Source organism: Haematobia irritans, chromosome 5, assembly GCF_050003625.1.
Source record: "Haematobia irritans isolate KBUSLIRL chromosome 5, ASM5000362v1, whole genome shotgun sequence".
Lineage (NCBI taxonomy): Eukaryota > Metazoa > Arthropoda > Insecta > Diptera > Muscidae > Haematobia > Haematobia irritans.
This window is the reverse complement of record NC_134401.1, coordinates 75448633-75520241: the sequence shown is the minus strand read 5'-3', so window position 1 is coordinate 75520241 and position 71609 is coordinate 75448633. Positions and strand designations below refer to the sequence as shown.

Here is a 71609-nt window from a genome sequence, read left to right as displayed (position 1 = left end):
GTAGTCGCTAAATCATTATAACTTTTTTGGTTAATTGTACTTTAACTGGAATGGGAATGATCCAAAACAAGAATACAGAATTAAAAGAACATTTGAAAAAATAACTATTTTCGCAAAATAATGTGAACTTCGTACCGAGAAATTTACTAGCTATAACAATGCTACTGGTATATCTGTCGCAACACCTGGGTCGTTTATTATCCCAAAAGATATTGTTTTTGCTTGTTGTTATTCGAATGAAAGAAAATCCCATTAACTGGAAACATGATCAAGTACCGAGCAATACAAAAAAAAAATATTTAGTTGTACCGTGCTGAACGAAACAAACTAAATGCTTCACACAAAGGTCTCTATGTCCCACTTCTTACGGAATCAAGAACTCTCATAACGAACCGCACCTTCAATTAAATTTTTTTGTTTCAAGAAAGCGTGTAAATTATTAAAATTTAATACAAAAAATGGTCCCAAAAAATCCCACGGCGGCGGGTTCTACGCACCGGATTGACCCGATGGATACCAGCTATCGGCCAGCGGCTGCCACCTCAGTGTACATGTTGTCTCGTCCGTTTTTTCGTGTTGGAGAAGGTGCATCCCGGGGAGCCTTCTCCGCCTGCTTTTGGTCCGAGCCGGGATAGAGGAAAACCCCGGACCATGGTACTGTGCCGTCTGCCGAAATCGAATTCACCATCGCTCGGTTTCGGTGTAACCGGTGCATGGAATGGGTGCACTTCCGGAACTGCTCCGGCCTAACATCGCTGCGGGAGTATAGTCAAACTGACTTCGTGGCAGGATGCTGTGCCAATGACAGCAGCAGTGGGTCATCTGATTATGTGACCCCACCGACTTCTCCCGCACAACAATATTCTCCGCCGCAGCATCTTACACCGAATATTGTTGTACCAGTTCCGGAGAGTTCATCATTTTTGCAATTTAATTGCAACGGGCTCCGTGGTAAGATTAGTGAGATCGTAGACTTTATGAATCGGAAAAGGATAAGGGTCGCGGCGATCCAGGAAACAAAGCTGAATCCCACCTGCAGCCTACGACATTGTGATGGGTACAATGTCCTACGGAAGGATCGCACAAGAAATGGAGGTGGTGGCCTGGCTTTCATATTACACCGTTCCGTGCAGTATAGACCTATCACGCTTGTGCTAGACACTAATGACCCGTACATGGAATGTATGGGGGTAGCAGTTAAGTGTGGGGCTGCCGAGATAGAGCTATGCAATGTGTACATACCGCCGGTTGGTAGCTGTGCTCCTGGTTATAGCCCAAACATTGAGTGGTTGTTGAGCGGGCATAACCGATTGGTTCTAGGAGATTTTAATGCCCACCATGAACTTTGGCATTCTCTCCTGGGTAATGACCAGAGGGGCATAGCTTTGGCAGAGCAGATAGACGACTCCACATTTTGCACGGTGAACGAAGAGGCCCCCACGAGAATTATGGGTGACTGCAGCAGTTCGCCAGATTTATCGTTAGCATCGCCTGGTCTGATAAATGACGTCTCCTGGCAACCCGTCATTTCATTGGGTTCGGACCACCTCCCCATAATTCTCACCATCAACCGACCCTCCGATTTCATAACCTCTGAACGCCGGACGTTTATTAATCAAAAGAAAGCCAACTGGGAAGGCTTCAGAGAATACACCGATCGCCGCTTCAGTGAGCTCCCGTCCCCCTCACATGTTCATGTTGCCCAGAGGGAGTTCCGGGACATCATCAACGCAGCAGCCGCTCGCTTCATACCCGCTGGTCGAATTGCCCAGGTGAGGCCCAACTTCCCAGCCGAAGCGGCGGGACTCGCAGACGAGCGTGATGAACGCCGTCGTGCTAACCCTGCTGATCCTAGAATCAGAGAACTAAATCTAGAGATTAGTAAGATAGTCGACGAGCACAAGCGGAACACTTGGTTAGAGCACCTGAAGCAATGTAACTTAGGAACAGGAACTGGTAAATTGTGGTCAACAGTTAGAGCCCTCTCGAACCCCTCCACAAGGGATGATGGGATTTCAGTCACATTTGGCGACGTGACTGTGACTGATCCGAAGAGGTGCGCCAAATACTTCAACCGACAGTTTGTCGAGCATCCCGAGAGTGATAGAGCGAAAAGGAGAGCCACCCGTCGCGTACGCGGTCTCCGAGCCGATGACACACCACAATTTACTGCAGCCGAAGTTACCAATGCCATCAACAGCGCGAAACCATCTAAGGCGCTGGGCCCTGACGGAATTTCAATGCTAATGCTGAAGCATCTGGGAATACTGGGAGTTGAGTACCTGACCAGACTCCTCAATTTGTCTTTAGAATCACACATTATACCCGATGTCTGGAAAATGGGAAGGGTGATTCCACTACTGAAACCGGGCAAAGATTCGAGCAAAGGTGAATCGTACAGACCGATATCCCTTCTTTCGCCAGTAGCCAAGACACTTGAGGCATTACTCCTCCCCAGCCTTGTGGAGAATTTTCCAGCTGGCCACCATCAACATGGATTCCGTAAGGTACATAGTACGACAACAGCCTTACATGCCATTTCGACACATATTAATAAGGGACTTAACCAGCCCAGGCCGTGTCACAGGACGGTCCTCGTGGCGCTTGACCTATCGAAAGCATTCGATACGGTCAACCATGCCACATTATTTGAGGACATCGAGAATACGTCCCTACCGGCAGGAGCGAAGCGTTGGGTGCTGAATTATATGTGTGGACGCCAGTCGTACGTGGAATTCAGGGACAGAAAGTCAAGACCGCGTAGAGTTAAACAGGGAGTTCCCCAAGGTGGGGTGATATCTCCGGCACTGTTTAACCTCTACATGTCCTCGATTCCACCCCCTCCTGACGGCGTCGAGATTGTATCATATGCGGATGACTGTACAATCTTGGCATCTGGGCCCAATGTTGATGACATTTGCGATCGGTTGAACGTCTACATAGCTAATCTTACCAGTTATTTCACTGCGAGAAACTTGAGGATATCCCCCACCAAATCCTCAGCCACACTATTTACTACATGGACGGCAGAAGTGCGCAGGCAGTTGAATATCAGAGTCGATGGAGTAATAATTCCGACCACAAATTACCCCAAGATTCTTGGGGTCACATTCGACAGCCTTTTTAGGTCATCTGCCCATGCCACTGCAATTTGTAATAAGCTCCGTGGTAGAAACAAGGTCCTCAAGTCACTAGCCGGCAGTACTTGGGGTGCGGACAAAGAAACCTTGCTAACTACTTATAAGGCAATTGGCCGGTCAGTGGTAAACTATGCAGCGCCAGTGTGGACACCGCAGACCAGTGATACGCAGTGGAATAACATACAAACCTGCCAGAACGCTGCTCTTAGAACTGCGACTGGGTGTCTCCGCAGCACACCCCTGGATCACCTTTATGTGGAGACAAAGATCATCCCTGTGCGAAGACACAACTACATGTTGTCAAAGCAGTATCTCCTGGGTTGTTATCGCAGTAATCATCCAAACCACCATCTTATGGATACACAACCACCACCCAGGAACGTAAGGGTTGATATACATAATCTAGAGCGCGAGATCCAGCGCTATAAAAGAGAGCCTCTAGATCAAGCAGCGTACCAGGCAGGTTTGAACAGGATTCATGAGGATACTGTAGCTGAAGCGGTGAGAAGCTACAAGGTTAATCCTGTTCTTGGAGTCCGACCACCGCCCATAGCACCGGAGGAAAGAGACCTCCCACGGCAGACTAGGGTAGTTTTGGCCCAATTAAGATCAGGCAAGTGCAGCCGCCTCAATTCCTACTTATCGGTGATTGATAGCAGCGTAGCTGACGTTTGTCCAATTTGCAACCAAGGGCCACACGACACGCGTCATCTTTTCTCTTGCCCAGCCAAACCAACCCGACTTACCACCAGATCACTCTGGACACACCCCATCTTAGTCGCAGAGTTCCTTGATCTGCCAACAAGCTGATGTACCAAGCGTATAACATGAAATGGATGAGATCACAATAAACTGTTACAACAACAACAACAACAACAAAAAATGGTGATCAAAAAGGTTGCCATGAAGAGACCTTTTCGACTGCAATGGAATGTGCATATGTGGGATGTGGTACCGCGAATCTTCCAAAGATGTCCTTTGTTTTAACTACACTGGAAGTTATTTTAATAAATATTTTTTAACTTGTTTTTTTTCATATTTTTAATGAGTAATTTTAACTTTTTTGTCTCAAATAGGATACGATTTAATAAAATGGTACAAATTATTAAAATTTTTTCGAAAAATATGCTAAATCCACTCTAGAAAATTTTTGAAAATATTTAAGGTCAAACGTTTCAGACAAGCATTAGAATGCATTAAAAATCGTAAAACATTATAAAAATTATTTATTTGGCAAAATATTGAATTTTTTTATTTACATCCAAAACACTGACTTCGAATCACACCTTGAGAAGTGATGCAAATTCAGTGCAACGGCTATAGAAATGGTGGATATCCGTCTTATGACAAGCCCATGTTAAATTCATCGCTTCTGCGCCAATTTTGCACCAATTCCGGATCCCAAAAGAACATTTTCACTACTTATTTTGGTGGGATGATATAGATATATGTGCAGCAAGAAAATCAGTTTCTTATCAACCCAAATATGCTCACCATAATATTTCCGCTTGAAAACCACATGCAAACAGCCTCACTTTGTTTCATTGGCCATTCCACTTGTTATTTTTAAGCTCAACATATAAGCGACTAAGGTCGTTGTGCTTGAACCATGAGTTACGAAGATTTTATGTCTCGTATACCACAAGTAGTACTAACCTTCATAGCTTCGATGTACTTTATTTTTCCGTTTAAAGCGTTGCATTGTTGTAATTGCTTCAGAAGTCCGTAATTGTCTATAATTTCTTTTAATGGAGGAATTTTGTTATTTAGTTGACTCTTCGAAAAGCCTTCACCACAAATAAAAATTGCTTGCTAAAAGAAAAGATAACAAACAAAATTGTTATTTATGTTACATTTAAAATGTTTGCCACACCTTTGGTGTCATGACGACAATATTGTGGTATACTTATATTTTCAAGAAATAATAAACAGGACTGGATTGTTTTTTTTTTTTTCTTTTGAGAAAATTCATGTTTAATGCTACAGAAATACGTAAGGTAGATCCTAGTACTGCAAAATCTTCTGTTTTGCATTTTGTTGGTGTATTATTGTAGTCTTCAATAAATAGCTTTCCAAATTTGAAAAAAGTCTACTTTTGGAATCCGATTACAATTTCTATCCGGGAGCATGTGTAGATGATATCATTTATTGGAAAAAATTTTATTTATTTATTTATTTATTTATACTACTTATTATTTTAAAATGATCGGCATATGTAATTATCCTGTTTGAATGTCGTCACCATCTAGTATTCGCTTCTTGGGAAGATTTTCTTTGAAAAGTTTTATTTGATGTTCTATTAGAAACTTCGAGATGTCCAAGTAATTTGATTATTAACCCCTTATTACATATAGACATCCCGAGATCTTTCTAAGAGCCTCCTTTCTAAAGCCTATAGAAAGAGAGAAATAGATTTTAAATTCGGGAACAATCTAAAATTTGTTTCATTTCGTTTCGCCGTTGCATGTAAAGCAGTCATGCTAACCACCGATTGTTAAAAAAATGTATTATTAGAATTTACACCTAATTAAGGTTTTATGATTATTACTCATTAACTAAAAAATGTATATTTATATTTTTAATAAACTGTTATAAATGTATTTGTTACCACTAACTTACAGGATCTATCTGTGCAAGCAATGGCAGGATTTGAAGATCTTTAATGACCATACTGCTCTAGCAACTGGTGTACGTTTTGGTAAACATGCTCAATATATAGCATCGACGAGTATGGATCGCACTTTGAAATTATATGCCATTGAATGAAGAGGAATGATTACAATTATTTTATAAGTTTCTATTTAGTAATGGACATGTCCACATTTCTACATTATGACAACTACAACTATAAAATAAATTCAAAAATAGACGTTATAAATGTGTTTTATTTAAAGGTCATAGAAAAGTGAATTAAAATATTTTAAATTTGAAAAAAATTTTTAGGTAATGGCTATTATGTATTTTATGAAGCCGCCGCTATCTGTTTCAAAGGACCCTCAAGATAGGCAGCTAAGGCCATAGCCTTCTGTTTCAGCAGACCCAGAAGTCCGACGTTTTCTTTTGCATATAGGCATAGCAATATACTGGCGACCTAGGAAAAATTTCAAGAATAAAGAGTTTTTGGCATTTTTGCAATCGTACCTTCGTTATTGCCACATGCCCGTTTTCACAATCTAGCAAAACAAATTGTAAGCGATCTTCTCGAAAAGCATTTCTCCCATGCTTTTCATATGCTGCCCAAACATTACTCGCAATAGCTGCCGCAACCCTGGCGTCCTTGTCCTTATCTCCATATCCTGAATATGCCAACAGAGCACCCTCTTGGCTTAAGAGCCTATAACGAGGAAGCAATGAAACTGATTATTTGATATTCTTAAGAAAAACACAAACGTATCAGGCTTCTGTAATTGGAAAATGAGAAGATGAAAACGAACAAAAGTACTGTTGCAAAGTCTCACTATGTTTTTTATAAAAAAAAAAGATTTCCATACGTCGCAACGAAATCTGATCAAGTTTCTACAATTTGTCTCCATTTACTGAATGGAAGGAAGGAAAGTCAAAATTAACTCGACTTGTTTTTTATTTTTGCTTGTAGGTACAATAAAATTATTTCCTTACAATGTGTTTTGAACGCCTCCCGAACAGGCTTGGCTTAAAACCTGAGTTAATGCCTTTGGCTTAAGCATATTTTAATTTTTAGAGATAAAATTGTTTGTGTTGTAATTTTTATTATATCCTTTGTTGTTATTCCAAAAAACAGCTGGAATAATTGCCAGTGTTTCCAATGTTAAAAATAAAGGTGCTTCTAAATATTTGCGTATTTTACGTGATGGCCAGTTTATATCGAAAGACCATTTTGCGTGTTTAAATTACGTTCACACTACACACGAAACATGTGTTCACACTAAAGGTCTGCACAAATATGCTTGAAAGCGATTTCAAATGGTTTGGATTTTTACAGAACATGTAGAACATCAGGGCTTCGCCGAACAAACCTAACAAAACCTTCATTGGACGGCGGTATGGCTTGAAAATTCAAACACAACAAAAGCCAATCGAACCCAATCAAAGATAATAAACTTTAGAAGATAAGAAATTGGCTTGCGTCATACCAAATGTTGCATTAACGGCGCTAGGTCCATACATGTTTGTAATTTCTTTTGTTTGCATTTTTTAATGAAAAACTTATTTTTTTAATTGAACAATGGTAGGTTAGGTTATGTGGCAGTCCGATGTACCAGGCTCACTTAGACTATTCAGTCCATTGTGATACCACATTGGTGAACTTCTCTCTTATCACTGAGTGCTGCCCGATTCAATGTTAAGCTCAATGACAAGGGACCTCCTTTTTATAGCCGAGTCCGAACGGCGTTCCACATTGTAGTGAAACCACTTAGAGAAGTTTTGAAACCCTCAGAAATGTCACCAGCATTACTGAGGTGGAATCCCACCGTGGGATAATCCACCACTGAAAAACTTTTTGGTGTTCGGTCGAAGCAGGAATCGAACCCACGACTTTGTGTATGCAAGGCGGGCATGCTAACCATTGCACCACGGTGGTAAATTTTGAGCAATAAATAAAAAATTAAATTTTCAGTGTGTCGGATCGATACGACGACAATCTGACGACAGTGCTCGTGTCGAACATATCCCATATATTGTGCACATTATAAGTTAAGTCCGAAGGCATAATCGATACTGCTGCATGTTTATGGGATCGATAACACATTAACCGATTATTCAGTCATCGCCGACAAGTCGTATCGATGCGACACACTGTAAGATTCTTTACACACACCGACATTCCGTCCGGAATAACTGATAGTCTGTAAAGCGCATAAAGCGCATATAAGACAAGTAGTGACGTAGCTCCTTCAATGGTTTGATGTTCTGAGCAACCAATTTCCCATCTTCATCTCTTCTGTTGTCTTTGGCTTGGGCAATTTCCAATCTTGTAAAGTCCCGGGTTCCCAAAAAAAATCCCGGAAAACCTCGTCTATCCCTAGTTTAAACGTGGTTACACCCAGAGAAGCATAGTGAGACCTACTTCATGGGAATCAACAAATGGTTGGTACAACCAAAAGTTGAGTATACTACAAGGCATATTAAAGAGGTAAAGTCATGCAATCAGGTGACTAATATCGACATTCATCTTGTCAAAGGCTTTGTTTACGTTTAGTATTCAACAATGTTGATGTTTTATATATGCATTCAACAATACAACAACACTACACATACGCAAACACAACAACACTACACATACAAACAAAACTTGAGTGATCTGCCATTTTAGTTTGACCTTATTAATATCATGGGGGGTACACACGCTTGCTCGTGACTTTACCTTTAATTAATATGCCTTGAGTATACTAATAGAATCTTAGTTCAATTATAGGACGGGTGTAAGGTAGTTGTAGCAACAAATAAATATTTATATCAACATCGACATGGTAAATGGTATGACGCTACAAAATTTGCAAAACGGGGAACAGCATTTACTTGGTAATAGTCCGCAATACATTGAATAAAGTTTATCCCATAGAAAAGAAGTTGCCTTCAGGTAAGTATCGCACCGATATATAAAAAAGGAATATTACAAATTTTCCATAAAAATTGCAGACTTCATACACCAACAAACACAAATACTTTTTACGGCAAGCGAGCTTTTTTTATTGTATTAAGAAGGAGTCTAAGTGGATCTGTATTTATATTTAGAGGCTTAAGGAAGAAATTTCTGGCAAGTATATATTGAATTAGGTGCTGTAGTTTGACCACATAATTGCAACCTAATAACCATCTGTCATTTCCCTGCCAACATTTTTTGAATTTGGGGACTCTTTTGAGAATCCCCACTACGTCGAAAACAATCATATACGACATCAAAAACTCGTCGGAAAAGCGCCGTCACTATTGAGAAGTTGTACCACGCCAAGTTACCACAAAAATGTTTCGCATGAGTGCAATTATTAGGTGCCTTTATAGATCAATTTAGAACGACGCCAATAAGGGACCCTCCAAACAATCAGAAAAAGTGCATTTTAAGATAGTTGTAAAAGAATCATTGTGGTCGAGTAAAACACGTTCGTTTAGATATTTATTAATTTGATTAAACATTTACAAATTCTTAAAAATATAACATTTATACCACTATCACATTACATTTAACATAATTTTTGGCATTAATGATGATGTTGAGTTACAAGTAGCGAGTTACATGTTGCTGCGTCTATCAACCAGTGTTTTTATTCCATGGAGGCAGCGTGTCTGTAAAATATCTGAAAAACAATCACTTTATTCCATTTGGAAAATCACCAAATTGTTCACCAATATACCTTTCACAATTTTAAGCGTATAATCTATGTTTTCAGAACTTTATTTTCGTTTTTATTTAATTAAAATATAACAAGCTGGTTGCGCTTGGCGTTTCACAAAAAAATGGCTTTTTTTAACAGTAGGGATGGCAAATTACTTGCATGTACTTTTTGATGTACCTTTTCATGATGGTTGAAGTGACATTTACGAGTCTGTGGTAACGATGAGGTTGAAATGGAACTTTGAAATGCTGGCAGGGTTGTATACAAACATTACCTATAAAAAATTGTAAATTTTAATGTAAATTGATATCACATATATGTAGATCAAAAGCCTTTGTTGTTAGCACCTTTTCTATTTATTTTCGTAGTTTATTATGATTGTAAATCTTGTAATAAATTAATAAAATCTCAATATAATCTGCCCTTTCATTTGATATTGGAATTTGGTTAGGATAATAGTAAAGAAAATCGAGGGCGGTTGCACCAACAAACAAAACAATTAATATGAAATTGCGACAACCAATGCAAAGTTGATCCAACATACTACCATGTAGTTACAATTGCCAAATGTTAGTTGTGCTGACAGATATCATTGATAGTTGATGGAACCACCTGCTTTCGGTTGGCAAATAATTCGGTTGAGGCAACGAATTTGTTTTCTGGGTGTAGGAAAAATCCCTGCCAGCATTTCAAGGTTTGTTTTCATCGCTATCCTTTTCACGGATGCCCAACAGAAACGTTTGTCAAGATAATTCGCGATAATTCGAAAATTACAAAAACAAAATGTTTACAATCGTAATGGCGACTCATGTATGTATGTTTTCAGCACTGTCATTCCAGTAACTGTTATGTTCACTTGCGTGAAGATACCGACGTAGGTAACTTTTTAAATTACAACAAACACCGAAATGACAGGGTGACACAGAGTTGCAAAAACCATATAAAATGCAAATAGTACGGAATTTATCAACTGTGGTGGCAACAAAAATTATGGAAAAACAAAATATGACCACAAATTTTGTGAATATAATGAATAAAGATATGTTTAACAAAATTATTAATGTTTAGCTGTGAAGGTATTACTACCACAAATTTTTTAAACTGTGATTTAAAACAGTATGTGCACCCTTTCCGCGTAAAACAAGAGGACAACCTCAAGCACAAACTTCGCTCCTGGTTCCAAAATAATAGCTTCGTTCAAAATTCCGCTAATGTGACATCAAAGTGGAGGTCATTACCTACATTTTGATGTATGGCATGTGTTCCAACAGTGTTTTTGGACGAAGATATCCCTGATTCCAAGTTTTCCAATGGGGGGGGGGCAGAACATAGATTCTACCATGGAAGCCAGGAACGGACTTCGTTCAAAATTCCGCTAATGGGACATCAAAGTGGAGGTCATTACCTACATTTTGATGTATGGCATGTGTTCCAACAGTGTTTTTTACGAAGATATCCCTGATTCCAAGTTTTCCACTGGGTGGCAGAACATAGATTCTACCATGGAAGCCAGGAACGGACTTCGTTCAAAATTCCGCTAATGGGACATCAAAGTGGAGGTCATTACCTACATTTTGGTGTATGGCATGTGTTCCAACAGTGTTTTTTTACGAAGATATCCCTGATTCCAAGTTTTCCACTGGGTGGCAGAACATAGATTCTACCATGGAAGCCAGGAACGGACTTCGTTTAAAATTTCGCTAATGGGACATCAAAGTGGAGGTCATTACCTACATTTTGATGTATGGCATGTGTTCCAACAGTGTTTTTTTACGAAGATATCCCTGATTCCAAGTTTTCCACTGGGTGGCAGAACATAGATTCTACCATGGAAGCCAGGAACGGACTTCGTTTAAAATTTCGCTAATGGGACATCAAAGTGGAGGTCATTACCTACATTTTGATGTATGGCATGTGTTCCAACAGTGTTTTTCTACGAAGATATCCCTGATTCCAAGTTTTCAACTGGGGGGCAGAACATAGATTCTACCATGGAAGCCAGGAACGGACTTCGTTCAAAATTCCGCTAATGGGACATCAAAGTGGAGGTCATTACCTACATTTTGATGTACGGCATGTGTTCCAACAGTGTTTTTTACCGAAGATATCCCTGATTCCAAATTTTCCACTGGGAGGGCAGAACATAGATTCTACCATGGAAGCCAGGAACGGAATTCGTTCAAAATTCCGCTAATGGGACATCAAAGTGGAGGTCATTACCTACATTTTGATGTATGGCATGTGTTCCAACAGTGTTTTTTTACGAAGATATCCCTGATTCCATGTTTTCCACTGCGGGGCAGAACATAGATTCTACCATGGAAGCCAGGAACGGACTTCGTTCAAAATTCCGCTAATGGGACATCAAAGTGGAGGTCATTACCTACATTTTGATGTATGGCACGTGTTCCAACAGTGTTTTTTTACGAAGATATCCCTGATTCCAAGTTTTCCACTGGGGGGCAGAACATCGATTCTACCATGGAAGCCAGGAACGGACTTCGTTCAAAATTCCGCTAATGGGACATCAAAGTGGAGGTCATTACCTACATTTTGATTTATGGCATGTGTTCCAACAGTGTTTTTTACCGAAGATATCCCTGATTCCAAGTTTTCCACTGGGGGGCAGAACATAGATTCTACCATGGAAGCCAGGAACGGACTTCGTTCAAAATTCCGCTAATGGGACATCAAAGTGGAGGTCATTACCTACTAATTCATCTTCAACGCTAATTCAAATGACATTGTAAATTGCTTGCTTTTAACAAATTTTCCATAGAAGCTTTAAAATGATTTTTTTTTGAAAAGTTCTACTGTTGAGGGTAATGTCTGCTTTTTGTTGAGAACGCGATTTTCTCAACTATTTCTCAAATTGAATACAAGCATTTCCCCAATGCCTGTGTTTATTGGGTATAAACTTTATGAGAAACTGCTTGGTGATATTACCCCATCAAGTTATAATAAAATTTGAATCAAAGAGATATAATTTTATATATTTTTTTTTTTTAATGTTTATGCGTTTTTTTAAATGTTTTTCAAAAGATTTCGTCCACATTTTAGTACCTCTTGGTTGTGTGGAAATCTACTCATTCATCATCTTGTATTGTACTGAGATTTTAGGAGGACCTTTCCATCTTCTAATTGAAGTTTGCTAAAACAGCAGTTTTTTGGCCAATGTAAAAAATGGGTTTTGAAACAGCAATTTCTGCAGAAATTGGGTACCAAAAACTTCTGTAGAAAACATGTGGAAATTTTTATTTGATAAACCTTTTCAATAGCTTATTTTTATACTTTATCAAATCCACCTAGCACCCCCCGATCCAGAGAAAATTAACTGACTTAAGGCATGGACTATGTTCGTTAAAAACTTATAAACATATATTTTATTAAAGTAATAAAAAGCATAAACACATTATTTTAGGTGTATTTATTCATATAAAAATCAGTATTCTACGCACTACACTCAGTTATTACAGTAATTTGTTCACTGAAATATATTGAGTATTTACCACAAATGTGCACCTCGTGAACTTCGTATAGGGCTAAAGATACTTTTACTATTTTGAACTCCAATATATATCCTTTAAACTTCGAAATTTTCTTTAACAGGCGAAAAAAGATAATAACGTGCAAAAATTTTTCTTCAATTTGTCGAAAAATATTTATATATTTTATGAACTTCGTCCAAACACACTGTTGGAATACATGACATACATCAAAATGTAGGTAATGACCTCCACTTTGTTGTCACATTAGCGGAATTTTGAACGAAGCTATCATTTTGGAACCAGGAGCGAAGTTTGTGCTTGAGGTTGTCCTCTTGTTTTATGCGGAAAGGGTGCACATACTGTTTTAAATCACAGTTTAAACAATTTGTGGTAGTAATACCTTCACATCTAAACATTAATAATTTTGTTAAACATATCTTTATTCATTATATTCGCTAAATTTGTGGTCATATTTTGTTTTTCCATAATTTTTGTGGGCACCACAGTTGATAAATTCCGTACTATTTGCATTTTATATGGTTTTTGCAACTCTGTGTCACCCTGTTATTTCGGTGGTTGTTGTAATTAAAAAAGTTACCTACGTCGGTATCTTCACGCAAGTTCGAAAACAATCGTATACGAAATATATTGTGCACATTATCAGTTAAGTCCGAAGGCATAATCGATACTGCTGCATGGTTATGGGATCGATAACACATTTACCATCGCCGACAAGTCGTATCGATCCGACACACTAAAGGGCACCTTATACGGTCGGATAAACCCTGCGACACAACACGTTGCGGCGACAAATCCGATTGTATAAGGTCGTGTTCGGCTGTCGTGGGGACGTGTTGGCATAAAATCAAAACAACTTTCCCAATAAACACAGGATGAGCGTTTTTCAAATGCAACAACTTTTCAGTTTGAGGGTAAATATAATTTTCAACATAAATTCAACTTGACTTGAAATAGCTCATCTTCAATATATCTTCAAATTGTTTGCGAATTACTTCCAATTTGCCAAAATGTTTACGAAATCTTTGAAAAGGTGTTGAAGATAATATGAGAAAACTTTGACAAAACACTACCCTAAAATGCAACGAAAAAACCATGTGGTTTTCAATACTTATTTGTGCAACGAAGTTCGTGGTCAATTGCAAGAAATAAAAAAAAAAAAGGAAAATTTTAGACAAATAACCAAATAGTTTTTAATAATAGGTAAGTGAAAATAAAAAATGAAATAAAACTTTAAGGAAGTCACTAAATGTATATCTCTTTGTAGAAAACTAAAATTATGGATTTTACGTTCTTGAAAACATTAAAAAGCTGACAAATGAAAAAAAGGTGGACAATTAACTGGAACTGCTTCAAATAGTTTATAATAATTGGTACGTCAATATGAAAAATTAAATCAACACTTTAAAGAAGTCACTAAATTTAAATCTCTTTGCAGAAAACTAAAATCTTTGGATGTTACATTCTTGCAAACAATAAGAAGCCGACCAATGAAAAATGAGTGGCTTGTCGACAAGAAAAAGTTTCCAGAAACATTACAAGTGCAACCAATTAAAATTGTTAAAAACAACAAATTGTTGAAATCAACAACTTCTGGATGAAAATGTGCATCACATCGTCAGTTTAATTCATATGCTATTATCAGTTTAAAATGGATATTTTGTGAATTCCTTCTTCTGGAAATCAATTCTAACACGCGGTCCAGTACGTTCCTAATTTCAAATTGCCCGCATGTTAATACATTTTAATGCTGTTTTATGACACCAAAAGGAAGGAAATTATCAATGCAAAAGTGTTTACTAATAAGGTGGGTATTAAGTTCGAGTTTAGCCGCTAAAATCGTCATTTTTTCACGATTACTTTTCTTTTATAATCCACTTTAAGGAATACAAACTTTGTGAAAATTTGCGTTGGGCTTTTCCCCATCAAGTTATAATAAAATTTGCGACAAATATTTATAATTTTATGCCTTTTTCTTAAAAATTTAGTTTTCACTTTATCGATTTTAGCGGCTAAACTCGAACTTAATACCCACCTACAATGTTTAAGATATTTAAAGTTTTGTTGTTTGTTTTTGGTTCTTATTTGTTGATATGTTTAATAAGATTATTATTTATCAATTGGTATTGTAGTGTATTATGTAGTGTAGTGTATTATTATATATTTTGTTTTGATGAAAATGAATAAATTATACAAAATGCATAGAATTTTGGCTTTGACTTTCAATTTGAAGTGGGGATATCATTCATACAAATTTAGGTTGAAAAGTATATGCAACGATGTTAATTTTGAATTTGACTCGGATCGAAAATTGTTTGACAAATTATTGAGTATATAAACGCGATCGATCGTCTTCACCGAAAGAGAAACCTTCAAATTCTCTGAGCCGTTTACGATTACTACGGTCTCCTTCACTCTCAAATACTAGTTTATGAAGCATAGAAACAGTCGTCCGCTTCGCCGTCGATAGATTATTTCGAACCAATGCAAAATCTCCGAGCACGGGCATTTTTGACAGTTAACGATTTTCTTCTTTACACGTTCAACACCAATGCAGTTACTCGACAAAACTCTCTTCCAATTCCCTCACACACACTTATCCCTTTTTATTCGTGGTACAAATAGAAATTAATTTCACAACACCAGAGTTAATTTTGTCACTTAAGATCTCGGTTGAGCGCCCAATTTTTGTAGGATTTTTAATTATTATAAATCACTGGCTCAATAAAAACACGGTTTATAGGTCATACACTTTAGGCTCAAAATCTACTAAAAGTAGATTTGAAATCCCTTTTTTATAGGGCAATTGGCATTTGAAATCTGGGTAAAGTGGATTTTGGAAGTGTAATGTGAATGAGGTATTATGTCAATTTAGGAATAGTATTTAATGAATTATAGAAATTTAGGGTTATTTAAAATGAAATAATTTAAAATAGAAAAATTGTGTAATGTGAGAGAGAACGTCTGCTTAGCTTCGCGTCGTATTTTGCACTGACTCTTGTTGGTCTTTGTGATGTTAGGCAAACCCTTTTTTTTCTCGTCCTACATATGTATATATAATAATAAATAAAATTGTATTTAAAAACGAAGGTAAGCAGTCCTAATTATGAAGTAAAAGTTTTACCACAAATGTGTAAGATTTGTCGAAATGAATGAAAAAATTTCAATAAAATCATTCCATATATGAATTCAAAGTAGTTAAATTTTTTCATTCTGTAGTATAGTGGTATATAAATATAGGAAAATGTTAACTTATATATGGAATGCATTATTCCTAATTTCTACGAAAATCACATCGTTCAAACAAATAAAAATGTCTTTGGCGCTATACGAAGTTCAACTTTCTTCACAATGAGTTCATTTTAACTTAAAGAAGGGGTCACTTTTTTCTGGGTGTACAGAAGCGATTTTTTGTGAGCGTGCGGAGCCTCTTGGAAGACCAAAATTCATCTGATTCAGTTGATATTAGGTACGTGGTGTTAATATATGGCCCCAAACACCCATGCAAAAATTGGTCGAAATCGGTCCATAATTATATATAGCCCCCATATAAACCGATCCCCAGATTTGACCTCCGGTGCCTTTTGGAGAAGCAAAATTCATCCGATCTGGTTGAAATTTGGTACGTGGTGGTAGTATATGATATTTAACAACCATGACAAAAGTGGTCCATATCAGTCCATAGTCATATATAGCCCCCATATAAACCGATCCAGAGATTTGGTTTTGGAGCCTCTTGGAGGAGCAAATTTCATCCGAGTCAGTTGAAATTTGGTACATTGTGCTAGTATATGGCCGTTAACAACCATGCCTAACTAGGTCCATATCGGTCTATAGTTATATAAAGCCCTCAGATAAATCGATCCCCAATCACAAAAAATTGGTCCATACCAAGTTCATAATTGTATATAGCCCCCATATAAGCTACCCCCATGTTTCAATTCTGGCTCCCTACGTACCGTGCAAAAGTCCATATCGATTCGTAATTATTTGTAGATTTACCTACACATTCCTTTTTTGTCTAATATATACCACATATGGACTAACTCACAATTTAGAAACCTATTTAAGATACCACAACCCATGTAATTCCATTGTGGATGACAGTCTTTCGTCGAAGTTTCTACGCAATCCATGGTGGAGGGGCCGAACTTACGGCCTTATATACTTGGTTTGAACATAGCAATTAATTCTGATTCCATTTGATCCTATCAAAGATAATAAATATAATTTAGAAGATGGGAAATTGGCTTGCGTCATATCAAATGTTGCATTGACGGCGCTAGGTCCATACATGTTTGTATTTTTTTGCGTTTTTTAAGTGAAAAGCGTAATTTTTCCATTTCCATTATTTCGCACATAGAAAGCGGCGTTTTTTAGGTATATATATATATATATATATATATATATATATATATATATATATATATATATATATATATATATATATATATATATATATATATATATATATATATATATATATATATATATATATATATATATATATATATATATATATATATATATATATATATATATATATATATATATATATATATATATATATATATATATATATACTGAAAGAATTTCTTTTCTTTTGAAGTAAATAAAAATCAGTAGATAACATCATTATACCACTTTTCACAAATTTGGGTTTATTTGTCTAAAATTTCGTTCCTGAGGAACGTAATTTTTCTATGGGTATAATAATACAAAATGTATATCAATATAAAAAGCTGACAAAACAATATAATTCAATGTATAAATCGTTCAAATCATATTAATTAAAACAACGGCTTATAAAGTATAAATAATAGAAATCAAATATAAACAAAAATTAAAGTTCAGTAAATATATACATTATTCGGCAAAATTGTTGTGAAATTATGAGACCAATAATTTAATTTTACAATACCATTTCTTAATTTGTTTTTAATTGTATCAAATATTAAAAATGCCCCTTCAACAGATGCGTTTAAAACAGAATGTCATTGTATACTTGCTTGTATTTAAGAACATGGGTTGACTTCCCTCATTTTTTTTCTCAAAATTCATGCCAGAATTGTTCCAAATTTTGTTTAGAAGGTCTAAAATAATTTTTTACCCCCAAAAATCTCCCGAAAAAATGTTACCCCTAAAAATCCCCCTAAACGTGTAAAAAACCCTAAATTTGGGGGAAAAAACCCCAACCTGGCAACACTGATAGGAAGGTATTCGTTTTTCGCAGAAACGAAATTAGTACTAAGCATTACGCGAAAAACAAAAACCAAACCGTTCGCTACGAGTTACTTCCACAGACTGATCTCTCCATCATACGTTGTTGAATAAATACCCATTCTCTTGTTCTCTTTTCGCTCTTTCCATAACTCAAAATTATTTAATTTCAATCACGAAGGTGATTGGATCAATCACATGTGTAATTGGAAACGGAAAAATTTTCAATCACGTTTGTAATTGAAAATTATTTCCGAATTGATTGAATCAAATAATACTTTAATTGGAAACGTAACAAATATCAATCATTTTTTTAACTGGATTTTATTCGGATTTGATTAAATAATTAATTGAATCAATTAATATGTTAATTGAATCCGTTTCCAAATTCAATTAGGTGTTTAATTGAAAAAATTTTGGTGATAATTTTTTGTGTGTAGAGACCATATACTAACACCACGTACCAAATTTCAACAGGATCGGATGAAATTTGCTCTAAGAGGTTCCGCAAGCCAAATCTGGAGGTCGGTTTATATGGGGGCTATACGTAAAAGTGGCCTATTTGCAATACCATCCGACCTACATCAATAACAACCACATGTGCCAAGTTTTAAGTCGATACCTTGTTTCGTTCGGAAGTTAGCGTGATTTAAATAGACGGACGGTCGGACGGATATGCTTAGATATATTCAGAATTTCACCACGACCCAGAATATATATATACTTTATGGGGTCTTAGAGCAATATTTGGATGTGTTGCAAACGGAATGACAAAGTTAATACACCCTCCATCCTATGGTGGAGGATATAAAAAGAGGATCCAAGATTCGCTGTCTTATGGGGGCCTCTATAACATACATTCATGCCAATATTTGTGTGCTCTAACTTCTTAGACGAATTGTCTAATTGGATTCCAGTTCCCGGTTTCAAGATGGGCCAGGCATAGGTAGCGTTCATAGTAACATCTTCTTAAGACGTCCTACGTACATCATTACCCTGCTGCTCCTGTCGGCATAGATATACTCTCAACGCTAGATTACCGACCGAGCACCAAAAAAGTTTTTCAGCGGTAGTTTATCCCTCTCACTAAAGATGTTGACATTCCTGTGTATTTCATAGTTTCTCTTCAGCTATAAGAAGGAGGATTGAGCTAAATATAGAATCGGGTAGGTCTCATTAATAAGATAAAAAATCATATTGCCACTAACGAACCTATCACAGGACTAGTACCAGTGCTCCAGTTTCTCGCAGTTTTTAAGATTTCATATAATTTATTGATATGAATTTGAAATTTTATTGGATCTAGATATTTACCTGTGGGTCAACATATTCCAAAAGTTTTTCTTTCTGGTGCAAATGGGATCATCAAAATAATACCGGTTTGCCCAGATTGGTTCATGAGGACCTGTCTAGTGCTACACACAAAAATTTTTTTTTTGATTTAAATCACGAAAATCGCGGATTCAATCATTTTTTTAATTGAAATGTCTTTGTTGGATATGGTAACTCCACAAACCAATTGCATTCCTTTTGGATTTGCATTTTTGACATTTCGTTTACATATGATATTGCTGATCCTATGTTTCATATTTAGTTAGTTCAATAAATGAATTCAAACTGCGCGAACGTGTTTTATTCTATTCGTGGAAAATAGGACTTACAAAGGTGTTAAAAGTGTATTGGAATAAAAATTTAAATTGAATAAATTAAACACGAAAAAAAAAATAAAATGAATTCGGTGGCGAGTATTGATAAATTAAATTGTGATAATTACTCGACCTGGTCGAGTAAACCTCCAAAGGAAGAGGACAAATTCAATGTGTGGACAGTTAAAGATCAAAAAGCTCTGGCTACCATAAGCTTGGCTGTGAAGCCTAGTGAGCTTATACATATAAAAGATTGTGAGACAGCAAAACGTGCCTGGGACACACTAAGCGGACTTTATAAAGCAAATACCGCGTGCCGTAAAGTTAATTTATTTAAAAATCTTGTCCGATTCAAGATTAAATCGGGAGAAAAGATTACAAGTCAGATTGGCGATTTTCGTTCTCTCATCGACGATTTAAAAAACCATTGGAATTGAACTAAATGAAGATTTTATAACTGTACTTTTATTATGTTCCTTGCCAGAAGAAATGGAAAGTTTTGTGGTTGCGGTTGAGAGTCGCGATAGTCTTCCAAAAATCGAACAGTTAATATCCAAGATCTTGGAAGAAGAAAGAAGACAAGAAAATAAAGTGAATATTTCTGAAGAGAAGGTCTTCTCAAGTAATACAAAATACAACAACTACGACTCAAAAGCAAATAAAAAGAATAACCGTTATATTGGAACGAGTCGACGAAACAAGAACATCAAATGTTTAATTGTGGCCAAAGAGGGCATATTTGTTCACAATGTCAAATAAAGGAGAAAGAGTCAGTAGCTGCAGTGTTCAGCGCAATGAGTAGTACCAGCAACAAAAACAACAACTGGATTCTTGACAGTGGAGCCACCTCTCATATGTCTCCCAATGAAGATTTGTTCATCACATTAGAGAAACAGAGACAGCAAATTATGTTGGCTTCTGGTGATATTGTCTTTGCTGAAGGAAAAGGAACTGTCAAAATAAAGTCAAACATGACAGTTATCACTCTCTTAAATGTTTTGTTCGTTCCATGTTTACATTCGAATTTTTTATCAGTCGCTAAATTTATTGAAGCCGAGCATACTGTGATTTTTAACAAAGAGAAATCAAAGATAATGAATAAACACGGCGAACTAGTTTTAACAGCAAATAAAGAAAACGGTGTTTTTACAGCAAAAATAAATAGAATTAATTCGACTGAGTTGTTAAACGGATTGAAAAAAATAGATGAACATAAAGTGTGGCACTCTCGCTATGGACATATAAATACAAAAGATTTTAATAAACTTTCCAAAATGAATATGGTGCGTGGTTTAAACGTGACAATCCCGGAAAATTTTAAATGTGTTACATGTGCTCTTAGCAAAATTACCACAAAACCATTTGCAAGTTATAGCGATGTTGCCCCGAAAGATATTTTGCAAATCGTGCATACCGATCTGTTCGGTCCCATTAATATAAAATCCCAAGGTGGATGTTTATATTTCATCACCTTCGTGGATGATTATTCGCGTTATATCACAACATATTTCTTGAAGAAGAAACCATCTGTAGCACATTTCCATATTTTTGGATGCGATGCGGTTGTTCTCCAGAAAAATAAACAAATTGGTAAATTTGCACCAAAAGGGATTAAGTTGAAGCTGGTTGGATACGAAAATTTAACTAAAGGTTACCGTTTGTACGACACCAAGGAAAGAGAAATAATAAAAGCAAGAGACGTGATTTTCTTTGAAGATTCATTCATACATTCAGCTGATGATAGTGATGTATCAAACGAAGAACATTGTTTTGATTTCGGAACATTACAAGAAAATAATAAATATCAAGATGAAACGAAATCAGAAGCACAAGATGAAATATACCAAACAGCAAGCAGTGAAGAGGAAGAGAGTAACGAAAGTGTGGAAAACAGCGAGGCAAGTGATAGTGAAAACATAAACAGTGCAAGCAAACAAGAGTCCAATCCAACTAAAGGTAGGCCTAGACTTCTACGGACAGGCAAGAGGGGAAGAACAAAAAAGGTATATGCTACGGTTCCAGAGATGTTAAATTCAGTGGTGGAAAATCCTCAAACGATTACAGAGGCAATGAATTCAGAAAATGCAGATCAATGGAAGAAAGCTATGGACATTGAATATAAATCCCTGATAAAGAACAGGACGTGGAAATTAGTGGACAGACCGAAAAATGCTAACGTAATTGGATGTCGTTGGGTTTTTGCCGTTAAACAAAACCCAGATGGTTCGTTGGACAAGTTTAAAGCAAGGTTGGTTGCCCAGGGCTGTTCGCAAAAATATCATGTCGACTATGAAGAAACATATGCGCCTGTTGTGCGACATTCAACAATTCGCATGTTGCTAGCTTTGGCGGTAAAATACGAATTGCTTGTTAACCACGTAGATATCGTTGCAGCTTATTTGAACGGCGACCTCACGGAAGACATATATATGGAGCAACCCCCCTATTTCGAAGACGTAAAAAATTCCGAAAAAGTGTGTAAGTTGTCCAAAGCGTTGTATGGTCTAAAACAAGCTGGCCGTAAGTGGAATCGGAAGATTACCGAAATCTTGATGGACATGAATTTCCAAAGAAGTCAAACGGATAGCTGTGTATATTACAAATATTCTAACAACAAATTGAGTTTCATAGCATTATACGTGGATGACATGATGTTGGCAACTTCAACCAAGGAAGAAATGGACGAAATAATTATGAATTTAAATAAATGCATTGAAGCAGTAGATAAAGGCCCTATATCGTTCTATTTGGGATTAGAAATAGAAAGGGAAGGTGCCAGAGGTGCAATTCACATTCATCAAGAAAATTATGTCAACAATTTGTTACATCGATGGAATATGACTGATGCGAAAGAAACATGTACACCCTGGGCCAATGGAACAATACTAGAAAAGTGTGAGAAGAACTGTGCTGGGTTAGAAACAAAACAGTACCAACGTTTAATTGGATGTTTAACTTATCTTGCTGTTATATCCAGACCTGACATATCACACATCGTTTCTAGATTATCTCAATTCAACTCACATCCACATCGAGAACATTTTCAATGCGCCAAATATCTGCTGAGATATTTGAAGAAGCACCCCAAGGGTATGATATCTTTTTATAAAGAAAAAGAAAATCTTTTGTCTTTTACAGATGCTGACTGGGGCTGTAATTCGTACGATCGCCGATCGTATACCGGCTATGTAATTTTTATGTCGGGTGGCCCTGTTGCATGGGAATCTAAAAAACAATCCCATGTTTCACTAAGCACAATGGAAGCCGAATATGTAGCCATCAGTCAAGGTGCCCGAGAAGTCGTTTTCGTGCGAAGCTTACTGCATGAGATGGGTTTATTGGAATACACCAAAGCACCTACTACTATCTTTTGTGACAACCAAGGCGCTCAGTTTTTAGTAAAAAATCCAATGGTACACAAGAGAAGCAAGCACATAGACATCAAGTTTCATTACATACGTGAGCAGCACTCTAACGGATCGATTGATGTTAAATACGTTTCATCAGAAGACAACGCAGCAGACGTTTTAACGAAGGCTCCACAAAAACAAAAACATGCATGGGCATGTTCTTTACTACAAATGAAATTTTAAACCAATATTGTTATATGAAAAAGAGAAAAAAATTAACGTAACATTAAAAAGTAATATATTCTTTATAAACAGCATTTGGTTTGAGGGGAAGAATGTTGGATATGGTAACTCCACAAACCAATTGCATTCCTTTTGGATTTGCATTTTTGACATTTCGTTTACATATGATATTGCTGATCCTATGTTTCATATTTAGTTAGTTCAATAAATGAATTCAAACTGCGCGAACGTGTTTTATTCTATTCGTGGAAAATAGGACTTACAGTCTTCAATCACGAAAATGATAGTATCAATCACCCATTGTGATTGAAAACCAACACGATTTTCAATTAAAAATTTAATTGACTTTTGTAACGGAATCAATTAATTGTGTGATTGAATCAATTAAAAACGTGATTGATTTTTAACATAAAATTCAATCACAGTTTTAATTGAATCAATTAAAATTTTAATTAATTTCGCGACAAAAATCAATCAACTATTTGATTCATTCAATTAAATAATTAATTGAAATTGGCTATAAATTTCAATCAAAAAATTTATATATTGCGCCCCCAAAATCGTATTTAGTTTTATTTGAAATAAAAGAAAATATGTGTTCCTTATAAAACATATTTAATATTTTATTATTTTTTGAATTATGCAATAGACAAATAAATTTGGTTCTTGTCATTTGTGTTTTGTTCTAACATAACTTACACATACAATTACTATCAATAACAACTATAGGGTGAAAAAAATAGACTATATAAATCATTATCTTCCTTATCATAATAACCATGTCAGCATGTTCCTTCTAATGTGTAAATGCGCCTAGATTTCCAATAAATCAGCAGCCTGTAAGCTAAATTAGTTTATCTGAAAGTAAACAGTATAATTCGTATTTAATTTTGTTCAATTAAAAGTTAATTTTGCTAAAACTTACCTGCATAGAATATCAAGTTAAATTCTTAGTTCCAGGTTGCAGATTTATAATCTTCTTTTGCAGTTGTAGTCTTCCAGCATAAAAAGGTGTATTAAGGAGCTCGGTAATAATTAAATAATTTTAGTACAATTCCTTTCCAAAATTTCCACACATTGAAATCGTCTATTAAAACTTGAACCAATCAAAGACAAAAATAATGGCAAAACAATGAAATATTTGGTATTATGTTTATGATACTTTGCAAATTCTGGAAATAGAAAAAAATATAAATGGAAAATACATATTTTTTGTAATTGAAAATTATTTCCGAATTGATTAACAAATTGATTGAATCAATTAATCTTTTAATTGGAAACGTAACAAATATCAATCATTTTTTTAATTGGTTTTTATTCGGATTTGATTAAATAATTAATTGAATCAATTAACATATTAAGGCCGGTACTCAGTTCGGTTTTCGCGTTGAAACTCCATACAAAATTAAAAAATGCGAAAAACTAGCGAAATTTTTCCATTTGTGGTACTTTGTTTTTTCGAGTTGAAAAACTGACGTTTATAGCATGGCGCCATTTGCAATGTGAATTAAGAAATAATTTATTTATTAAAACGGATTATATTTTTGTTCCGAAACTATACAAAGGATCAAAGGAGCAGCAGATCAATTGCCCAAGGAAAATAAAATGTTAATTTTGTAATAACAAACAGCAACCACCAATTTAATTCAATATCGCTCCCTGTAAAATAGCGCTCCAAGTTACCTAAATAAACACCGCTTTCTATGTGCGAAATAATGGTTTCTATAAAAATTGTTCGCAAGAATGAACATAGTACCGGCCTTTAATTGAATCCGTTTCCAAATTCAGTTAAATGTTTAATTGAAAAAAAATTGGTGATAATTTTTTGTGTGTACTATATACTCCCAGGTTTGTTCAACCGTTATTTAGAATACTCAATGTTAAGAATTTGGAGTTCGTTAAATTAGATTTTCGCTAAATGGGATATTCGTTAAACAGAGCTTCGACTGTACTTGCTTTTATGAAAATATAAAATTAATTTCTTTTATTGAGCATTTTTATTTTGTCCAATTGGTCAATGAATTACCTTTATCATTATAATCAAAAATCATCTAGTATACAGAATATTCGTGCAATCAAAAGGTGGGTACCGTATTGATGTTTTAACATTTTTTCACGCCTAGTTTTCTAAAAACCAAGAGCGGTATGGAAGCGTTGGAATACTAAGTAGCATTTGCAAACGAAGTTCTATTTTTGCTTTACCTGTTTTTTTTCAGTTTGAACCCAAAATATGAAAAATATCCGAAAATCGCTATAAATGTGTATAATAAAAATATGCATTTTCCATTTAAATTTTTTATTTCCAGAATGTGCAATGTCTCAATATAATTCCAAATACTATATTGCTTTGCCATTATTTTTATCTCTGATTGGTTCAAATTTTAATCATTGTGTGGAAATTTAGAAAAGAAAGTGCTACTAAAATCAAACTTGCCGAACCCCTCAATACGCCTTTTTATGCTAAAAGACTACAACGGCAAAAGAAGCTTATAACTCTGGAACTAAAAATTCAACTTGATATTCTATGCAGGTAATGTTTAACAAAATTGACTTTTAATTGAAAAAATAAGTTCTAACTATTCTGTTTGCTTTCTGAGAAACTAATTTAGCTTACAGACTGCTGATTTATTGGAAATCGAGGCGCATCTATACATTTGAGAAGGAACATGCTGACATGGTTATTATGATAAGGAGGATAATGATCTATATAGTTTATTTTTTCACCCTTTAGTTGTCATTGATCGTAATTGCATATATTATGTTAGAACAAAACATACAAATAACAAGAACTAAATTCTTTCGTTTACATTTTCAAATTTTTTTATAAGAAACTCATATTTTCTTTTATTTCAAACAAAATTAAATAAAATGTTTGGTGCGCAATTTATTAAAGTTTGATCAAATTTATTGGCAATATCAATTAATTGTTTAACTGAATCAATCAAATAGTTGATTGATATTTGTCGCGAAGTTAATTACAATTTTAATTGATTCAATTAAAATATTGATTGAATTTTATGTCAAAAACCAATCATTTTTCTAATTGATTCAATCACACAATTGATTGATTCCGTGGCAAAAGTCAATTAATTTTTTAATTGAAAATCGTGTTGGTTTTCAATCAAAATGTGTGATTGATACTATCATTTTCGTGATTGAAGACATTTCAATTAAAAAAAGATTGAATCCGCGATTTTCGTGATTGAAATAAAAAAAAAATTTGTGTGTATGCTATGAGATCTTCATTTCCTCTTTTGGAAAACTTTAAAAGGCACCTTTCGTGCCTTCTACATATCTGAATAATCTTTTTATCGCAGACCAATGCTCTTTTCCTGCACACAAAAAATTATCACCAACATTTTTTCAATTAATCACTTAATTGAATTTGGAAACGGATTCAATTAATATGTTAATTGATTCAATTCCGAATAAAAACCAATTAAAAATATGATTTATATTTGTTACGTTTCCAATTAAAATATTAATTGATTCAGTCAATTTGTTAATCAATTCGGAAATAATTTTCAATTACAAACGTGATTGAAAATTTCTCCGTTTCCAATTACACGTGTGATGCATCCAATCACTTTTGTGGTTGAAATTGAATAATTTTGAGCAATGGAAAGAGCGAAAAGAGAACAAGAGAATGTGTATTTATTCAACAATGTATGATGGAGAGATCAGTCTGTGGAAGTAACTCGTAACGAACGGTTGGGGTTAGTCTTGGGCAATGTCGTTCACTTGAGTGATCGATCTTTTTCGTTCCGGACCGGCTGAGGAACTAGTTCCTTAATATCGTTCCATAGTACCATTTAGTTCCTCGGCCAAAAAATGTCAATTTTTGTTTACAATGTGTTGAGAAGACAAATCAGCTGTTAATTAATCGTCATATAGTGGCATTGAATATGAAAAACGGAGTAAATAATGGCGAATAAGGCTGCAAAAAACCATTTAAAGGTACGTAGATGTGGAAAATCTAATTATAAAAAATTTATTCACATTTCTTTTTCACAGAAATCGAAATACAAGGCAACAGCTAGCAAAAAGGATAATGGCAATTGTTTCAGCGTGACATGAGGAACGATTTTAACAAATTGTGAGAACTTAAATTGTAATTGAAATATATATGCCCATGTTCATTCGGTCTGTTTCTCACCCAACTATTTATATATTTCCAGTAAATGCTGGCTTCGAAGTCATTCATTAAAATGGAAATCTAGAGAGCATATTGATGACATTTAATTTTCCAATCGCATTTTAACATAATTTTACCAAATCTGGTAGTCAAAGATTCACATAGAACAGGACGAAGTTCTTTTATGAACATCAAATTCTCCATACATTTGTTTGTTGCTCCGGAATTATTTTATTGGATTTGGATAAGATATATAGACTCAAATATAAAAAAAATCTTCAAAAGTGCATTAAAAAGCCAATTTATTCCATTTTAAATTGTTTTTTTTTTTAAATGTAATCATATAAAAAGATTTTATGAATTCATTTTTTACTTTAGATATACTTTTATATTACAGTATAATAGTACTTGTAAATTATAATTTTATTAAAATTAAATAAAAAATTCATTTTTGTCCTTAAAATTTAATTAATAGTAAAGATAATCTCAGATTATATTGCTACCTTTTAAAAAGGTATTTAAGTCTTTAAATCTATGGACTAGATAATTTAAATACATTTAATCACATATTGTTATGGAGAAATACAACTTTTTCAACTTTGGATGGTTTTAGAAGCGTTCTTCTATCGCTTATTATCCTACCAGTTGCTGAAAAGATTCTTTCGCATGGCACAGACGTCGCCGTAATACATAGTCTTTTTAGGGCGTGTATATATAATCTTGGGAAGACATTTCTCATTTGACCCCACCACTTTAATGGGTCCATCTTCCGTCCGACGCAGTCTTCTTTTAAGTATTTATCCAATTCTTTTATGGCCGCTACTGTATTGTTTTCAGTTTTTGCACAATTTTTGTATTTTTCGTCAAAGAGCTTCCAGTACTCCGGCTCATTTGAATCGCTCTGCTGGGGCGACTCATCTGAATTGACGCTGTTGTTATTTATATCACATTCTGGTAATTTTATCCGGCATATTTTTTCTCTTAATTGTTTTACAGCCCAGTCGTAGTTGACGTCACTTTTAAATGCTCTCCGTTTAAAACGGGGATCAAGTAAGGCGCTTTCTGCATAGAGGTAGTTCCTCTCATAATCACCAAATCTTGTGTCTAAATCTTTTTGAATACTTGTTATCATTGTAGATATTTCGGGCGTTTTAGAAGAACTTTTGGCAATCGTCTGATTCAAAATATTACATAATACTAAAACCTTCGACAGGGTGACGCTCTTCTCTGCCGAAATGTCCATTGTCATTTGGTAGAAAGGTTTTAATATTGGTAAAATTTCTTCTATAACATCCCATTCCTCCAGTGGAAACAAAAGATCTGGTCTTATCAATGATAACGTAGTTATTACTGCATCTTTCAAGTTAAATATTCTTTGGAGCATTTCATATGTCGAATTCCATCTGGTTTTTACGTCTTGTTTCAATTTAAGAGGTACTTGAATAAATTGTCTTTGATTTTCGCACAATTTATTTAGTGCACTGGAATTTTTATGAAAGAATGTGACAATTTTTCTTACTTTTTTTAAGGTGTTTTCTATTGGAGCCAACGAATTCTGAACCACTAAATTAAGAGTGTGGGCGAAGCATCCGATCCATCGCCAATTTCCAACTCGAATTGCGGCTACCACGTTTGATGCATTGTCAGTTACGACTGCAGATACCTTATTGGCAATACCAAACTCAATGCAAACATTCTTCATAAATGCAGCGAGATTCTCAGCAGTGTGTTATTCGTTGTATTTTACGCAAGCTAACAAATGTGATTGCATCTCCGTATTTCCATCGATATAATGGGCAGTGACAGCTATGTAGCTACAATGACACCTGGATGTCCATCCATCGGTAGTGAGGCTTACGGCAGAAGCTGTTTGAATTTTGGTTTTTACTTCCTCCAAAACATCATTAGGGCTGTTTTCTTTTTGCACTGATAACCAGTGCTAAAATAAAACGCAAAAAAAATTTCAGTTCAAATTTCGATTTTGATTGGCAACACTTGGTCGTCAAATGTCAAAATCAAAGTTATTGTTTACAAATAAAAATAGGGGGTATACATTTAATAATCAATTTATAGAAATAAGTGTACCAAAAACGAAAGATTGATTATTAATTCTAAAGGATTTGCTGCTTGCCTTTCAAAAACAAATGGCTGCTGGCAACAGCTACGTGCGTGGAAACAGATTCAGTGCGTCATGTTTATCAACCAAACGCGTGGAAATATGGGAATTTGCTCAAGTGATGGATTTACAAGTGGCTAATACCACAAGCATGTGTGGTATAGAAATGGATATGCCAATTGCATCAAAATCACAAAAGCCTAGTTAACGTAGAATTACAGACATCGGCCAGCCATCACAAGAGGGAGAGAATATACAGGAAATATAATTCAACTTAATACCACAAATTATTTAATTAAACACCATGTCATCGCAAAATGTAAAATAATTTACCCACGCCGAAGTTGCCAAAAATATTACAAAAGAAAAGAATTGGTTCATAATCCACAACAACGTGTATGACGTGACCCCTTTTCTCAATGAGCATCCTGGTGGTGAAGAAGTCTTGATCGAACAAGCTGGTAAAGATGCTACAGAAAATTTCGAAGAAGTTGGTCACAGTTCATATGCCCGTGAAATGATGCAACAATACAAAATCGGTTAACTAGTTGCTGAAGAGCGTACAAATGTTCCAGAAAAATCCGAACCCACATGGAATACTGAGCAAAAGAACGAGGAATCGTAATGAAGTCATGGCTGATGCCTTTTGTCTTGGGTTTAATAGCCACCTTGGTTTATGAGTTTTTCTTTGGAACGAAATACCAATAATTGTAGGCAGAGAAAAACATCACCACCACCAGCCACAAACAAATATCGCAAGTTTATTTGTATATTTAGTTGAGAAAGGGATTTCTTGCTGTTTTAGACCATAAAGCAAGTCATACAAAAAACAAAAACAAAACATATACAGTGACTCACAAAAATATTCATTTTAATATCTTGAAATCGCAAACCGCTTAACATTTATATGAAAAAGTTTTATTAAAATGTTTCCATGGATATACATAACAGCAAAACGTAAACAAAAATCGTGAAATTAATTTTATTGTATTATTTTTAATCATTAAATCAAAAAACTACAAAAAAAAAGCTCACAAAAGTATTCGTCGTATCAGTAATCACATTGTATGAGACATTATTTTGGTCCACTTAGTATTTGGAATAGTACCCTTTGTTAGCGCAAATGGCTTCCAGTCGTCTTGGCATCGACACGTTTCTTGAGAGATTTTGCCCCATTCTTCTTGTAACACTTCTTTTAAGGGCTGTCCAAGATGAAATTTGGTTTTGTCCGATCCACGGTTCCAAATGAGATCCTAGTTTTCAATGGGGTTGCTACCTGGGCTTTGTGGTTGCGTTTTGAGATATTTAGTGTTGTGAAGGAGCCATATTTTCACATCCCAGGCCGTGTGTTTGAGGTGTTTGCTTGTTGGAACAAGGAGTCTTTATCACGAAATCCCATTTTAGAGGCGCTGGAGTGAAGATTTTCTTTCAAAATTTTTAAATATGTTAAAAAACATTTAGGCGTTCATGGTTCCATCAATAAAAACTAAGTTTCATTACACTTGTTTTTACATTTTTTATTTTCAAGGTTTCCCTAAGCTTTCGCCGTGAAAATAAAAAATGTCGAAAAGTGTAAGACAAAAGTTTTTATTATTTTAAAATTTATTAAGAAAATGTAACCATTAAAAAAATTAGGTTTATTTTAGTTATCGGAATTATTATTTCTTAAGCAAATTAACTTAACTTTATTCATTTTTGGATTATGTTTGTATAATTAACCCTCTAATGCCCCAATTTTTTGGCCATCTGAATAAATATTTAATGTTAACGACACAAAAGCAAGAAAACTAAACAAGAAAATTTTATAGGTAAAATTCAGTATAGGCTGCAAAGCCTCTTGAACAGTTCCAACTGTTTTCTTTTTATTTTACCCATTTTTATTGTGTTAAGGTGTGTTTTACTAAAAGCTTCCTTATTTATTGAAGCCCGCCTAAAGGCGGGATTGGGCATTAGAGGGTTAACTAAAGAATAGAAAAATTATACACAAATGAAGCGTAAATATCTAAAAAATTCATGAAAATTTTAAATTTTACCGCAAAATCCAAACCAAAATCATACTGTCTTGGTGAATATTTTCTAAATAATGATGAAGAAGGCAATTTTATTATTATATACTATTCCAAATGCTATTTTTATACCCTCCACCATAAGATGGTGGTTTTTTAAGTTTGTCATTCCGTTTGTAACAGATCGAAAAATTGCTCTAAGACCCCATAAAGAATAGGGTGGTTAAATTTTCAAGGGCCGATGTTGATTTTGAATAAAACACAAACTATTTAGGACATTATTGTAATTTTATTTTATTATGATATATTCGTATTACTCAATTATGTATGGAACAAACTATAGGCCAAATAGACGCCGCGACCTCGGTGGCACACCTCCATCCGATGGTCCAAATTTTCGATGACGCTGGGGCATAATTGAGGTTCTATGCCGTTAATGTGCCGAATTATCTCGTCCTTTAGCTATTGAATTGTTGCTGGCTTATCGACGTACACCTTTTCTTTCAAATAACCACAAAGAAAAAAGTCCAACGGTGTCAAATCACATGATCTTGGCGGTCAATTAACATTGCCATTACGTGAGATAACACGGACATTAAATTTGTTGCGCAAAAGAGCCATTGTTTCGTTAGCTGTGGGGCAAATTCGGGCCATACAAAGTTCGTTATCATCTTACGATAGCGAACACCATTCACAGTAACTGCCTGACCGGCCTCATTTTGGAAAAAATCCGACCCGATGATGGTCGGTCCGTCTGTTGAAATCACGCCAACTTCCGTTCGAAACAAGCTATCGACTTGAAACTTGGCACAAGAAGTTGTTATTGATATAGGTCGTATCTTATTGGAAAAGGGCCATATCGCATTACTTTACGTATAGCCCCCATATAAACCGATCCCCAGATTTGACCTTCGGAGACTCTTGGAGGGGCAAAATTCATCCGATCCGGTTGAAATTTGGTACGTGGTGTTAGTATGTGGTTTCTAACAACCATACAAAAATTGGTCCATATCGGTATTGGGCGGGGCCGACTATATCATACCCTAAACCACCCCATGCGAATTAGTAAACATAAGCAAGGGTATCATTGGTATAGGTTTGGGAGATGAACCGAATTTCCTTATTTATGAAAATTATGCAGTATACACTCAAAAAAAGGCATGTCCTGTTACAAAGATTTTGTCTTTACTTTAAAAATTTACTTTTTCCCTTTCCTTTTTTTCCTTTTTTTTTTTTAAATCCGAGCCAAAGAAGCGGAGAATACTAGTAAGGATATTTTTAAGACACATTTTTTTTTAAATTTCGGTTTTGTGTACTTCTTTCTAGGAAGCGAATTTTAAGTTTTCATTTTTTCAGCTTTTGTTCTCTATATGCTATTAAAATCCTTTAAAACGAGTTAACAACTTTATTTTCCAAATTCAGACTCGACTTCCAGTATACTCATAGAAAAGGTCTGCTAAAAACAGCAGTAGATGTCTGCTGTTATATTTTTGTACTTCACGGCCTAATGAACAATAATTTATAAAATTTTTATACCCTGCGCCACACTGTTGAACAGGGTATTATAAGTTAGTGCATATGTTTGTAACACCCAGAAGGAGACGAGATAGACACATGGTGTCTTTGGCAAAAATGCTTAGGGTGGGCTCCTGAGTCGATATAGCCATGTCCGTCTGTCCGTGAACACATTTTTGTAATCAAAGTCTAGGTCGCAATTTAAGCCCAATCGACTTCAAATTTGGCACAAGTATGTGTTTTGGGTCAGAATAGAACCCTATTGATTTTGGAAGAAATCGGTTCAGATTTAGATATAGCTCCCATATATATCTTTCGTCCACTTATACGGCCCTAGAAGCCAGATTTTAACCCAAATTTGGTAGAAATTTTGCACTAGGAGTACAATTGGTAGTATAGTCAAATGTGCCAAATTTTATTGAAATCGGTTCAGATTTAGATATAGCTTCCATATATATCTTTCGTCCGATATGCACTTATATGGATTCAGCCTGAGTTTTACCCTGATTTGGTTGAAATTTTGCTCAAACATAACGCTTGGCCATATAGTCACGAGTGCAAAATTTGATTGAAATCGGTTCAAATTTAGATATAGCACCGATATATATTTTTCGTCCGATTTAGACTCATATGACAACAGAGGCCAAAGTTTACTACCGATTTTCGTGAAGTTTTGCACAGAGAGTAGAATTAACATTCTAGCAATGCTTGGTAAATTTGATTGAAATCGATTCAGATTTAGGTGTCGTTATGTGTGTTGAATTTGGTTAAAATCTTTAATATTTTAGATATTTAAGTGTGTTAAGTTTGATCTGATTTGGTTCAGATTTAGATAAAACCCCCATATATTCGTGTTTCCAGTTATTACAAATATGACCAAAATTCCCACACTTTAGACAAAACTCTGTGATGATTTCCTCATATCTTAGTCATATCCTGTAGTGCCAGAATTTCCACAGAACAGTTGATTTTTAAATAAGGCTCCAAGTCGCTCGACTTGACCAAATAATATGTTACAACCCACACTTGACCACATATCTTGGCGAGATCTACCAATATCCTTTTAAAATCGCCACTGGTGAGTAGCAAAAATTGCAAATATTACTAAAATTTTCCTATATTTGGTATACATATGTATCGCCTGATAAATCATAAATGTCCTTTTGTACACTTGCATTAAAATTTCTCTCGCTTCATATTTCCCATATTTTTTACTAACATTGTGTTTCATCCCATGGTGATAGCCGATTTTAATTCTAGTGTTTTTGTACAAATATTCTCTTCATTATAAGTATTTGTATCTGGAAATGCAAACCTTTGCATAGCTCCCAGCAAATTTGAAGTAGTTAAGGTGGTAACACAAATGTTGGTATTGTGGGAACTACCTTCCCAACACTTCCATTTTATTTACTTGTTAATTTAAAATATTACATAATCTTAGCATGCTTTGGATATTTGGTAAAAATTATGTTTTGGCATTTTTTAAAATAAAATTTTTAGTTTAGTTTCGTTTTGAAATTGAAAGAAATTTGAATTACATTTCTTTTATTTGAATTGTGGAAGATACCTACAAATTGGTGACCCCTAAATAAGATTATTTCGAAGATGTCAACAGAAAACATTCCAACAAACAACAGCAGTCATCCTGCAAACAACATAGGTATTGAATCCGCAAGAATCGCGAAACTTCCAGCATTTTGGAAAGAAGAACCAGCCATATGGTTCTTACAAGTTGAAGCTACATTTCGTCTTCACGGAATTACGCAAGACTCTACCAAATATGAATACCTCGTCGCAAATTTGGATCCCTCCGTACTTTTTATGGTGAAGGACTTATTGTTGGACACATCAATCACGAATAAGTATGATGCGATGAAGAAACGCATAACCGATTCCTTCGCCGAATCAGCGGAAAATCAAATCAAGCGCATACTAAGTGGCATAGAATTGGGTGACCAAAAACCATCGCACTGCTTACAACGATTAAAATGTTTATCAGCTGGCAAGATTTCTGATGAGGTATTAAGGACTTTGTTTTTAGAGCGTTTGCCAGAGAAAATACGAAGTATTTTAGCGGTCTGTGATACTCAGGAAATAGACCAGTTAGGCATACGAGCAGATAGAATCATGGAAACCCTCTCGACTTCAACGACATGTTTCGTCTCAGAGTTGCAACAAACTTCAACATCCAGCATTTTAACGACAAAAATGGACGAGGTGATTGCTAGAATAGATGCTTTGGAATCCCGCTCTAGACAAAACAAGCGTTCAAACTCAAAATCCCGTAAGCAATCGAATACAAGAAGTAAGTGTTGGTACCATTTTCGTTTTGGCGAAAATGCTCGCAAATGTATTCCCCCATGTGACTTCAACATAACAAAAAACTAATTCCTCCATCGGCCACAAGTTCGGCCCAAGGAGTCGATGGAGTTTGCGCCGGCCGCCTGTTTGTTACCGATGCAAAATCAAAAACTCAATTTTTAGTTGACACTGGGGCTGAGATCTCAGTCTATCCCTGCAAAACTCGCAAAAATCCACAAAAATTATCTCTTTATGCAGCTAATGGAACCGAAATTAGGACATACGGCTCAATAAATATTTCCTTGGACATAGGGTTGCGCAGATCTTTCGCATGGAGCTTTATAATGGCTGATGTTTCACGACCCATTTTAGGTGCTGATTTCCTACGTCACTTTCACCTCTTACCAGATCTCAATTCTCGGAAACTGGTAGATGGTAATACACTCCTCGCAGTAAGTGCAACGATATGTAAAGAAGATTCTATAGGGATAAAAATGATTTGTGGAAATTCTAAATATCATGAGCTTCTCCGAAAATATCCAGAACTAATAATGCATAACGAAAATTTTTCTTCTGACCATGGCATATATCATCATATTGTTACACATGGCCCACCTGTTTCCTGTAGAAGCAGGCGCCTGGATCCCGAAAAACTTAAAGCAGCAAAAGCGGAATTTCAATATATGCTAGACAAGGGAATCATACAAACTTCAAGCAGCAACTGGGCAAATCCTCTTCACATGGTTAAAAAACCTAATGGTGAATGGAGACCATGTGGAGATTACAGAGCACTCAACAGTATTACGGTTCCTGATAAGTACCCTGTGCCTTATTTAACGGATTTTCAAATGCTTCTTAACGGCGCAACAATATTTTCTAAGTTGGATTTAACGAAAGCATTTTACCAAATTCCCGTTCATCCAGAAGACGTCCCAAAAACAGCAGTTATTACGCCATTTGGTTTATTCGAGTTTTTAAGAATGCCATTTGGATTATGCAATGCTGCACAGACGTTTCAGCGTTATATAGATGGAGTATGTAGGGGCCTGGATTTTGTTTTTGTGTACATTGACGACGTTTGTATTTTCTCACGATCTCAAGAAGAGCATTTAGAGCACTTGAAAATATTGTTTGAACGTTTTAAGAAATATGGAATTTTCCTTAACCCTTCAAAGTGTATTTTCGGTGTAACTGAAATAGATTTTCTTGGTCACCACGTCACACCAAATGGCATTAGACCTCTACCGGAAAAAGTGGACACCATACGGTCATTCCCAATACCTAAAACAATCAGAGAACTTCGTCGATTTTTGGCAATGCTAAATTTTTATAGAAAATTTCTACCTCAGGGCGCCAAGTCACAATCTGTTCTCAACGATTTATTAAAAGGTGAGACAAAGAAAAATGATACTCGTGAAATAAGTTGGACTGACGAGCTAAAACAAGCATTTAAAATTTGCAAGGAGAGTTTGTCAAAAGCATCATTCCTTACTCACCCAGTTCCAAATGCTTCATTAGTACTTAAAGTTGACGCTTCAAATCATGCGATTGGGGCGGTGTTAGAACAATACGTCGACGGAGCATGGGAACCCCTTGGATTTTTCTCTAAAAAGCTAACGTCAACACAAATGAAATATAGCACCTATGATCGTGAGCTTTTAGCAGTATTCAAAAGCGTTCAACATTTTCGTTATTTTTTGGAAGCAAGAAAATTCATTATTCTAACCGATCATAAGCCATTGACATTCGCCTTCAAACAAAAGTTAGAGAAAGCCTCTCCTAGGCAGCGAAATCATTTAGATTTTGTTGCGCAATTTTCTACTGATATAAGACACATTCCAGGTTCCCAAAATGTCACCGCTGACGCTCTATCTAGAATTGAGGCCATCAAGATACAACCATTAGACTATAGAAGACTGTCGGAATCTCAAGAAGAAGACCCTCAGCTTAAAATGATTAAAAGTAAGAGCAAAACGATAATTGCAGTAAATATTCCAAACACGGACATTAAGATATGGTGCGACGTCTCAACAGGAGTTTCCCGTCCGTTCCTCCCAAATGAATTCCGTAAGCAAGCATTTCACAATATACATAGCCTTTCACATCCGGGAATACGAGCAACACGTAAACTGATCGCAAAGAAATTTTATTGGACTTCTATGAATAAGGATATTAATGAATGGACTCGAGGTTGTTTGGAATGTCAACGGTGCAAAATCACCAAGCACAACAAAACTGAATTTGGCAAGTTTCCACCGACAACATCTCGTTTTGCTGTGGTACATTTGGATATCGTCGGACCACTACCTCCGTCTGAAGGATTCACACATCTGTTAACATGCATGGATCGTTTCAGTCGTTGGCCAGAAGCAATTCCTTTGCCCGACATAAGAGCTGAAACTGTCTTCACCGCATTTTACAACAATTGGATATGCCGATACGGAATACCAAATTCCATAACCACTGATAGAGGAAGTCAATTTACATCTCACATGTTTAAAGAAATAGCTAAATTGGGCATTACACATAATTTTACAACCTCATTTCACCCCCAATCAAACGGACTTGTAGAACGTTTTCATAGAGTTTTGAAATCAGCATTAACATGTGCAGAAGATATTCAGTGGACAAAAACACTCAACACAGTTCTACTAGGTATCAGGTCTATTACTAAAGAGGACATAGGAGCATGCCCTGCAGAAATGCTTTTTGGAGAACAAATACAACTACCCGGTGATTTTTTTAAGGAGGATTCTACTCTAAATCCTACAGATCAACTTCATTACATAAAATCAGCAATCAGAAGCGTAAAATCGACTGAACCAAGACACCACTCAAAACCAATTGTTTTTATAAGCAAGAGTTTGGAAAGCTGTTCGCATGTTTGGATAAGACAGGACGGCTATAAGAAACCATTACAACCTCGGTATAAAGGACCCTACCTTGTTCTAGATAGACGTAAAAAGACGTACGGTATTATGGTTGATGGAAAACGTCAAAACGTATCTATAGACCGAGTCAAGCCTGCATTTATTTTAAATAATGAACATAATTTCAATCAGGGAGCAGAAATTCATAAAAGATATTGTGGAGAAAAAAGAACCCGATTTGGAAGAGTTATCAAAATCCCAGAACGATTCTAGCGTTCTTCGACGGGGGAGTACTGTGGGAACTACCTTCCCAACACTTCCATTTTATTTACTTGTTAATTTAAAATATTACATAATCTTAGCATGCTTTGGATATTTGGTAAAAATTATGTTTTGGCATTTTTTAAAATAAAATTTTTAGTTTAGTTTCGTTTTGAAATTGAAAGAAATTTGAATTACATTTCTTTTATTTGAATTGTGGAAGATACCTACAGTATACATAGTGGTGAAGGGTATAATATAGTCGGCCCAGCCCGACTTTAGACTTTACTTACTTGTTTTTTACTAACATTGTGTTCCACCCCAGGGCATTAGCCGACATAAATTTTAAGTCAATAGAATTTTGGTCTTAAATATATTGTCGGTTCAGATTTAAATGCATGTATATTGGAACATAAATCTTTATATATACCACTCAAAAATTGGAAGGAATTCAGATGGTGTCGAAAATGTAGATCACAAAGTGGTGCAGGGTATAATATAGTCGGCCCTGTCCGCTTATAGACTTTCCTTACTTGTTTTTCTATAGAAAAATTTGTCAAAATTTTATTTCTATAGAAAATTTTCTCAAAATTTAGCATATTTATTGAAAATGTATTTCTATAGTAAATTTTCATATAATGTTATTTCGTGCTGATGGTCACTGATTCTTAAAAAACCTCTAATATAAATCTTTCGACCGATTATAAATTCAATTTTGCGAAATTGCCTAAAAATGTATACCCTGCGTCGCACTCTTTATAGAAGTATTACAATATACATTGTCCAAATCGAGTGAGGTAAATAGCAACATAAACCTTTATAAAAAGCACTCAACAAAATTGAAGGATTGAGATTTTATCAAAATGTGGATCTAAATACAAAGTTGTGTATATTATAGTCTGCCCCGCCAGACTTCAGATTTTCTTATTATTATTATTTTTATTTTTGACTAAAATTATGTTTCGTCCCATAAAGTTAGATTCAAATATTAAGTACATAGATTTTGTTGAAGTGTATACAATTTTGTCTAAATCGGTGCAGATTCAAATTCATGCATATGGGAATATCAACCTTTATATAGCTCGCAACAAACTTGAGATGGTATCAATGAATTTGGTCCACAATGAAGGGTATAATACATTATTTTGTTTTTAAACATAGGAACGACATTGGCCTGAATTCGAAACATAGAGTACAAGTACACACACTTTTTCATTAGAAATAAGTTGTTTTAGCACACTATACGAGTGCTGGAGATCATGATCGCACTGAATAATCCATGTAGACGGTATTTCCCGTGATTGTTATGGTAATATTACATGGGACAAACTGTTTTTGAAGATTTCCAAAAGCATAGTGCCCTCTATACTCTATAAATCGGAGCCATAACATGTCCAAAAAACGACCCCCAGACCATAATATTACCCCCACCATTGTTGAAGGAACTGTTTTTATTTCTTGGATTAAGACTTTTCTTTGGACCTTCGTACTAAACTTCCACCACCCGAGCCATGCAATTTAAACTTTGATTTGTAGGAAAATAAAACACATTTCACTGATTCTCATGCCATTTAAGGTGTTTTGGTAAAAATTTAAGGCGCGGTTAAATTTTTTCGAACTCCATAATTATTGTGAGTCTCACGAAATACAGAGAAGGCCTTTGACGAAATGTCCAAATGAAATCGTCACTTCCGTGAGAGTTCCTTTATCGGAAGTTGTTAGAGACGCTACTATTAAAGTTGGGCCACTAGATATTTCTACATAATTCGATACATATTCCTGTTTTTGTTGCAGTGAAACAAAATTTAAACAAATACTTCTGTTTTGTTTATTTACATTTGCTTTTGTTTCTTCTTCTTTTCAGTATGTGACATTCACTTGAGATGTGTTCCTCCCCAGTATTTTAGTTAGTTGCCAATTCATATTTTGACAACTACAAAATTCGCATATAATGGTGACTCTGGTGCGACTTGCACTGATAGTTGCACTGGATAGAACACCAGTGCAACGATTGCCATACAAAAGTTCTATCCAGTGCAAAAAGAAAACAGCCCTATTGTAACTACTTAACAGCAAAGCATTTGAGATTTTCTTACGAGATGGCAATCTATAATTTGGGCAACGTGAAACTAGTTCCAGTAAGGCTTTAAATTCTGGTTCCTCCACAATTCTGAAGGAATGGTGGCCTTTTACGATCATTTTCAAAATTTGTAAGTCGATTTTTTCTACCTTACGAGTTGGTGGTGGCCTCTGAAGGAACTGAGTAATGTTTGGTTGTGTTTTTCTATTTGCCTTTGGGCTTGAACAATTTGTAGCCCCTCCAGTTGCGTTTTCTGTTGTATGAGGCGTAGTGGTTGAGATTGCACATTGTACTTCATCATCGCAGCTCTCCAAAACCTGGACCAAGGATGGCATTTGTCTTTCCGTATTTATGGGAGTAGCTGGATGCTTCCGCTTCATATGCCGACTAAGGTTACCAATTGATCCAGACACAGTGCTAAGACTATTTTTGCAGTACTTGCATTGCGCCCTATCTTTGCCTATTTCTACAAAATGTGTCCAAATAGGACTAGTTTTCCTTTTGTCTGACATTGATTGGTTTCTAGAGAGATTAATAAAAGCTTAAATTATAAATTTCACTTACAGACATTTTATACTAACTTACCCTTGTTATAGCCCATTCACATTAAGCTCAAAATATACTGAAAGTGGATTTGAAATCCCTTTTTTATGAGGCAAACGACAGTTGAAAACTGTTAAAGTTGATTTTGAAAGTGTAATGTGTATGAAGTTTTATTTTACACTATGTATTGTACAAAACAAGATATTTTTATTTTCTTCAGAAAAATTGTGCAAATTTCATCAGATTTGTGTTGTAGAGTAAATGACAGTTCTTAAAGAAATGAAGCACATCTGTCAATTGAACACAGACAACTGACAGACTTAGGGGATGGAAAGAAATAGAAAATATGTACTAAAGGAAAAAAAGGAGCCGTGGTACTATGAGAGTGAAAGAAATGGAACTAGTACCGTTCGTTCCTACTAGTGAATCGTTCATTTGTACTAGTTCGGTCCGGAACGACACAAGACTAGTTGGGGTTTTTTTCGCGTAAATTGAAAAATATGATTGGCGACATTCTGTCTGCTGCATTCAAAATGTGTGCATAAATATTTTGAACGCAACAACAAATCATAGCAAAGGGTTGAAATAAATAAAGTGTGCAATAACAAATGGACACGTGGTAAAGGTTTGAAAAAATATATGACAGAACGCATTTGAAGTTACCTATGTTTGTGTTTTGTGGTATTGTAAAAATGGAAAACAATCTACGTTTATTGAAGGTTAGAAATTGTAAAATGTGAATACCGTTTTCCATTGAAGCCTGTTTACATTAAACGGACTAAAATAATATATAAGTGACCAAGTTTATTTCGCGAAATTGACCAATCAATCCCATCAACTCCATCATTTTCTCAAATATATAAGAATATGAGAATATGTTTGCGATCAAAAGGTGTGTGACGTATTGATCCGGCCGAAATGCTCGAAAAAGTTGCCCAAAATTGGACTTTCCGAATGGACCACCTAAGACGCAGCCGCGGTCAACATTTAAATGAAATTATCTTCAAAAAGTAAATGTCATGGACCAATCTAACGTTTCAAATAAAGAACCGATGAGATTTTGCAAATTTTATGCGTTTGTTTTTTTAAAAAGTTATCAAGCTCTTAACAAATCACCCTTTATAAATTGTATTAGTTTTACATATTATATACCTAATTTTGCTGAACCATATAACTTAATCAATATATATTCCTATGCTATAATTATAAGATTTATATCTTGTTGTATAGGAAAAAATAAATAAAAAATAAATAAATAAAATACATATTTTTATTATTTTCGGATATTTTTCATATTTTTAAATCCAAAAGAAAGAACTTTTTTACCATTACATAATTCAGCTCCTTAGTTTATATATCAGATATACTGCTCTCTACTTGGGTTCAAACTGAAAAAGGCACACGGATGAAAAAGACTGTTTTTCATATGTTTGGCTATAAACATTATATGTTTGGAACACAAATTTTTAAACACAATATTTTTGAGTGCAAGCATATAATGTTCATAAACTAGCATAACATGTTTGGGACATATATGTTAATATGTTAGAACATATTATGTTTGGGACATAAAATGTTTGTAAATATAATATGCTTGGATGCAAACATATATTAATTTAGAAATAGCCTATAAACATATATGTGTTTAGTAGCTTGGAGCGATATTGAATTAATTTGGTGGTTGTTGCTTGTTATTACAAAATTAACATTTTATTTTTCCTTGGGCAATTGATCAGCTACTTCTTTGATCCTTACAAACTGTGTGGTCCGCTGTTCGAATTCCCGTCCGGCAAAAGGTAAAATTAAAATAAAAAAATTGAATAATTTCTTCTACAATGTTTGTATTACAGAAAAAGGTGCTAAGAACTAAAAAATGTCGTGGAAGTGAGAAAGATGTGGGGGAATATACAATTAGGCAGAAACAAAATTTTGAGCATTCAGGTCGAAAACCTATGTTGTTAGCACCTATATTACCTGTTTATTTTCATAATTCATTATGATTGTAAATATATAAATAAATAAATAAAATTTTGAGCACAATATTGTTTGGGAGAATTTTTTTAAGCATATAATATTTTTGGGTGCAAAATGCTTCCAAACATATTATATGTTCACAAAATAACATATTGTTTTTTGGAAGACAACATTATTGAATTTGGATGTAAAAATACAAAATGTTTGGAACTTAGACTACCCAAACATATATTGTTTAGACCAATATGCTTTCAAACATATTATATATTGGAAGAGATCAAACATATAAATGTTTGGGCAATACCCAAAAATGTATATGCTTGAAGCAAAATATGTTTGGGAGTATATGTTACAGAAGCGATTTTTTATGAGGGTGCAGGCATTAGCGTAGCTAGACAATTTTCCTAGGGGGGGCTATAGCCCCCCTAGCTAAAAATTTATGGACTGAACTTATAGGTTCAATTAATGTGTTATTTCATAAAATTTAATAAAAAATTAGACATCAAAATAACTCGTCAATTAATTTATAATAAAGCAACTAAAAGTAGTTCCACACTTTTCCCAGCAAAAAAATTGTGAGTTGTTCTAAAGTACTTCCAAAAATGTCCTCAATTATTTTAACTACACAGGAAGTTTTTTTACTTGATTTTTTTCATATTTTAATGTGTAATTTTTTGTTTTCTTTTTTTTTTTTTCAAATAAAGGGTGATTCTTTTGAGGTTAGGATTTTCATGCATTAGTATTTGACAGATCACGTGAGATTTCAGACATGGTGTCAAAGAGAAAGATGCTCAGTATGCTTTGACATTTCATCATGAATAGACTTACGATCTGCCACAACGTCGAATTTTCAGTGAATGGGCCCTAGAAAAGTTGGCAGAAAATCCGCTTTTTTATCGACAAATTTTGTTCAGCGATGAGGCTCATTTCTGGTTGAATGGCTACGTAAATAAGCAAAATTGCCGCATTTGGAGTGAAGAGCAACCAGAAGCCGTTCAAGAACTGCCCATGCATCCCGAAAAATGCACTGTTTGGTGTGGTTTGTACGCTGGTGGAATCATTGGACCGTATTTTTTCAAAGATGCTGTTGGACGCAACGTTACGGTGAATGGCGATCGCTATCGTTCGATGCTAACAAACTTTTTGTTGCCAAAAATGGAAGAACTGAACTTGGTTGACATGTGGTTTCAACAAGATGGCGCTACATGCCACACAGCTCGCGATTCTATGGCCATTTTGAGGGAAAACTTCGGAGAACAATTCATCTCAAGAAATGGACCGGTAAGTTGGCCACCAAGATCATGCGATTTGACGCCTTTAGACTATTTTTTGTGGGGCTACGTCAAGTCTAAAGTCTACAGAAATAAGCCAGCAACTATTCCAGCTTTGGAAGACAACATTTCCGAAGAAATTCGGGCTATTCCGGCCGAAATGCTCGAAAAAGTTGCCCAAAATTGGACTTTCCGAATGGACCACCTAAGACGCAGCCGCGGTCAACATTTAAATGAAATTATCTTCAAAAAGTAAATGTCATGGACCAATCTAACGTTTCAAATAAAGAACCGATGAGATTTTGCAAATTTTATGCGTTTTTTTTTTTAAAAAAGTTATCAAGCTCTTAACAAATCACCCTTTAGTTTAAAAAAAGATCATCATAAATAAATTGGTACTAATTATTCAAATTTTGCCACAAAACTGCTAAATCCATTATAGAAAAATCGATAATTTTGGAAATTGTTCGAGGAAAAACGTTTCAAACAAGCGTCAGAATGCATTAAAATCATAAAAACAATATAAAAATTATTTATTTAGGAAAATATCACAAAATTTTTTAATTCACATTCAAAACACTGAATTCGGATCTCACATTAAGAAGTGATGCTAATTCATTGCAACGGCTGTTGAAACGGTGGACATTTGTCCCATGACAAGCTCATATTACATTCATTGCTTCTCCGCCAATTTTGCACCACTTCTAGACCAAAAAGAACATTTTCACTACTTTTTTGGCGACGCTTTTTCGCAACATTATTAAGATATTAATTTATGAAAAAATAGTTTTAATATCAATTACTATTTGTTTAATTAAATTGACTAAACTAAATCAATCATAAGTTCAACCACAGCTTTATTTCATAAATATCTGACTTGAAACATTGCCATCGGCAACTGCTACCACAACCCAAGTAATTCGATTGTTCATGAAAGTCTTTAGCGGAACTTTGTGCGATTGTATATACTTGTTTAATTTTTATAAAAATTAAAAAAAAAAACTATTGACATTTATTGAAAAATGGAAAATCATAAATAGAGTTTCAAATTCTGGGGGGGCTAAAATTTTTCTGGGGGGGTCTAAGCCCCCTCCCCAGAAGCCTTCCTACGCTTATGGGTGCAGGTAAAACCAAAATGCAATTTAATGCCAACGCGAAATTGACCAATCAATCCCATCAACTCCATCATTTTCTCAAATATATAAGAATATGAGAATATGTTTGCGATCAAAAGGTGGGTGACGTATTGATCTTTTAAATTTTTTTTCTATTTTCTTAAAACCAAGAGCGGTATGGGTTTGTTAGAAGATTCACCTTCAAGTTGCGAAGTAGCGTTGACATTAAATTGCATTTTGGTTTTACCTGCACCCATAAGCGTAGGAAGGCTTCTGGGGAGGGGGCTTAGACCCCCCAGAAAAATTTTAGCCCCCCCAGAATTTGAAACTCTATTTATGATTTTCCATTTTTCAATAAATGTCAATAGTTTTTTTTTTAATTTTTATAAAAATTAAACAAGTATATACAATCGCACAAAGTTCCGCTAAAGACTTTCATGAACAATCGAATTACTTGGGTTGTGGTAGCAGTTGCCGATGGCAATGTTTCAAGTCAGATATTTATGAAATAAAGCTGTGGTTGAACTTATGATTGATTTAGTTTAGTCAATTTAATTAAACAAATAGTAATTGATATTAAAACTATTTTTTCATAAATTAATATCTTAATAATGTTGCGAAAAAGCGTCGCCAAAAAAGTAGTGAAAATGTTCTTTTTGGTCTAGAAGTGGTGCAAAATTGGCGGAGAAGCAATGAATGTAATATGAGCTTGTCATGGGACAAATGTCCACCGTTTCAACAGCCGTTGCAATGAATTAGCATCACTTCTTAATGTGAGATCCGAATTCAGTGTTTTGAATGTGAATTAAAAAATTTTGTGATATTTTCCTAAATAAATAATTTTTATATTGTTTTTATGATTTTAATGCATTCTGACGCTTGTTTGAAACGTTTTTCCTCGAACAATTTCCAAAATTATCGATTTTTCTATAATGGATTTAGCAGTTTTGTGGCAAAATTTGAATAATTAGTACCAATTTATTTATGATGATCTTTTTTTAAACTATTTGAAAAAAAAAGAAAACAAAAAATTACACATTAAAATATGAAAAAAATCAAATAAAAAAACTTCCTGTGTAGTTAAAATAATTGAGGACAGGAAGTACTTTAGAACAACTCACAATTTTTTTGCTGGGAAAAGTGTGGAACTACTTTTAGTTGCTTTATTATAAATTAATTGACGAGTTATTTTGATGTCTAATTTTTTATTAAATTTTATGAAATAACACATTAATTGAACCTATAAGTTCAGTCCATAAATTTTTAGCTAGGGGGGCTATAGCCCCCCCTAGGAAAATTGTCTAGCTACGCTAATGCCTGCACCCTCATAAAAAATCGCTTCTGTAACATATACTCCCAAACATATTTTGCTTCAAGCATATACATTTTTGGGTATTGCCCAAACATTTATATGTTTGATCTCTTCCAATATATAATATGTTTGAAAGCATATTGGTCTAAACAATATATGTTTGGGTAGTCTAAGTTCCAAACATTTTGTATTTTTACATCCAAATTCACTAATGTTGTCTTCCAAAAAACAATATGTTATTTTGTGAACATATAATATGTTTGGAAGCATTTTGCACCCAAAAATATTATATGCTTAAAAAAATTCTCCCAAACAATATTGTGCTCAAAATTTTATTTATTTATTTATATATTTACAATCATAATGAATTATGAAAATAAACAGGTAATATAGGTGCTAACAACATAGGTTTTCGACCTGAATGCTCAAAATTTTGTTTCTGCCTAATTGTATATTCCCCCACATCTTTCTCACTTCCACGACATTTTTTAGTTCTTAGCACCTTTTTCTGTAATACAAACATTGTAGAAGAAATTATTCAATTTTTTTATTTTAATTTTACCTTTTGCCGGACGGGAATTCGAACAGCGGACCACACAGTTTGTAAGGATCAAAGAAGTAGCTGATCAATTGCCCAAGGAAAAATAAAATGTTAATTTTGTAATAACAAGCAACAACCACCAAATTAATTCAATATCGCTCCAAGCTACTAAACACATATATGTTTATAGGCTATTTCTAAATTAATATATGTTTGCATCCAAGCATATTATATTTACAAACATTTTATGTCCCAAACATAATATGTTCTAACATATTAACATATATGTCCCAAACATGTTATGCTAGTTTATGAACATTATATGCTTGCACTCAAAAATATTGTGTTTAAAAATTTGTGTTCCAAACATATAATGTTTATAGCCAAACATATGAAAAACAGTCTTTTTCATCCGTGTGCCTTTTTCAGTTTGAACCCAAGTAGAGAGCAGTATATCTGATATATAAACTAAGGAGCTGAATTATGTAATGGTAAAAAAGTTCTTTCTTTTGGATTTAAAAATATGAAAAATATCCGAAAATAATAAAAATATGTATTTTATTTATTTATTTTTTATTTATTTTTTCCTATACAACAAGATATAAATCTTATAATTATAGCATAGGAATATATATTGATTAAGTTATATGGTTCAGCAAAATTAGGTATATAATATGTAAAACTAATACAATTTATAAAGGGTGATTTGTTAAGAGCTTGATAACTTTTAAAAAAAAAAAACGCATAAAATTTGCAAAATCTCATCGGTTCTTTATTTGAAACGTTAGATTGGTCCATGACATTTACTTTTTGAAGATAATTTCATTTAAATGTTGACCGCGGCTGCGTCTTAGGTGGTCCATTCGGAAAGTCCAATTTTGGGCAACTTTTTCGAGCATTTCGGCCGGAATAGCCCGAATTTCTTCGGAAATGTTGTCTTCCAAAGCTGGAATAGTTGCTGGCTTATTTCTGTAGACTTTAGACTTGACGTAGCCCCACAAAAAATAGTCTAAAGGCGTCAAATCGCATGATCTTGGCGGCCAACTTACCGGTCCATTTCTTGAGATGAATTGTTCTCCGAAGTTTTCCCTCAAAATGGCCATAGAATCGCGAGCTGTGTGGCATGTAGCGCCATCTTGTTGAAACCACATGTCAACCAAGTTCAGTTCTTCCATTTTTGGCAACAAAAAGTTTGTTAGCATCGAACGATAGCGATCGCCATTCACCGTAACGTTGCGTCCAACAGCATCTTTGAAAAAATACGGTCCAATGATTCCACCAGCGTACAAACCACACCAAACAGTGCATTTTTCGGGATGCATGGGCAGTTCTTGAACGGCTTCTGGTTGCTCTTCACTCCAAATGCGGCAATTTTGCTTATTTACGTAGCCATTCAACCAGAAATGAGCCTCATCGCTGAACAAAATTTGTCGATAAAAAAGCGGATTTTCTGCCAACTTTTCTAGGGCCCATTCACTGAAAATTCGACGTTGTGGCTCGTTAGTAAGTCTATTCATGATGAAATGTCAAAGCATACTGAGCATCTTTCTCTTTGACACCATGTCTGAAATCCCACGTGATCTGTCAAATACTAATGCATGAAAATCCTAACCTCAAAAGAATCACCCTTTATAATCACAAACAAATTAAACGTAACAGTAAAACTCTAAGTATTTAAAAAGTAGTTATATATTTTTGTTTTGAATTGATAGGTGTTGCTGATGGTTTGTAGTGTTGATGGTAGAGCATTCCAGAGACGCACAGCGTGAATAAAGAACTGCCACTCTGATGTTAAACTTTGGTGTCGAAAAGGTACCAGCTTTTTCCCTCTGTTTGACCTACAGAAAATCAATCTTTCGTATAGGTAATCTGGTTCATTGTGATGTATAATCTTGTGCAAGCAACACAAGGCTTTACTTTTTAAGAGAGTTTCAAAGGATACACCATATATTTTAGTTTTGAAAGTAGATATGTGATCATATTTCCTCAAGCCATAGACATACCTTGTTATGTTATTAAATAGAAGATTGAGTTTTTGCTTGCTGTTTGCGTCAGTGTTTGAAAAAAGCTCGTATCCATACAGTATGGTAGGCATTATATAAGACTTCATAATCAAGGTTCGAGTTTTTTGTGGTGTATAATATTGTGTATTCCTAAGAGCGCGCAGTTTGTTGTAAGCTGATCCAATTATATTTCCAATATGAGTGGACCATGTAAGTGACGAATTGAAACATATTCCGAGGTTTTTGGCATTTTCAACAATTTCAATTCTTTCGTTGTTTAGAATTATGTCAATATTCAAACTGATTTTCAGTGATTTTTTCTTTATTAAAATGCACTTTGACTTCGATGGATTTAAGCTTAATCCATTTGCGCATGCCCATTGATGGACTCTTTGCAAATCCAAATTTATGTTTCTAACAGTTTCCTGTAACTTGTTTATATCGCCTGCTAAGTACATTTGAGCATCATCGGCATACAGATGTATTTTGCAAAATTGTAATTGATTTGGCAAATCATTTGCATACAAGGTGAATAGAAGGGGTCCCAGTATGGACCCTTGAGGTACACCCCGCGTAACTAAAAGTGGATCTGATCGGGTATTCATTACAAAAGCTGATTGATATCTGTTGGACAAATAAGATTGGACTAGTTTAATTGCCGATTTCGAGAATCGAAACATGTACTTAAGTTTTGTTATCAAAATGTCATGATCTACAGTATCGAACGCCTTTGAATGATCTAGTAAAACCAGGATATTAATTTTATTATTTTCAATCTCAGAACGAATATCTTCGCTGACATTTAATAGCGCTGTAGTACAGCTACGTTGAGCTCGAAATCCGGATTGTCTTGATGTCAGTAATTTGTGTTTATTTATAAAAGAACTTATCTGGCGATGCAGTAATTTTTCGAAAACCTTTGATAAGAAAGATAGAATTGCTATAGGTCGTAGTTCTCCATTGGGTTTTGGTATATTTTTAATTTTTAAGAACCTTGGATGCATGTTGTCATACCCAACAGAGTTTGATGTTATCTTGGAACAGGTTACGAGAAAGTCCAACTCTGTAATTTGGATAAATTCAAGTTTATTAAAAGAATCCATATTCTGGTCATAAAGGAAATTGTAATGGCTTGGGATGGATTGTATCATGGGTATATTGACAAAATTACTGTTAATTTCATTTACATCCACGTTCCCTTGAATTGTGTTTTCTGACCTCCCAATACCAATTTCTCGCATTGTACGCCAAGTTTTTTTTTTGCACTGACTGCATTGTAGAAACGATTCTGATAATAAACAGTCTTTGCTTTCTTTATTTCTTCATTCACTTTATTTCGTTTACTACGAAAATGTTCTTTCATGTCATCCAGTTTAAAACGTTTCCATCGTTGATAAGCAAGATCTCGATCTATAATCAACTGTTTTATACGATCTGAAAACCACGGGCTATTGCAGTTTTTAATAGTTTTGGTTTTTAGCTTCACAGTACTTTCATATAATTTCTCAATATTATTCTCTAGGAAAAATGCTTGATCATCTACTGAGGCCATAGTATATATATAATCCCATTCAATCTTGAAAATCTCATTCTCCAATTTTTCGTAGTTTATGTTTTTGAAATCCCGATATGTATATTGTGATTTAGGTGAGTTCACTTGAACGTTGTAGGTGATAAAAATCAGGTCGTGTTTCGAAAAACAAGGAGCAGAAAGTTGATCGTATAAAAGAATTTTGGTTTGATCGTTTACAAAGAATATATCCAGTAACGTGCTTGTTGTAGATGTAAAGTGTGTGGGTAACTGATAATTTGTTGGTGAAAGGCCAATAGAGTTCATGTTGTCAACAAGACTCATGTCGTACAGTATATTAGCATTAAAATCACCAAATAATATAATATCGTTATACGAAAGAGCAGCGGATTCCAATTTGTTCATGAAAGTGTCGGTTTTTATCATAGAATTTGGTTTATAAACTGTTCCCAGAAATATATTGCATTCTTTTGTGCTGATATCCAAGAAAATGTGTTCAATCTGATCAGTTCCACCAGTGCATGAAATTACTTTTGCGTTAATGCCGTCTTTTACGTAAATTGCTACACCACCTCCGTGTGATTTCCTATCAGCTCTATATAGTTTATATCCTTTTACAGATACAAAAGCATTAGTTATAGAAGTATTAAACCAGGTCTCAGATTAACATATGACATCAACCTGCGAATGTTCAAAGGTCCATCTAAATTCGTCAATTTTGTTCTTTAGACTTTGTGCGTTTATGTGGCAAACATGAAGGCCAATACGTTGTTTTACAAGGACTTTAACCATATCTGCTAATGCGCCTCTGTAAACATTATTGTTATTTAATGACATATTTTAAATAGTTTCTGTTAAATAATAAGCCATCAGCAACACTCAAAAAAATTTTAAATATTGATTTACAATAAGAATGTTCTTCCGAACTATTAGTATTATTGATATGTTTATGGAGTTTGTAGAAATAGTAGTACATAAAAGGTATTGTGTAATTATTTATATTTATTTATATTGTAATTATATATAATGATAACTTCGAATATAAATATGATTTTAGTTTTGTTCTGTTGGATTGCGAAAAAGTTTTGTTAGTTTATCGATAGAATTAAGTTGTATTGGGTCATCGTTCTCTGTGCATTTTACATATACGACACCTCTCATAGTGTATACAGAGTGCAGACGTTTCTCGTTTTTGTATCTTCTCGCTTCTCTAAACACTTTGAAATTATGCTGAGATAATTGTTCATTTATGTAGAATGGATTACCAGAATTAAACCCAAGCATGTTTAAGCGGAGTAAATCTTTAGTTTTGCGGCGGTGTGCAGTAATATTTTTGAGAAAGAAATTTCTTTCATACGGAGTTATACATTTGGCAATTATTGTTGGAGCAGTTTCATTATTCTTGGTTTGTATTCTGTAGATCGTTTTAATTTCCGGTGGACGTATTTGTATACAGTTGCAAAGATTTCCAATTAGATCAAATAAGTTTTCATTTTCATAGAAAGGTACTCCGTTTATTCTAAGATCACACGCCACTAAGGAGTTTTCTTGCTGTAATAATTTATTTTTCAAGTCAATAATTTCAGTTTTTAGTGTATTGACATCACTGACAACTTTCTCTACTTCATCTACTCTTTTATTCAAAGAGAGAAGATCTGACTTTAACTCTGTCACTTGTTGCAGAATTCTCCTTTCACTATCTCTTATCATTGCAGTTACGTTTTCAAATTGTTTCATTAGTTTCTGTTCCATTAGTTGCAATAATTTTGGTGACGAACCGTAATCAGAGAGTTTGGGAGTATCAAGATGTTTTGTTGTATTTGTGAGACCGGGAATGCGTTTGATTGATGGTGTAGACGGCATGATTATTGAGTAGAGCATTGCATGAGAACATTCATTCATAGCGCACACAACTTCACTCATGAAACGGTTCGAGAAGACTGAATAATCTTCCTTGATCGAATGAATAAAATGAGAACACTGGCTTGATCGAATCGGTTCGAATGAATGTAAATGTAAGAATGAGACATGGTTTGAATCAAACCCAATAATTCAGTATCGAGTGAATGTTGTTGTGACGTCACATCATTGAAGTTGTGCATTTGTTTCCATTCTCGGTCGCAAGCAAACATTCGATTGCATTTGGTGAAACGGGATAATCGAGAATACTCGAACATTTAGCGGGAGTTTCGGGAATTTGCAAAGTTCTCGAGTATGTTATGACAAAAAATGGAATCATGCTTAATGAGAAAAGAAGTCATACAGTTTGTGTTTCTTTACATATAAGTGTGTAATTAATAGTTAAGCTTATTGACGATAAAATGAGTAATTCTAACATGGTAAATAGCAAAAGTAAATTTATTTTTGTATTTTTTGTCTGTTTTTTTATACCATCCACCATAGGAAGGGGGTATATTAACTTTGTCATTCCATTTGTAATACATCGAAATATTGCTCTAAGATAAAGTATATATATATATATATATATATATATATATATATATATATATATATATATATATATATATATATATATATATATATATATATATATATATATATATATATATATATATATATATATATATATAAAGTATATATATTCTGGGTCGTGGTGAAATTCTGAGTCGATCTAAGCATGTCCGTCCGTCCGTCTGTTGAAATCACGCTAACTTCCGAACGAAACAAGCTATCGATTTGAAACTTGGCATAAGTAGTTGTCATTGATGTAGGTTGGATTGTATTGCAAGTGGCCCATATTTTATCAAAATTTTATTTGTATAGAAAATTTTATAAACATTGTATTTCTATACAAAATTTTATCAAAATTTTATTTCTATAGAAAACTTTGTGAAAATTTTATTTCTATAAAGATTTTTATCAAATTTTTATTTCTATAGAAAATTTTATCAAAATTTTATTTCTATAAAAAATGTTGTCATAATTTTATTTCTATAGAAAATTTTGTCAAAATTTTATTTCTATAGAAAATGTTGTTAACATCTATAAAAAATTTTATCAAAATTCTATTTCTATAGACAATTCTAGCAAAATTGTATTTCTATAGAAAATTTTGTCAAAATTTTATTTCTATAGAAAATTTTGTCAAAATTTTATTTTTACAGAAAATTTTATCAACATTATATTTGTTTAATTCGGCTTGAGGTCATATGAATAAAAACAGATGTTGTTGTTTTTTGGAGTTGTATTTTTATTTAATATTATCCAATATTTCGAAACATCTCCGATGTTCGTTTTCAGGGAAAGTTTTTTAGAAGTAAAAACAAGGAACTTATTCGCAAACGAGTAAATCTATAAAAAATTTTGTAAAAATTTTATTTCTATAGAAAATTGTTAACATTTTATTTCTATAGAAAATTTTGTCAAAATTTTATTTCTATTGAAAATTTTGTCAACATCGTATTTCTATAAAAAATGCATTTTTAACGATTACTTACTATAATGCCCAAAAATATCATCCCAAATGTTTCTCCTAAAAACTAGAGCAATATTTTGTTTGGCTGTTAATACCTTTTTACATAGAAATGCAGAAGGTTTTGTCCACTTTATGTTATTTTTTTTTACTTCATACACAAACGCATTTCCATCAACTTACAACTAAACAAACGTACAATACATATAAAAGTTGTTGTTATTGTTACTACGTGAGGGCAAAAAAAGATTCGAAATCCTCGATTCCTTCACTATGTTTTCGAAAACAATTTGACTCGTTGTGTTTGATCCCGAAGACTGAAGTTGTTTGATTGACCGTTTCATACAACACAAACGAGAACGAGTTATGGTTGTATTCGAACTTACAAACATCGGTCCAAACGGGAACGACTACAAATCTCTACCTTACTTGTTGGGCTTCGAGATGTTCTCGAACACAAAAATATATGACCGATGCAATGCTCTATTATTGAGTATGATTCCTTCGTCTATTATTTGAAAGTAGAGTTTGTTTTAATTTTGTTTTTAAATACTATTGTTAATGATGTTGAACGATCAACGCTTCATCATAGACACAAACTACCGAAAAATATTTTTCTGGCAACACGATGTGGTAAGATATATAATCGTAAAATAAAGTTTACTTTTAGGAAGATTGTGGTAATATTGGTTGTGAGATTTGATGAACAGTATTGATTATTGACTTAATGTTTAAAAATTGTAGTATATCTTTAGGATGAATATGGTAAATAAGGGTTGCAAAATTCGATAAGCAGATCTAAACGGTTTGAGTACAGGTAGAGCTTTCACTTCTTTGTGTGCGTATTTTGTATAATTTCACTCGTTTGTCAACAGTTATGGCGAGAGTATCTCTCAGTGTTTTCAACTAATTTGTTTTCGTTTCTTTTGTTTTGTTTTCCACAAATGTATTCGCAAAATGATTAGGAAATTTTGATGAAGATATTTTTATATTTTACGTTTTAAATCTTGACATAAAGTTAACACAAATGTCGGAAACAAAACCAAAATCACAGCTTTAGTTTATAACGACACTTTTTTAAACTTAAGATTGTGTTATTCACTGGGAAAAAAGCTTTTTAATAAGAGCTTTAACAAAACACGTCCGCTCTCAACCACGATTAAAGTATGTATTTTCCATTTATATTTTTTCTTATTTCCAGAATTTGCAAAGTTTCATCAATATAATACCAAAGATTACATTGCTTTCCCATTAATTTTGTCTTTGATTGGTTCAAATTTTAATAGACGATTTCAATGTGTGGAAATTTTGGAAAGGAATTGTTACTAAAATTAAATTACCGAGCTCCTTAATAACCTTTTTATGCTAAAAGACTACAACTGCAAAAGAAGATCATAAATCTGCAACCTGGAACTAAGAATTGAACTTGATATTCTATGAACTTCTCTCTTATCACTGAGTGCTGCCCGATTCCATGTTAAGCTCAATGACAAGAGACCTCCTTTTTATAGCCGAGTCCGAACAGCTTTCCACATTGCAGTGAAACCACTTAGAGAAGCTTTGAAACCCTCAGAAATGCACCAGCATTACTGAGGTGGGATAATCCACCGCTGAAAAACTTTTTGGTGTTCGGTCGAAGCAGGAATCGAACCCACGACCTTGTGTATGCAAGGCGGGCATGCTAACCATTGCACCACGGTGGCTCCCAACATGGGTCTAAGAAAAATATAATTGTCATCATCTAAAATGTTATTATATTGATAAAAAGAATTTTGTTTGAATGAAAAGACAAAATGTTATAGTATTCATTAAAAATGTTTTTCTTCTAGTTAAAAGAACATGGTCACAACCTAAAATGTTTTGATCATTATGAAAAAACTTTTTTCATCGTCGAAAAAAGGACAGAGGAGGAAAAAAACACAAAATTAACTTTATTTATTTGTTTTTATTTATTTATAAACTCATTCATTGTTTATTTGTATTTATAATGCCGTTCAAGCAAACATCATATATTTTTAACACACTCTATTTTATTTCAATTTCAACAATAAGTTATTATTCCATATTTACATCGTGCCCATCAAATGTACAAACAAAGACATCATGTAACTGCAAATACAAATTAATGATCCATATAGCAAAATGCAGAACAAAAAACAGGTACATTTTTTTCATTACACTTTCCTTTTTTGTGTTCACATAAAACCACGTGCCACTTCTGAATAAATAAATTAACACAAAACACAGTAATTCCGTATTCTCCGCCCATTACAAGAAACAATCAACACACGACTGACGCGCAAATTGAAAATCGTGTGTACACACAAAAAATTATCACCAAAATTTTTTTCAATTAAACACTTAATTGAATTTGGAAACGGATACAATTAATATGTGTTGAGCATTACCCTAAATTAATACTCAACAGTGTGGTCCTAAACATGTGATCGGCACTGTGACTAGCGAATTGCCCTTTTACACATACGTCACATCATACATAGTTGCAATCGCTAGTGGCAAATACTCTCTTTCATTGTTGTTGTAATCATTGGCTGAATGTCGCCGAAAGTTTGCCGGCTTGACTTGAGTGACATTGATATATGTCAAATATAATTAATATGTTTTTTTGCGCCGACACAATAAGATCGCTCCCCCGTGGCAAGTAATAATCAATAAATAAGAAATAAAGTGAGCTAAATTAAAGAAATAAAGTGAGCTAAGCTAAAGAAATAAAGTGAAATCAATTGTTATTTAATTCTAATTGAGCATTTGTGTAAATTAAAGAAAACTTGAAATAAATAAGCTGTAATAAATGAAAACTTAAATGTAAAACTAAAATACCCTGTAAAAAAGAAGAAGAAAAAACAAAACTTACCTTTTTGAACTCATAGAATATACTTACCTACAAAAAAAAAAAAACAAAACAAATTGTTAAAACCTAAAACTTACCTGTTAATTATAAACCTATACTTACCAAATTACACTTAACTTTTTATACCTAAAACTTACCTATTGGAAACCATATACTTACCTTTGTTAAACTGAATAAAAACTAAATCAATAAAAACGTGAAAAAAAGCAAAACCAAAAACTTGAACTTTTTAACAAATCGTTTTGTTATTTGGAAGACAAAACATTTGGTCCATTCGAACCGAATAGTGAAGTGTTTAAGAATTACAGTGTTTTCAAAACTTTGTACAAATAAAATAGTGATCAAATCATTGTGATCAGTACATAAACGTTGTGAGGCTTGCCAAAATCAATTGAAAAGACAAATATTTGTGTTGAACGAAAAATAAAATTGTGAAACAAATAAATTGAAATAATTACATAACACACAATAAATCAATCGGGACGGTACGGTTTACAAAAACAATAAACTACCAATCCAGAATTTTCTGCAAAACAAAAGTGAGCCAAAAGTGTTCCCGTTTTAACGGTAGAACGCACATTACACACACACACACACACATACAAAAACACAAAAGTCAACGTGAGTACAAGCGTTGTTTTTTGTTCTTTGGCGCGACAAGCCAACGAAATATACTGGGTGCTGCAACTTCAACTCTCTCCGCATGATTTCATCCAAGGAGTTGTTTTTTTTTCTTATATGCTTTGACCCTGTATATTTTGGATGTTTGACCCGTGCAAACTTTATTTTCGTGGAAAATAGTTTGACCCCTTTTGTCTGAATCTTGCTTTGATAAAACGTGACCCAATAACAATTAATGAACCGTAGACTCAATTTTAACTGGGACCGAAAATAATTTATTGAACTCTCAAAACGACCTCATAATTTCCAACGGGTTATATTGGTAGCCATTTTGCATGTTGTATGTGTGAAAAATTACCCAACTCATTTTTTGTTTGTTTATGAGCAAATTAACTTAAGTCCTCGAATTCAAAATGGTTTTTATGTGACTCAAACTAATTGAAGAAAATATTCAAAATAAGAATAAGAACAAAATAAGAACTTGAATCTCGGAAGGAAGGATCTGATCTAAAGGACTCCGAACAGAAATATTGTTTGTTTAGTAAGCTCTAATACATTACTTAGCTCATTTGTTATGAATCTAAGTTCACTTTTGGAAATCTTTTAATTTTGTTTTGAATATGTGATCAAAGTTTCATGACAAAAATATATATATATAATTTGTGCTTATTTTCGATTTCACAGTAAATGCGGCCAAAAATATTTTAATTACCATTGGTTAAAAAGTAATATAAATTAAAATAGTTTTGTTTGAAGTTCTTTTGGAAAATCCGAAACTTCTGCACTTACCCTCGTATACTCACTCTGACAACACCCCTCGTATATTTCTCAGTGGGTAACTGGCAAACTGACTTAAGTCAATTAAAAATAAATTCGCCAAGTCTTTTGCAAAGTGGATTAAGTCCGTTTAAACACAACTTTTGAATCGTGAAAAACCTTTGATGGTTTTCGTAATCAGTGAAATTAAACATCTTGGATATATTTCAATTGGGATATGACCCAGAATATTTATTTTGAACACCACAAAGAAAAGTTTGTTCAAATGGTTTTTAGAATTTCTGCATTGACCCGTATATTTGATTTAGCGTCGTCTCTCGTACAAATTTCCTTCGCCAATGTACAAAGTAGCTTAAGTCAAGTAAAGAAAAATTAAACCAATGTTTTACAAAGTATTTTGAAAAAAAAAAGGATTTTTTTTGAAAACCTTTCTTAGTTATTCGTGACCCTTTACAATTCTCATGCATCTATGTTTTCGGAAACGTCTAAATTGTTGTTGAAAGTCGGGAGTAAAAAGAAAATTTACTGTTAAAGTTTGAATTGTGTGATATGCTGGAATTTGAATGCAGTATAAAATAATATTCCATATGAAAAAGTTAGTTGGTCTTTAATACAAACGCTATTCAAATTGTTACGGATCACCATACTTAAATTCTCACATGATTCTCAAACATTCGGACATATTGGGTTAGAGACGATCCTGTGAAGAATTTGTCATTTTCCTTTGCCTTCAAAAAGAAGATTTAACTTGCTTTTCGTAGTCTGAAATTTTACTTGTTAACCTCGATTGCCTTTTTGAAACTTTTTTGGAATTTTCGCGATATTTCATGCTTGTTCTTAACCTTGGCGCAAAGTTTCTTCCATTATATGACAAGGGTTTGTGTTTATAAATTCGAACATAACCCTTAAAAATTGTACATAAATTTTTGGAAGTGGTTACAGTTCGGATTCCCTGGATTACCCGTTTGCTTTATCTTTGCAAACTTTTGTTTTATCAAAATTTTGAGTTAAGACACGAAGTTATACAAAATGGAGAAAATTATTCGGGAGAAATTTGCCAATAGCATCAATGATTTAAATGATTTCGAGAGCAAAAACTTCGGGTGGTTTTTAATGCTTCAAGCCCTTCTTCAAACAAGCGAAGCCTTAATGATAATTTGTTTACTGGACCCATTCTCCAGCAAGATCTTGTCTTACAAATTTTGAAATGGAGGTTCTTTAAGTATGTTTATAGTGCAGATGTCACAAAAATGTACAGACAAATTCTGCTCGATAAAAATCAGACACAATATTTGCGTATACTTTTTAGAAAATCTCCTACAGACCCCTTAGAAGACTTTGAACTTTTAACAGTCACTTTTGGAGTTAACTGCGCGCCATTCCTGGCAATCCGGACACTTCTTCAACTTGCAGAAGATGTGGCGGACAAATATCCCATTGCATCAAAAATTATACGAGAAAATTTATACGTCGATGATGTTTTAGCTGGCGCGCACACTATTGAGGAAGCTATTAAATCTCGTCAGGAGTTAATTCTAGCTTTGGACTCTGCGGGTTTTAAACTAATGAAGTGGTCATCTAATAATCATAACGTCATTCAAGATTTGCCTTCGGAACAATTGCTTCCACTAAACTGGTTGGAGTTATCTGAGGACTCATCAACCAAGACACTAGGAGTTAGGTGGAACATATCGGGGGATTATTTCACTTTTAATCAGCCAACTATAGAAGTTAGGCGAAATTATACCAAAAGAGAAGTTTTATCCTTTATTGCAAAATTATTTGACCCTTGTGGATGGTTAGCTCCAGTCATTGTAGTAGCCAAATTGGTTATGCAGCAGATATGGCTGGACAAAATCGACTGGGATGACTCATTGAAAACTATTACGCTCATGAATTGGCAAAATTTCGTAAAAAACAGTGGCGCTATTGATTCTGTCTAAATTCCTAGATGGATTAATTATATCCCAAGCTCAAAAATAGAGATTCACGGTTTTTGCGATGCATCTGAGAGTGCATATGGGGCAGCTTTATATATTAGGGTTGAACTCCAAGGTCACCAAGTAGAAACGCATCTTATTGCTGCTAAGACCCATAAAAAAGATTTCATTGCCCCGACTCGAGTTGTGTGGAGCCGTTTTACTTTCTAAGCTGGCATCTGCAACCATTACAAACCTTAAAATTTCAAACTTCTCAACTCAGTTTTGGACAGATTCTACCATCGTGTTGGCATGGTTGAAAAAACCTCCATGTGCGTGGAGTACATTTGTGGGAAATCGTGTATCAGAGATTCTAGAAAATGTCGGCAAGGATAAATGGCGACATGTCGACTCAAAAGATAACCCAGCGGATGTCGCTAGTAGGGGGTGCACGCCTTCGGAATTACAATCTCATCTCTTATGGTGGCATGGGCCACAATGGTTAAAGTTACCCAGAGATAGATGGCCAACGTTCGAGAGTTCGGGAGACACAAACTTAGAAATAAAAACTGTGAGGGTTTTAACTGATTCAACCTTTGAGGACCCGTTGATTCGATTCTCTTCTTTACCTCGCGCTTACAGAGTAATGAGTTATGTTTTACGGTTTTGGAGAAACACCGGGCAAAATAGATCACATCTTAGAATTTCGACCCAGGAAATAACTCCAGAAGAAATTCAAGAGACAAAACGACGTTTGCTCATTATGACTCAAAGTCAATATTTTGCACACGAGTACACGAATTTAGTAAAGAAGATCAAAATTTCATCTACTAGTAGGTTGTTAACATTGAATCCATTTATTGACTCGCAGGGAGTTATGCGGTCCAATGGACGACTTGTACAGTCAACTGTCCTAAGTTATAACGAAAGACACCCTATTCTTTTACCATATGAAGCACGTTTCACACAACTGCTTGTCGAATTCACACACGCGATTACTCTACATGGGGGAAATCAACTTATGACCCGAGTATTGAGATCTGAATTTTGGATTTTCAGGTTAAAACCATTAGTAAAAAAAGTTATTTCTCAGTGGGTAACTGGCAAACTGACTTAAGTCAATTAAAAATAAATTCGCCAAGTCTTTTGCAAAGTGGATTAAGTCCGTTTAAACACAACTTTTGAATCGTGAAAAACCTTTGATGGTTTTCGTAATCAGTGAAATTAAACATCTTGGATATATTTCAATTGGGATATGACCCAGAATATTTATTTTGAACACCACAAAGAAAAGTTTGTTCAAATGGTTTTTAGAATTTCTGCATTGACCCGTATATTTGATTTAGCGTCGTCTCTCGTACAAATTTCCTTCGCCAATGTACAAAGTAGCTTAAGTCAAGTAAAGAAAAATTAAACCAATGTTTTACAAAGTATTTTGAAAAAAAAAGGATTTTTTTTGAAAACCTTTCTTAGTTATTCGTGACCCTTTACAATTCTCATGCATCTATGTTTTCGGAAACGTCTAAATTGTTGTTGAAAGTCGGGAGTAAAAAGAAAATTTACTGTTAAAGTTTGAATTGTGTGATATGCTGGAATTTGAATGCAGTATAAAATAATATTCCATATGAAAAAGTTAGTTGGTCTTTAATACAAACGCTATTCAAATTGTTACGGATCACCATACTTAAATTCTCACATGATTCTCAAACATTCGGACATATTGGGTTAGAGACGATCCTGTGAAGAATTTGTCATTTTCCTTTGCCTTCAAAAAGAAGATTTAACTTGCTTTTCGTAGTCTGAAATTTTACTTGTTAACCTCGATTGCCTTTTTGAAACTTTTTTGGAATTTTCGCGATATTTCATGCTTGTTCTTAACCTTGGCGCAAAGTTTCTTCCATTATATGACAAGGGTTTGTGTTTATAAATTCGAACATAACCCTTAAAAATTGTACATAAATTTTTGGAAGTGGTTACAGTTCGGATTTCCTGGATTACCCGTTTGCTTTATCTTTGCAAACTTTTGTTTTATCAAAATTTTGAGTTAAGACACGAAGTTATACAAAATGGAGAAAATTATTCGGGAGAAATTTGCCAATAGCATCAATGATTTAAATGATTTCGAGAGTATTTATGCCGTGGCAAAAACTTCGGGTGGTTTTTAATGCTTCAAGCCCTTCTTCAAACAAGCGAAGCCTTAATGATAATTTGTTTACTGGACCCATTCTCCAGCAAGATCTTGTCTTACAAATTTTGAAATGGAGGTTCTTTAAGTATGTTTATAGTGCAGATGTCACAAAAATGTACAGACAAATTCTGCTCGATAAAAATCAGACACAATATTTGCGTATACTTTTTAGAAAATCTCCTACAGACCCCTTAGAAGACTTTGAACTTTTAACAGTCACTTTTGGAGTTAACTGCGCGCCATTCCTGGCAATCCGGACACTTCTTCAACTTGCAGAAGATGTGGCGGACAAATATCCCATTGCATCAAAAATTATACGAGAAAATTTATACGTCGATGATGTTTTAGCTGGCGCGCACACTATTGAGGAAGCTATTAAATCTCGTCAGGAGTTAATTCTAGCTTTGGACTCTGCGGGTTTTAAACTAATGAAGTGGTCATCTAATAATCATAACGTCATTCAAGATTTGCCTTCGGAACAATTGCTTCCACTAAACTGGTTGGAGTTATCTGAGGACTCATCAACCAAGACACTAGGAGTTAGGTGGAACATATCGGGGGATTATTTCACTTTTAATCAGCCAACTATAGAAGTTAGGCGAAATTATACCAAAAGAGAAGTTTTATCCTTTATTGCAAAATTATTTGACCCTTGTGGATGGTTAGCTCCAGTCATTGTAGTAGCCAAATTGGTTATGCAGCAGATATGGCTGGACAAAATCGACTGGGATGACTCATTGAAAACTATTACGCTCATGAATTGGCAAAATTTCGTAAAAAACAGTGGCGCTATTGATTCTGTCTAAATTCCTAGATGGATTAATTATATCCCAAGCTCAAAAATAGAGATTCACGGTTTTTGCGATGCATCTGAGAGTGCATATGGGGCAGCTTTATATATTAGGGTTGAACTCCAAGGTCACCAAGTAGAAACGCATCTTATTGCTGCTAAGACCCATAAAAAAGATTTCATTGCCCCGACTCGAGTTGTGTGGAGCCGTTTTACTTTCTAAGCTGGCATCTGCAACCATTACAAACCTTAAAATTTCAAACTTCTCAACTCAGTTTTGGACAGATTCTACCATCGTGTTGGCATGGTTGAAAAAACCTCCATGTGCGTGGAGTACATTTGTGGGAAATCGTGTATCAGAGATTCTAGAAAATGTCGGCAAGGATAAATGGCGACATGTCGACTCAAAAGATAACCCAGCGGATGTCGCTAGTAGGGGGTGCACGCCTTCGGAATTACAATCTCATCTCTTATGGTGGCATGGGCCACAATGGTTAAAGTTACCCAGAGATAGATGGCCAACGTTCGAGAGTTCGGGAGACACAAACTTAGAAATAAAAACTGTGAGGGTTTTAACTGATTCAACCTTTGAGGACCCGTTGATTCGATTCTCTTCTTTACCTCGCGCTTACAGAGTAATGAGTTATGTTTTACGGTTTTGGAGAAACACCGGGCAAAATAGATCACATCTTAGAATTTCGACCCAGGAAATAACTCCAGAAGAAATTCAAGAGACAAAACGACGTTTGCTCATTATGACTCAAAGTCAATATTTTGCACACGAGTACACGAATTTAGTAAAGAAGATCAAAATTTCATCTACTAGTAGGTTGTTAACATTGAATCCATTTATTGACTCGCAGGGAGTTATGCGGTCCAATGGACGACTTGTACAGTCAACTGTCCTAAGTTATAACGAAAGACACCCTATTCTTTTACCATATGAAGCACGTTTCACACAACTGCTTGTCGAATTCACACACGCGATTACTCTACATGGGGGAAATCAACTTATGACCCGAGTATTGAGATCTGAATTTTGGATTTTCAGGTTAAAACCATTAGTAAAAAAAGTTATACACAACTGTAAGATATGTATTCTGTATAAACGACACACACAATCTCAAATTATGGCATCTCTGCCTCCTGAACGTACGTTACTGACAAGACCGTTCACAAATACCGGGGTCGATTTTGCAGGGCCCTTCCATATAAAGAATTATAAAACCCGCGTATGTTTAATTACAAAGGGTTATATTTGCATTTTCGTATGTTTCGCTACTAAAGCCATTCATTTGGAAGTCACTAGTGATTTATCATCGGAAGCTTTTCTTGCAGCGTTTGCTCGCTTTATCGTTCGCCGCGGATGTCCGTCGTGTATATATTCAGACAACGGAAAAAAACTTTGTAGGAGCAGCTGAACTGCTTAAAAAGGATCGTCTTGTATTTATAAAAAAATTGCAAACCCAAACTGTTCAACAAAATTCACATCATAACCTTACATGGAAGTTTATACCTCCAGGTGCACCACATATGGGTGGCTTATGGGAGGCAGGAGTAAAATCTTTAAAGACCCACTTACGCAAGTACATTCCAACAATGAGTTTTACCTTTGAAGAACTTTCAACAATACTGGCCCGTATAGAAGCTTGTCTGAATTCCAAACCTTTAAGTAAGTCTAGTGAAGATCCGAATGATTTTTCTCCATTGACTCCTGGGCATTTTTTGATTGGCACTTCCATGCTTGCTCCTCCGGAGCCTGATGTCTCAGACGAAGATATAACCTTAGCAAATCGATGGAAACGTCTTAAGATAGTTTCCCACTATTTCTGTATGCGTTGGAAATCTGCATATCTCCGAGAACTGCATCGTCGTACTAAGTGGAAATATCCTCAGCATAACCTTGAGGAAAATGATCTTGTGGTCGTACGAGATGATAGGTTTCCTCCAACGGATTGGGTTACGGGTCGTATTGAGAAAACATATCCTGGTTCTGACCAAAAAACCCGCGTAGTAGACATTCGGACCGTGAATGGAGTAATAAGTAGACCAATTACTAAACTGGTCAAACTTTTTTCCGCGTGACTAGGCTGTTGCGCAATTATCAACAAGGTACTCGCAGCATTTTTTCATTTCAGGTATGACAGCTTATTTACCCCGTTCGGAGAATGCAAGCGAAGGTCGCCGAGGTCTAGATCGGGTAGGCCGGTCAAATCAACGGCTACAACCTCAGCGGCAGCGCTCGAACAGCGTCCGGAATGGCCATGTTGACCGGCGAGGCAGACCCACATTTTGGCAGTACTCTTGCGGTATTTGTCAAGAAGACCATGCCCTCAGTTCATGTCCTCGATTTCGAGAGAAGACACCAGCACAGCGGTACGAGAGGGTAGAGCGGAGGGGATATTGTCGAAACTGCCTCGCACGAAGCCACCTGACCCCTGATTGTCCGTCCATTACAGGGTGCCGCCATTGTGACCAACGCCATCACACTCTCTTGCATGGAGCCCCTCAACACGAGGATCCTTTGCGACCTGCCCATCTTTTTGGGGGGTTACCTGAAGTGCCAGCGCAGCGGGCAGAATCAAATTCTTTTAGGTGGGATCTGGTTTTTGTCCCCACAGCTATAGTTCGGGTGTCGGAAGATGAGGTAGATCGCTATACCACCATTCGAGCGCTCATCTGTCAATCGTCTACCATGTCCAAGATAGCCTACTCGACGTTTCGCCGCATTGGACTGCGGTCCTTTACGTATCAGGGACAAAGGTTCACAAGTTTTAAATTGATGCCTCGCAAAACTAGCAGTACTTGGGCATTAAGAGTTAATGCGCTAATTACGGACACTCTACCAACCAGACCCTATTCGGACCCTATGATCGATGACCCGACCCGTGACTTGCCACAGGATACTTTAGCCGATATGGACCCGCGGTCTAACTCACCAATAGACTTGGAACTAGGGGCAGACGTGTTCCCGGCGCTTCGAAGGGACGGTCATGTCCATACCGGCCTTGGGGATGTCTATGCATACCAAACAACATTGGGCTACATAATTTTGGGTCCTATTCGAAATATGCCTAGACAGTAAGAAAAGGTAACACTTATCATGAGGGGCCAGAATGTTGAGCATTACCCTAAATTAATACTCAACAGTGTGGTCCTAAACATGTGATCGGCACTGTGACTAGCGAATTGCCCTTTTACACATACGTCACATCATACATAGTTGCAATCGCTAGTGGCAAATACTCTCTTTCATTGTTGTTGTAATCATTGGCTGAATGTCGCCGAAAGTTTGCCGGCTTGACTTGAGTGACATTGATATATGTCAAATATAATTAATACCCAATAAACACAAACGTTTGAAAAATACTAAAATTCAATAATTTTTCAAACATTTTTTCAAAGGATTAAGGTAATATTCAAGTTGAGAAATTGTTGAGAAAATCGCGTTCTCAACAAAAAACAGATATTACCCTCAACAGTAAAATTCAACACAATAGCAATAATTTCTCAATTGTAATCCTCAAATTGAAATGCATCGCTACTCAATAATTTCTCAAACAGTTTTCAATGTGAGAAAAATAAAAAATTAGCATTGTTGCGAATACTTCCAAACCACAATTTGTATGAAAGTCAATCCTAATTTTAACTGAAAGTCAATACTAAATTTCTAGGGATTTTGTAAATTTTATTATTTTTTCGTTAACAAATATAATAATATTAAAAATAACATTAATAATATATAAAAATAATATAATACCAATCAAAACGTAATTATCTTATTATTAATTATATAAATAAAACTATGAATACAACTTTAAATATCTTAAACATTTTTACATGTATAATTCCATTTCCTCCATAATGTTGGTGTCAAATAACTATTAATTAATATGCTGACAATTTGAAATAATTACTATCGAGGAACTTGCTGGCTTGTGTGTTAGAATAGATTCCAGCAAGAGGAAATCACAAAATATCAAACTGATGACTGGATGTAAATTGATGTAATGCACATTTTCATCCAGAAGTTCGTGATATAGGAATTGTTGCACTTTGTTTTAATTGAAAGTTTTCTGAAAACTTTTCTTTGTTGTTTCCTTCATCGTTTTTCATCGGTCAACATCTTCCAAGAATATACCATCCAATGATTTTAGTTTTCTGCAAAACAATCGAGTTTTGTGATTTCCATTATGTTTTCATTTCACTTTTTATTTTGACTTACCAATTTGTATTTCTTCCAACTGACCACGTACTTCGTGACACAAAATGTATTGAAAACCACAAAATTCGATTTCCTCAAGAACGTTGGTGTTACAAAATTGTTGTTATTAAAATACTGCCAATTTTCAGGAACTTGATGGCCAGGTAATTGGAATAAATTTCCAGCAATTTCAATTCACAAAATAACAAATTAAACCGATGATGCGATGTAAATTAAACTATCGATGTGATGCGAATTATCATCCAGTATTTGTTGATATGGAAAAGCATAAAACAAGTTTTTTTTTTTTTTGGTTGCACTTTGATTTATGGAAACTTTCTTTTCTCGATAAAGGTGGGTATTAAGTTCGAGTTTAGCCGCTAAAATCCTCATTTTTTCACGATTACTTTTCTTTAGTAATCCATTTTAATGAATACAAACTTTGTGCAAATTTACTTTGGGATATTCCCCATCAAGTTATAATGAAATCTGCAACAAATATGTATAATTTTATGACTTTTTTACTGATTTAGTTTTCACTTTAGTGAAAATTAGCGGCTAAACTCGAACTTAATACTCACCTTAAGCCACTATCATTTTTCATCGGCAAGCCACAATGTGTCCAAGAATCAGCATCCAAATATTTTAGTTGTCTGCAAAGAGATTTGAGTTTAGTCACTTCCTTAAAGTTTTCATTTCGTGTTTTAGTTTTACTTACCAATTATTATAAGTAATTTCAATTGATTATTAAAAAATTTCCACATTTTTGTATTTCTTCCACGAACTTTGTTGTCCAAAGTAGTATTGAAAACCATGTGGTTTTTTCGTTGCATTTCAGGGTAGTGTTTTGTCAAAGTTTTCTCCAATTATCTTCAACACATTTTCAAAGTTTTCGTCAAAATTTTGCCAAATTGGTTGTAATTCGCAAACAATTTGAAGATGTATTGAAGATGAGCTGTTTCAAGTCAAGTTGAATTTATGTTGAAAATGATATTTACCCTCAAACTGAAAAGGTGTTGCATTTGACAAACGCTCATCCTGTGTTTATTGGGTATGTTTTTTTGCGCCGACACAATAAGATCGCTCCCCCGTGGCAAGTAATAATCAATAAATAAGAAATAAAGTGAGCTAAGCTAAAGAAATAAAGTGAAATCAATTGTTATTTAATTCTAATTGAGCATTTGTGTAAATTAAAGAAAACTTGAAATAAATAAGCTGTAATAAATGAAAACTTAACTGTAAAACTAAAATACACTGTAAAAAAAAGAAGAAGAAAAAACAAAACTTACCTTTTTGAACTCATAGAATATACTTACCTACAAAAAAAAAAAAAAACAAATTGTTAAAACCTAAAACTTACCTGTTAATTCTAAACCTAAAACTTACCTGTTAATTATAAAACTATACTTACCAAATTACACTTAACTTTTTATACCTAAAACTTACCTATTGGAAACCATATACTTACCTTTGTTAAACTGAATAAAAACTAAATCAATAAAAACGTGAAAAAAAGCAAAACCAAAAACTTGAACTTTTTAACAAATCGTTTTGTTATTTGGAAGACAAAACAAATATGTTAATTGATTCAATTAATTATTAAATCCGAATAAAAACCAATTAAAAAATGATGATTGATATTTGACGTTTCCAATTAAAATATTAATTGATTCAATCAATTGTTTAATCAATTCGGAAATAATTTTCAATTACAAACGTGATTGAAATTTTTTCCGTTTCCAATAACACATGTGATTGATCCAATCACATTTGTGATTGAAATTTAGTAATTTTGATGGAAAGAACGAAAAGAGAACAAGAGAACGGGTATTTATTCAACAATGTATGATGAGATCAGTCTGTGGAAGTAACTCGTAGCGAACGATCGGGTTTTTGTTTTTCGCGTAAATTGAAAAACATGATTGGCGACATTCTGTCTGCTGCATTCAAAATGTGTGTATAAATATTTTGAACGCAACAACAAATCATAGCAAAGGGTTGAAATAAATAAAGTGTGCAACAACAAATGGCCACGTGGTAAAGGTTTGAAAAAATATTTTATTTCGTGAAATCATTTGATCAAATATATAAGAATATGTTTGCAATCAAAAGGTGGGTACCGTATTGATCTTTTAAAATTATAATTTTTTTTCACTCCTAGTTTTCTTAAAACCAAGAGCTGTATGGGGTTTTTGGAAGATTCACCTTGAAGTTGCATTAAATTGCATTTTTGTTTTACCTGCATTTTTCAGTTTGAACCCAAGTAGAGAGAAGTATATCTGATATATATACTAATGAGCTGAATTATGTAATGGTAAAAAGTACTTTCTTTCCATTTATATTTTTTTCTATTTCCAGAATTTGCAAAGTATAATCAATATAACACCAAATATTACCTTGCTTTCCCATTATTTTTGTCTTTGATTGATTCAAATTTTAATAGATGATTTCAATATGTGTAGAAAGGAATTGTTACTAAAATTAAATTACCGAGCTCCTTAATACACCTTTTTATGCTAATAGACTACAACTGCAAAAGAAGATTATAAATCTGCAACCGGGAATTAAGAATTGAACTTGATATTCTATGCAGGTACACTAAAAAACAGTGAACCCACCAGGAAGAAAACATTTAGTTATTTTTAGAATTTTTTTAATATTTTTAGAAAATTTTAACTAAACAGTATTACAAAAATATAAGTAAATATTTTTCGATAAAATCAAGAAAATTTATTAGACGTTAAAGAAAATTTTGTAGTTTGAAAGAAAAAAATTGGAGTTCAAAATTGCAAGAATGTCTTTAGTGACATACGAAGTTCATGATGGTCACATTTGTAATAAAACTTATAAATTTAAAGAAATGATGAACTATTTTGTGAGAAGTACGAATTTAGTAAAACTTTTTACTTCATTTGTGTATAAAATTTTCCCGTTTTTTAGTTAATTTAACTAACATACGAAAAAATTATTAGAGTAAAGAAAACTTTCTCCATATATAATAATTCCATGAACTAAAATAAAGTTAAATTGGCTTTAGTGAAATAGAGAGTTCACTTTTTTTTGAGTGTAATGTTTACAAAAATTAACTTTTAATTGAACAAAATTAAATTCTAATTATTCTGTTTACTTTCAGAAAAACTAATTTAGCTTACAGGCTGTGATTTATTGGAAATCATATAAATATTAGAAGGAACATGCTGACATCGTTAATATGATAAGGAAGATAATGATTTATATAGTTTATTTTTTTAACCCTTTAGTTGTTATTGATCATAATTGTATGTCTAAGTTGTGTTAGAACAAAACACACAAATAACAAAAACCAAATTCTTTAGTCTATAGCATTCGCAACAATTTGAAGATGTATTCAAGATGAGCTGTTTCAAGTCAAGTTGAATTTATGTTGAAAATGATATTTACCCTCAAACTGAAAAGGTGTTGCATTTGAAAAACGCTCATCCTGTGTTTATTGGGTATGTTTTTTTGCGCCGACACAATAAGATCGCTCCCCCGTGGCAAGTAATAATCAATAAATAAGAAATAAAGTGAGCTAAATTAAAGAAATAAAGTGAGCTAAGCTAAAGAAATAAAGTGAAATCAATTGTTATTTAATTCTAATTGAGCATTTATGTAAATTAAAGAAAACTTGAAATAAATAAGCTGTAATAAATGAAAACTTAACTGTATAACTAAAATACACTGTAAAAAAAAGAAGAAGAAAAAACAAAACTTACCTTTTTGAACTCATAGAATATACTTACCTACAAAAAAAAAAAAACAAATTGTTAAAACCTAAAACTTACCTGTTAATT

At 34.3% G+C, this 71609-nt stretch overlaps 8 protein-coding genes, 3 long non-coding RNA genes and 1 pseudogene across 14 annotated transcripts in view; 7 read left to right on the top strand and 5 right to left on the bottom strand.

Annotated features, from left to right (window-relative positions):
• The window catches only part of Prp19 (pre-mRNA processing factor 19), a 33921-nt gene extending 27903 nt beyond the window's left edge, over positions 1-6018 (top strand). Inside the window, exon 4 of the mRNA XM_075309878.1 lies at positions 5762-6018. Within this exon, the coding sequence (XP_075165993.1) occupies positions 5762-5906 (145 nt within the window). The 3' untranslated portion in view covers positions 5907-6018. The remainder of the gene's footprint in view (positions 1-5761) is intronic.
• Positions 6008-6918, bottom strand: Lamtor2 (Late endosomal/lysosomal adaptor, MAPK and MTOR activator 2). Its single transcript, XM_075309880.1, has 3 exons — positions 6759-6918; positions 6282-6474; positions 6008-6231 (listed from the first exon to the last, which is right to left on the bottom strand). The coding sequence occupies exons 1-3, from the start codon at positions 6824-6826 to the stop codon at positions 6103-6105; spliced, it is 390 nt and encodes a 129-aa protein (XP_075165995.1). The 5' UTR covers positions 6827-6918; the 3' UTR covers positions 6008-6102.
• A 1216-nt stretch (positions 6919-8134) lies between these two features.
• Positions 8135-9871, top strand: LOC142239177 (uncharacterized). 2 transcript variants are annotated; one of them, XR_012722943.1, is made up of 3 exons: positions 8135-8253; positions 8536-8700; positions 8760-9871. It is a non-coding gene; the product is annotated as an uncharacterized LOC142239177 (long non-coding RNA). The 2 variants fall into 2 exon arrangements; XR_012722942.1 differs by lacking the exon at positions 8135-8253 and having other exon boundaries at positions 8462-8700.
• A 3615-nt stretch (positions 9872-13486) lies between these two features.
• LOC142240283 (uncharacterized) lies at positions 13487-15117 on the top strand. Of its 2 annotated transcripts, XR_012723218.1 has the most exons (4): positions 13487-13874; positions 13994-14163; positions 14228-14333; positions 14399-15117. It is a non-coding gene; the product is annotated as an uncharacterized LOC142240283 (long non-coding RNA). The 2 variants fall into 2 exon arrangements; XR_012723217.1 differs by having other exon boundaries at positions 13487-14163.
• A 12999-nt stretch (positions 15118-28116) lies between these two features.
• Positions 28117-29256, bottom strand: LOC142239865 (zinc finger BED domain-containing protein 4-like). The gene has a single exon (XM_075311617.1). It carries the CDS (start codon positions 29254-29256, stop codon positions 28117-28119), a length of 1140 nt encoding a protein of 379 aa, XP_075167732.1.
• A 347-nt stretch (positions 29257-29603) lies between these two features.
• LOC142238155 (cytochrome b5-like) lies at positions 29604-31952 on the top strand (annotated as a pseudogene).
• Positions 31953-40437: 8485 nt separating this feature from the next.
• LOC142238154 (uncharacterized) lies at positions 40438-41626 on the bottom strand. The gene is made up of 2 exons (XM_075309712.1): positions 41289-41626; positions 40438-41225 (listed from the first exon to the last, which is right to left on the bottom strand). Exon 2 carries the CDS (start codon positions 41213-41215, stop codon positions 40484-40486), a length of 732 nt encoding a protein of 243 aa, XP_075165827.1. The 5' UTR covers positions 41216-41225; positions 41289-41626; the 3' UTR covers positions 40438-40483.
• Positions 41627-48036: 6410 nt separating this feature from the next.
• Positions 48037-51830, bottom strand: LOC142239862 (uncharacterized). Its single transcript, XM_075311616.1, has 4 exons — positions 51761-51830; positions 50681-51604; positions 49463-50525; positions 48037-48046 (listed from the first exon to the last, which is right to left on the bottom strand). The coding sequence occupies exons 1-4, from the start codon at positions 51828-51830 to the stop codon at positions 48037-48039; spliced, it is 2067 nt and encodes a 688-aa protein (XP_075167731.1).
• Positions 51831-57073: 5243 nt separating this feature from the next.
• Positions 57074-67279, top strand: LOC142240316 (uncharacterized). The gene is made up of 2 exons (XM_075312020.1): positions 57074-57919; positions 65732-67279. The coding sequence occupies exon 2, from the start codon at positions 65734-65736 to the stop codon at positions 66676-66678; it is 945 nt and encodes a 314-aa protein (XP_075168135.1). The 5' UTR covers positions 57074-57919; positions 65732-65733; the 3' UTR covers positions 66679-67279.
• On the top strand, positions 59947-61305 carry LOC142239861 (uncharacterized). The gene is made up of 3 exons (XM_075311615.1): positions 59947-60606; positions 60899-61186; positions 61258-61305. The coding sequence occupies exons 1-3, from the start codon at positions 59947-59949 to the stop codon at positions 61303-61305; spliced, it is 996 nt and encodes a 331-aa protein (XP_075167730.1).
• LOC142239860 (uncharacterized) lies at positions 62682-65678 on the top strand. The gene is made up of 4 exons (XM_075311614.1): positions 62682-62756; positions 62848-63576; positions 63869-64861; positions 64932-65678. The coding sequence occupies exons 1-4, from the start codon at positions 62682-62684 to the stop codon at positions 65676-65678; spliced, it is 2544 nt and encodes an 847-aa protein (XP_075167729.1).
• A 172-nt stretch (positions 67280-67451) lies between the features above and the next one.
• Positions 67452-68818, bottom strand: LOC142239353 (uncharacterized). Of its 2 annotated transcripts, XR_012723007.1 has the most exons (4): positions 68516-68818; positions 68379-68450; positions 67819-68286; positions 67452-67754 (listed from the first exon to the last, which is right to left on the bottom strand). It is a non-coding gene; the product is annotated as an uncharacterized LOC142239353 (long non-coding RNA). The 2 variants fall into 2 exon arrangements; XR_012723006.1 differs by having other exon boundaries at positions 67819-68450.
• Between the last annotated feature and the right edge of the window lie 2791 nt (positions 68819-71609).

Coding starts and splice junctions, on each gene's coding strand:
- Lamtor2 (XM_075309880.1), bottom strand. CDS start 6,826: ATGCTTAAGCCAAAGGCATTAACTCAGGTTTTAAGCCAAGCCTGTTCG. Junction 6,475..6,758: donor GGAGGCGTTCAAAACACATT/GTAAGGAAATAA, acceptor TCCTCGTTATAG/GCTCTTAAGCCAAGAGGGTG. Junction 6,232..6,281: donor GGCATGTGGCAATAACGAAG/GTACGATTGCAA, acceptor AATTTTTCCTAG/GTCGCCAGTATATTGCTATG.
- LOC142239865 (XM_075311617.1), bottom strand. CDS start 29,256: ATGAAGAATGTTTGCATTGAGTTTGGTATTGCCAATAAGGTATCTGCA.
- LOC142238154 (XM_075309712.1), bottom strand. CDS start 41,215: ATGTCAGACAAAAGGAAAACTAGTCCTATTTGGACACATTTTGTAGAA.
- LOC142239862 (XM_075311616.1), bottom strand. CDS start 51,830: ATGTCATTAAATAACAATAATGTTTACAGAGGCGCATTAGCAGATATG. Junction 51,605..51,760: donor TAAAGTCCTTGTAAAACAAC/GTATTGGCCTTC, acceptor TATCTGTAAAAG/GATATAAACTATATAGAGCT. Junction 50,526..50,680: donor CGAGAAATTGGTATTGGGAG/GTCAGAAAACAC, acceptor TCCAAATTACAG/AGTTGGACTTTCTCGTAACC.
- LOC142239861 (XM_075311615.1), top strand. CDS start 59,947: ATGTACAGACAAATTCTGCTCGATAAAAATCAGACACAATATTTGCGT. Junction 60,607..60,898: donor TCATGAATTGGCAAAATTTC/GTAAAAAACAGT, acceptor TTCTCAACTCAG/TTTTGGACAGATTCTACCAT. Junction 61,187..61,257: donor CAAACTTAGAAATAAAAACT/GTGAGGGTTTTA, acceptor TCGCGCTTACAG/AGTAATGAGTTATGTTTTAC.
- LOC142239860 (XM_075311614.1), top strand. CDS start 62,682: ATGGAGAAAATTATTCGGGAGAAATTTGCCAATAGCATCAATGATTTA. Junction 63,577..63,868: donor TCATGAATTGGCAAAATTTC/GTAAAAAACAGT, acceptor TTCTCAACTCAG/TTTTGGACAGATTCTACCAT. Junction 64,862..64,931: donor AGGGTTATATTTGCATTTTC/GTATGTTTCGCT, acceptor CTTTTCTTGCAG/CGTTTGCTCGCTTTATCGTT.
- LOC142240316 (XM_075312020.1), top strand. CDS start 65,734: ATGACAGCTTATTTACCCCGTTCGGAGAATGCAAGCGAAGGTCGCCGA.